The 59,933-nt window shown below is 32.7% G+C and overlaps 2 protein-coding genes and 1 long non-coding RNA gene across 4 annotated transcripts; all 3 read left to right on the top strand.

Moving 5' to 3' along the window:
* The first annotated feature begins 36,205 nt into the window (after positions 1-36,205).
* On the top strand, positions 36,206-37,217 carry LOC111419562 (uncharacterized). The gene is made up of 4 exons (XR_011642150.1): positions 36,206-36,481; positions 36,543-36,789; positions 36,847-36,923; positions 36,982-37,217. It is a non-coding gene; the product is annotated as an uncharacterized lncRNA (long non-coding RNA).
* A 4,269-nt stretch (positions 37,218-41,486) lies between these two features.
* On the top strand, positions 41,487-49,453 carry LOC139432281 (uncharacterized). Of its 2 annotated transcripts, XM_071200765.1 has the most exons (5): positions 41,487-41,680; positions 41,765-41,905; positions 41,974-42,229; positions 48,434-48,825; positions 48,875-49,453. In XM_071200765.1, the coding sequence occupies exons 2-5, from the start codon at positions 41,801-41,803 to the stop codon at positions 49,352-49,354; spliced, it is 1,233 nt and encodes a 410-aa protein (XP_071056866.1). In that variant the 5' UTR covers positions 41,487-41,680; positions 41,765-41,800; the 3' UTR covers positions 49,355-49,453. The 2 variants fall into 2 exon arrangements, with proteins under 2 accessions (XP_071056866.1, XP_071056867.1); XM_071200766.1 differs by having other exon boundaries at positions 41,487-41,905; positions 48,900-49,453.
* Positions 49,454-53,854: 4,401 nt separating this feature from the next.
* LOC139432299 (tigger transposable element-derived protein 1-like) lies at positions 53,855-54,289 on the top strand. Its single transcript, XM_071200792.1, has one exon. It carries the CDS (start codon positions 53,855-53,857, stop codon positions 54,287-54,289), a length of 435 nt encoding a protein of 144 aa, XP_071056893.1.
* The last annotated feature ends 5,644 nt before the right edge of the window (positions 54,290-59,933 follow it).

Below are 59,933 nucleotides of genomic sequence, written 5' to 3'. Positions count from 1 at the left end.
GATTTGGGTCATCCATAACCTCAATATTTTGGTACCTTTGTTATCTGTTTGGAGAAGATTATTCTGAATTGGATTGGAATTGGAACCGTGGGATACTGTTTGGGCCCGTAGAAGATTAAGGCTAAATTGTATTTTTTTTTTGTTTTATGTGAATATCAACTTTATTATTTTTTTTTGTATAAAATCTGAATTTTGATCAGAGAAGTTAGAGTTACTCAACTTCTAAAATCTGATATATATTAATTGTTAACTTTTTTGTTGTCTTGACAATTCAAAGTATTATTTTTTTAATTATTTACATTTTTGTAAGGGTAATTGCATTTGGGGTTATAATTCTTTTTATCGTTTATTTTTGATATCCCCTTACTGTTCAAATTGGCCAATATGAAAAGTTTTCGCGATAATGTTTTTTTGTTCATTTATTCTAAATAAAGTTAGGATCGTAATTGTGTAACTTACGATACAGGGGGGGTGCTATATTTTCTTTTTTTGTATGCGATTACAGCAACATTTTGATTAAGTTGTATAAACTTTATTCTTATAATTTGGGAACTTTGTTCCAATTGTCATTACATTTTTTTATATACCCACGTATATTTACATGTGTATATATGAATATTTTTCTACGATTACATATAATATAGATATTCTTTCTTCAGTTTCAAATGTGGTTGTTGGTTATTTGTTCTCATTCCTTTCTGTAACTCTAAGTTCGGACTTGATTAGGGTGTGGTCAAGTACGTTCGTAAAGGTTTTATATAAGTCCGTGGCGCCCATTAACATCTTTGAATATTACTTTAAATCCACCCCGTCTCCACTGTCTAAAGGCTGGCTGACGTAAGTAAACCTTTACGTAACCTTGACATCGTCTGGTGTTTTGTTTGCCCTTTTGCTTGTTTAAAAAGAAGTGCCACACTGTAAACAGCACTGAACTCTTCTTCAACACTCATTTTTAATTTCTTTCGGAAGCAAAAGACGCATAAAAATTATTCAGTAAACGTAATGAAAAAGAGGAATGTACAACACAACGAATTCGTCACCATTGATAATAATATTTACGCATTTCACCTCTTCAGTGTTGGTCGTTAAAGGAGCAAAACTTAGCAAAACCACGAAATCACGCGATCAAATACGATATTATTCGAAGCAGAAACAACATTGTATGTCCTCGAACAGAGTAGGATGCGGTGGTATGCAGGGAGAAGCGAACAACTAAAGCGAAAATGATAAAATGACTTCTTTATCTTTAACAGCTGTTTTCTCGAAAACTTATTTTCACACCTATAAATAATAAAATTATGACGTCAATTCACCCTCAAAATTTTTAATGTATTGGGACGCTAATAATTTGTATGGGTGGGCAATGTCTTGATTTATACCCTTTTCCGATTTTAAATGGCTGTCTGAAAACGAAATAGAAAATTTAGATTTTAATAATATATCTGATATTGCCGATTTTGGATTTATTTTAGACGTTGATATTGAATACCCCGAAAATTTACACGATCTACATAATGATCTCCCGTTCCTAGCTGAAAACCCATTACCACCTAACGGTAAATGTGAAAGTGATAAAAGATTAATTCCAAATTTATTTAACAAGAAAAATTATGTTGTACGTTATAGAAATTTAAAACAAGCCGTTGCTCACGGTCTTAAAGTTTGTAAAATTAATAGAGTTTTATCGTTTAGACAGTCTGCGTGGTTGAAATCTTACATCGATAAAAATACGGAACTACGCCAATCAGCTAAAAACGCGTTTGAAATTAGGAACGCGTAGCTTAATCGCTAAATTAAGTTTTAAGAATATTAAAATTTTCATGGAAACATTTTCGGCTATTCAAATGGAACGTCTTCATATCGTTTACGATAAACCTTTATATGTTGGTTTTACGGTTTTAGAGTTGTCGAAATTATTAATGTACAACTTTTTTTACGGATTTTTAAAACCAAAGTATGGTGAACGTATTGGATTATGTTACATGGATACGGATAGCTTCACCGTTCTAATTAATTCCAATGATGTTTATACAGATGTAACATTAAATTTGAATAAATTTGACACGTCTAACTACAGTCCTGATAATCAGTTTGACATTCCGTTACAAAATAAAGCGGTTTTAGGCCTCATGAAGGATGAGAATTGTGGTGAAATTATGCATGAATTTGTGGGTTTAAGATCGAAGGTTTATGCTAATAGAATCGCTGATGGACGGGTTACTAAAAAATCCAAAGGTGTAAAGAAGGCTGCCGTGAAACGTAAAATTACTTTTGAAAATTATATCGAATGTTTAAATTTTAAAGCCGTTTTGTTTAGAAAGCAATTATCGTTTAGGAGTTTTTATCACATAATTTTTACTATGTTACAAAATAAAGTGGTTCTTTCACCAAATGATACCAAGCGATGTATTTGTAATATGGGATTGATACATTAGCTTGGGGGAATCATAGTATTAATAATAATAACATTTAATCACTTTGAAAGTAAATAGCGTTTAATCACTCTCAAAGTAAAATTATTAAATTGCATTGTTACATCATCAACATTTAATGTGTAAGGTTGTTTTATCACAGCGTTTAATCACTCCGAAAGTAAAATGTTAATAAATTTTTTTTAAACATTTTAATACTATACTATTGTTTTTTGATTCTCTTTTCTAGTAATTAAGTCTGCGAAGCAAATATTAAAATATAATTTTTTTTTTCTTTTTTTGTTTTTTATTTCTTTTTTGTTCTGTTCAACTGCTAAGCATTAAACTGGAAAGGTTTCGCTGGTTCGGTGGTTTATTAACTTTAAAGTTTCTAGATTTCTCCTTGCATCTATCAGTTCAATTCCTATAACAAGTAAGTATTATATATATTCCGTTAAGTTACACCACCGAAACCTTTTTTATATTAATTGTATCTTAATTCTATAACGTCGCATGAGTTTTTAAAAATTTACGCGCACCATCTATCAGGCCACCGCTAGGTGGTCGCGCGTCGTCTATCCACCATGCGAGTTCCACCATCCACCGCTAGGTGGAGCCCCATGACGCTACTTCCACCATCCACCGCTAGGTGGCGTCCCATGAAGTAGGCAACCAACATAGCGTTAGTTCCACCACCCACCGCTAGGTTAGTTCCGCTATCCGCCGCTAGGTGGCGCCCCACGAGCCAGGCAACCAACATGACATGCTTTTAGTTTCACTACACACCACCAGATGGCGCCACATGCATTTTAAATTGCGCTGTGATGTCACTTCCTTCGTGCATGCGCAGACGTCACAGGGGAATTGGGGGATTAACTTCCGGTCCAGAACTCTCATTTCTATACTACTGATTTAGTTAGGATCTGAACTTTTTACTTGAGTTGAGGTATTGATCGAAGGTTTTGAATCATGTAAGCTCGTATAATGGTTTTTATTGCATATTTTGCATCGTTTAATAATTCGACAATTTTTTCTTAAATGCAGTCCGAGGCAATTGAAGCATAGATTTTTTGATTTAATAAAATCTGATCGTTGAATGGGTGTTTTTGAAAGGTATTGCTGATACATCGACAGGTAATGATTTGCGTTACACATTACGCAACTTGCTTTATAGGCTGTTGCATTATAAGATTTTACAATACCTTTCTGAAATGAACTTTGAAGAGGTTTCGATTAAATGAGAATTTTTCAATTGACTCAAGAGCTCTCAAATGGTTGAAAAGAAACTTTTCAAGTTCTACGTAAGATGGGGGTTCAAGATAACCTCCAATAACTTTTTCCCATTTTTTAATCGATTCTGAATCAAGCTTTCTTGTAAATAAATAAACTAGGAGATTGTCCCAACGTTCAACAGGACGATTTAATGCTTCCAAGGCACCTAATGATTCTTTAATCTCTCCTAACAATCGTTTATGGTCGACTGATGATTCACTTTTCAGAGATTTTGAAGAAAATAAAACTGCAAGCTGAGTGTCGATTAACAACCGGCGGTTTTCGTACCGACCTATCAAAATTTCCCAGGCTTTTCCCATATTATCGTTTGTAATTAATAAATTTTTGATTAAACGAGCAGGTTCATTTATGAGAGACATTTTTAGGTAGATACTGTAACTTTTCGACATTGGGGATATTGTTATCTTGGTAAACCATTGAATTAAATAGATCACGAAATTGAGTGCAGTTTGCGAAGTCACCGTCGAATTTAGGAAGATTAATAACCTGAAGATTACGAGTGCCAAATGGTGCTGTTTGAGCTTTTTCAGGAACGAGAATGTCAGCGGATATTGGAACTGATCCTTCGTCGAACTCTAATAATTCAATAATTTCGCTTTTTGTATTTAAATAAAATTCTTCTTCAAACAAAGAGAATAAATCTTCTGAAAAATATATTGTTTCGGTGTAATCCAATTTATATTTAGATAAAAATTTATCATTTTCATTAAACTGTTCCCAATTAACTTCTAAACGTTCAAGACGGGTTTTTATAGCAGCGCGTGCGTTTCGCGATCGGAGTTTCTTTAGATTGTCTATTGTTCGGTTGAGTCCTTATAATGAGTCCATATAAGTCATTTTGCCGTTCGAATAAAGCGGCTAGATTTTCTGACTAGGTATTTTAATTAATTAAAATATTACGTAAATATTGACACTGTAACCGACGAACAACGAAACGTGAAAACAACGAAATAAAAATACACTAATTTTAAAATTTTGCAAATCAGTCCGAAAATCGCAAGATCCGGCTCGAAGGACCAAAAAAATGTCTAAATGTTCCGAATACTGTATTACCTTTTTTATATTCAAGACACATACACTTTAACGAAAAAAAAGGATGACATTAATACTGTTTTTATACAAAAATGTATTGAGAATTCACTTTTACAGAGAACATTGACATATGTTGAAAAAACTACGAATTGACATCTATTGATAAAAAGAGACAAACGGAAAACGGCCATGGATATACAAATTAACTGTTAAACTTTTAACAGCATTGCGGGTACGATATATTCTAGAGGTTCCACAACAATTTCTCTAAAGTTTAATGATGTTAATATTTCCCATTCCTTTCAAGTTATTGAGAGTGTTCACATTGAGATACATGGTATCTTGGGTTCCGATTTTTTCTTGAAGTATTCAGCAATAATAAATTATGAATTTTTTAAGTTTTCATTTCAAACAAATAACAATAAAGTTTCCATTCCACCAATCCATACCACCAAGGTGCGAAATTATTAAATATTTTAACGTAGATTTTAATGATTGCGTTATACTTCCAAGTGAAGTATAAAGGTCTTTATGTGGCAGGAATTATAGTAAGACAACAAAATAAAATCCCAATTAGATTTTTAAATACATTGGAAAGAGAAATCAAAATGAAAAATTTTAAACCTATTGTAGAAAATTTATATAATTTTGAATCTTATAGTTTTATTTAACCAGATGTTTCTGTTAACCGTGTAGATCGACTTTTCAAATTAATTGATACTTAAGATTTAAATGAAGGGGGAAAAGTTGCAATACAAAAAATATGTGCGAAATTTGTAGATGTGTTTCATTTAGAAGGTGATTCTCTGGCCGTAACTAATATTTCAAAACAAAATAGTTATTTACGATACAAATGCGGAAAGGCTCGCTTTCCACATGAGCACGCTAGTTTGCAGAACGAACGACCAAAGGGAGTGAGTTCTGCATTTACGTGCGAATGCTGGAAAAATCCTTTGCGCATGAGTATTGTACAATATTTTTTGTAACGAATAAAACGTCCCTGTGTGACGATATGAGTTGCATGTGGGGTTTTTGACAGGAAAAAATCAACCGAAATTCAAAACGTCAATTGATTATTTTTGGACATAATTTACAAAATCACAACCAAAATTTAGTTAAAGTACTGCAAAGATTACGAGAGGTAAACTTAAAATTGAATCCAGCTAAGTGCGGTTTCCTACGAAAAGAGTTATTATACCTAGGACACGTTATCTTTCCAGACGGAATTTCACCAAATCCAGAAAAAATCAAGGCTATCCAAAATTATTCTGTTTCAAAACACTCAGATGAAATCAAGCGATTCATTGCACTTGCTAATTACTATTATAGGAGGTTTATCCCTAATTTTGCGGATATCGCTTCAGTTTTGAACAATTTAACAAGAAAGTCTTCTCTATTTCAATGGAATAACGATTGCAATATCGCCTTTAATACATTAAAACAAATGTTGAGTAACCCACCCGAGCTAGCATACCCAAATTTTTCAGAAAATGAACGATTAGGCTTAAAAACAGGTGCATCTGGCGTAGCTATTGGGGCAGTTTTGTCTAACGGCCGAGATAAACCTGTCGCATTTGCGAGCAGAGCTCTGAATAATGCTGAAAAAAATTACTGTACCATAGAGAAAAACTATTGGCAATTGTGTGGGCAGTAAAACATTTTAGGCCCTATTTATTAGAAAAAAAGTTTGATATCTACACTGATCACAGGCCATTGATATACTTGTTTGGTATGAACAATCCATCGAGTAGATTGATCAAATTTAGATAAGCTCTTGAGGAGTTTGATTTCACAATACATTATATTAAAGGTTCAGAAAACGTTGTTGCAGATGCTCTCTCTAGAATAAACATAGAGTCCGAAGATCTCAGACAAATGAGTAACGATCTCTTCGTACTCACACGAGCCCAAGTTAAACAACGTATAAGCATGCGTCAATAATAAATTTAGTTGTGACCCGTGATACCTTTGGCGCTGATAGCATACAACACAAGAACAACTTCTTTACCGATTGAATTAATGTTCACATTTTTGATTTTTAGTTGTCTAAGAAATAATCTAAAAACTGTTTATAGCAGGCTTGTAGTTTATTTATAACGAATAGTGACAAGTGAGTGACAAGAAGATTGAAAAGGAAAGTATTGTTAATGTTAAGATTGATTAATGAAGTGAGTAACTAAAAGAACAATTAAGGTTGATGTTTTTTAGCTTATATTAGTGATAGTTTTATTTTGTATAATTATAAATTAAATTAATTTATAAAATAATTTTGTAATTTAATTATAGTTTTTTATTACATACTTTTTTTACTTCATTTTATATGTTTTTTTATTTTGTTGTTTTACTTGTATGTAATTTATTTTATCAAATTTTGTTTTATTATTAACATTATAATACCTGTTACACTATATAATTGTTTTTTGATAACTGTGTATGTTGAAATTTTGCAAAAACAAATTCGCTATAAGCGAAAATTATTTCTGTTTAATTTTATCATGCAGTTTTCAAAAATCCAGGAAATCAAATTTGAAAGATTTTTAAAAATTCCCGCGCATGTTCATTAGCGCCATTGGTATCGCGGGTCACAATTAAAAACAGCGTTAAATCCATCGAGATATACTATGTTTACTGGAGTGCGTGCTTTGAGCTAGAAAACGAGCCGGCCTCCCCCACCCCATAACGGCAAAAAGCTTCAACGTAACATACGTAAAATTTATTATTTTTATTTTTTTTTCCTAACTATAATAACTTAAATATGTAGTTAGGTAAGTATTTTTCATCATTATTGAATAACATTATTTGAATTACTTAGTAAATATTGAATAAATTCATGCTGAATTATATCCATTAGTTAGTACTATTTGTATTTCTTGCCGTTATGGGGTGGGGGAACATGCTGGCGAATCGCAAGGTTTATATATTAAAGGTTGTCTAAGTTCCTATGCTGCAATACTTTGATTTTAGTTTGTGGACGAGGGGCAAGGGCAGGAGTGTTTCGTGACGTAAGCGATCACGGATTGCGCACGCAACCTCTTGGCCATGTGGTGCTCCATGCATTTGTTTAATTTGAATTGCTTGGCGGTATTATTTTCCACATGTGACGTAATGCGCAGTATGGTTGCGTACGAACCTAGACAACCTCTTATATATAAACCTTGGGCGAATCGGACCGTTTTCTCGACCAAGCGAATATCGTGAGCACGCACTCCAGTAAAGCCGGGTTTATACAGACGATTTAGCTGTAAATTTAAATTTAAAAATTTAGCTGTAAGAGTTAAATGTATTGAAACCCTATGTATCGTTTATACAAAGCTGTAAGATTTAGCTGTAAACATAAAGTTGGTCAACTTTTGTAAATTTACAGCGTCACACATGCGCAAGACGACCTCAATCAGCTGTATCCAATGATCGGCCGGTGTTAATAGCGCGTTATATCCTAACCTCAACTGTTGTTTATTTCTGTGCCAACAAAATGAGTGAATTCGATGGAAAATTAATTAAAATTGTTGAGAACTACCGATATATTTACGATAAAAATTTTTCTGAACATAAAGATAAGATATTGGTAGAAAATGGCAATACAAAAACCAGTAATATTTTGTTTCTTGAGGTTGCGATTCTGTAAATCTTAAATTCTGTATAAATCAATTATTTTCTTAAAGCTAAATAAAATCCTTAAATCTAAATCTTTAAATTTAAATTTACAGCTAAATTCTGTATAAACCCGGCATAAAGTATATGTATCTCGATGGTTAAATCTAAAGGTGGAGAACACGCCATCTATATAAGTACATATATTTATTTAATCTATGTTTAGTAGGGAATGGTTATAGGGAATGGATACTTTATTGAAAAGTTAGAAGTTTGGAGGACCTTGTCAATACTTTTGAAGGTACGTATAAAATCTTTTTGAATAAATTAAAAGCAGCTTTTACGCAACATTTATAATACTGAACGATGCAAGAGCACATAGTTTAGTAAGTTGTTGTTGCGTATAAATAAAACGCGCATAGTATATTTTTGTTATTTTTAAATATTCTTAAAACAATAACTTTAAACGGTTATTTGAGGTAACATTAAAACTTCGGAAAAATATTTCCATTCACTTTTATGAAGGACAATCTGCTCTTGAAGAGCTTAACACAAATCAAGAAATTGCCGCTGGTAATTAAATATATATTTGACATTACGTACATGTTTATATATAATATAATAATATATAATATTTGAATATTTGAATATTTGAATATTTGTATACTTGCTTTGAGAATATGTCGTTTTTCTTTACTCAACAAAATGATCTTCTCGTGGATATATAAGAATATGATAAGCTTGAGCCAAGAGTAATAATCTTCGTTCAAGAATATATTTCTGTCAGGGTACCATCACCAAACATTAGGTGCCTTGGAAAACTCCCGCAAGAATATAAGTGCATATTTAAGAACATATTGTGCAAAGTATTCAAATTCATGGAGTCCATGGATAGCCTATTGGTGTTTCGCGTACAACAATACAATACACACTGAAACCAAATTTTCTCCCTATGAACTAGTTTTCAGAAAAACATGTAGATTACCATCAAATATTATAAAAAACATACAACCTCTTTACAATTTCGATCAATATCCCCTTGAATTAAAATTTAGACTACAAACAGCGTGTCAAACTGCACGAGAAAATTTAATAGCGTCAAAACTCATCGTCAGCAAATGTTAAACGTTAAACGGTCGTTAAACGTATTCTTACATGTAAAATAGGAGATAAAGTAGTTTTAAGAAGTGACTGCGGAAATAAACTTGAACCGCTTTATACTGGACCATATCAGGTTATTGAAGAAAAATCACCGAATGTGCAAGTGAAAATTAGAAAACAAACCAGTTTTAGTGCATAAAGACCGTGTTAAAAAGTTTTTCGAATAAAAATAGTGAATAGTGTTAAATGTAAGATAGAAATTGAACTAAAATTGGAACTAAAACTAGAATTAACACTAGACACTATTTTGTGAAACACTTTAAAATTTTTCCGTTAGTCATTGTTAATTAATTGTTAATTACTCGGCTATTTCTTAACCGATTTTGTCCGTTCGAAGACTGGATTTATGTAATTTTGTATCCCGCTTCCGATAGCGTCGTTACAATTTTGCTATTTTCATTAATTAACGCCGCGCATTGTAATTTAGTTCTTGATAACTTGTATTGATAGAATCCCCCACGCGGAAAAATCCAGTATTCACCCCGAAACGGTATAAATAGCCGGCCAAAATTATGATTTGTATCAGTTATCCATCAGTTCTTCATCAGTTTTCATCTGTAAATCTCCAGATCAGTTATACTGCAAGTCAACCGAGAATATCCGATAAGTTTCGAAATAACCATATTTCATTTTTACGGTAAGTCCGATTTATTTAATTGAAAGACTTTAATTTTATTTGTTATTCAAGTTCATTGACTTTGTGTATTTTGTCCTAACCTTAGTACTCTTGGAAGGTTCTTCGAGTACTTCGTTCTTTTACACTTTAGGAAGGTTTCCAGGTGTATCCCATACTAGCGCCTCATTTTTTTTACATTGTTTAATGTTATTGGATTTGAATCAAAGTCCTGTCAATTATTTACATCCTACCGTCCTTTTTTCTGACCGTGGTTGAATTAATATACTCACTGCATTCCTATTTGTTTATTTTCTTATTTTATTATTGTTAATAAAGTTTGTCGTTATTTGTTTCCTAAATTCTGTTGTTTTTCTTTTCTTTATCGAAAACCTGGAATTCTCCGACTGTAACCTTCAAAAGCTATTGGTACCTAGCGTTTTTCGTTTTCGAGTTATTTTGGTTCTAAACTTTTTTTGGTAAATTTCACCATGCTCTTTAAAATCCCATATCTCAGCCAACGTTCATTCAAAAAAGGTCTAAATTGGTACGATTATTCTTCAGATGCTGTCAAATAGATTGTCATTTGTTGTATCGGAGTATCTTATACAGAGTGGTCAAAAATTGAGTTATTGTTTCTCCATTTTCAATGCCGAGAAAGTAGAAAATTTTAAATGGTACCATGCTTTTTTAGCACATTGTTGCTTAACAATGTGTGTTTCTTCTTGTTCTGTTTCAGACCATTCTTCCTGGTTTTCTACATTGTCTATTATAAGTAATCTTTTAGTCTCCATACTCATCTTTTTATGTTTTCTAGAAATGTGCTGTTGAAAATTACTTATAAATGGATCTGAGCTGAGTAGCAGTCTTTTAAATAGATCTTCATTCGTATCCAGTCTACTACATTTCCTTGTGTGGCTCTCTCTAAATTTTCATATTTTTTTGTTATTAGCTTCTTGCGCTTCTTCCGACAACTCTCCAATAGGTAGTAGAGGTTCTTTAATGACTGCAGATCCATGTATCACAATTTTATGAACGCTGGTTGGCATATAGTACCAACCATAAAATGGACGTACTTTTCGGCAGTTTTGAAACAGTATTTATCAAATTCATTGCAATTAATATTGTACCCACTGTTTAATGAAATCTCTGATGATAATTTAGTAAAAGTATACAGTGCTAGCGTAAAGTAACCCCCCCCCTGTTTAACTTCTGAACAGATTGAGATATCAATATGAACAAAAAAACGTCAGTTTCTATATTTTATCAGCACAAATATTTTCTTATGGAAAATTTTGGTATCACTTTTAGTTTTTCCGGAAAATGGAACAGCTTTGTTTTTTTAAATGGAACACCCAGTATATTATGGTATCTTTCGAAAGAATAAAACAATACGAATTCAACGATACCTCACAATCAAATATCGGTTTATTAGTTTTTTACATAAAAATTAAACAAAATGCGGAATTTCGCCGGAAAAACCAACGTATCTTCGTTGACTACCTTTCGAGATACAATGGGCCAGATAAATGGTGGACGGTCAGTTAAAGGTCGGTCTACCCTCGGAGTAAGCAGGGTTAAAATCAGCAATTCTTTTAGAATGTTTTTATGAAACAATCAATACAAGAAAAGGATAAAAAGAAAGTTCTTTTTAAAACTTCTAAGAAAAAATTGTCATAACAACAATTTTAAAGTTTGTAGGTACTTTGAAATTTTGTATTTAAGGCAGCATGCAAATATTTTCCTTCATTTCTATCTTTGTATTCTACCCGACCAAGTATAACCAAAGAAAGGCGAGATCAAAATGACTAGAAGGAGTTTAGAGCACAATATCGAAGCAATTTTAATATTCGCTCGTGCTGACAGAAATCTACATGAAACAGGGCGACAATTTAAGGAACGATTTCCTGAACATCCAATTAGTCGAAAATATTTAAGAGAGCTTGTGAATAAGTTTTTGGAAACTGGAAGCGTCGAAGACCGCAAAAGGACTGGTCGTCAGATATTAACAGAAGTATTTAATGTACCCATGATGTCGTCTGCTGCTATCGCATCAACGTGTGATGTGTTAAATATTTCCGCGTCGTTGTTGGAAGACGTGGAAATACTTAAAGAAGAATAAATATCATCCATTTTAAATAAAAATGCTTCATGAATTAACAGAAGATGACCCTGATATAGAAGAACAGAATTATGTGAGCTAATGACAAATATGGTTGAACGAAATCGATTATACTTGAAACATATTTGTTTCAGTGATGAATGTACTTTCTTTTTGGGTGGAAAATTGCATCGGCGTGATGTTAATCCACACGAATATCGTGACGTTATCACTCAATTTCATTAGAAAGTAAATGTTTTTTTTTCAAGACTTTTGCAAATTGTACAACAGAATTCTGACGATTTTGAAATGGAACTAGTGTTTCATCAAGACGGAGCACCTCCACATTATGCGCCAATGGTACGAAATTATCTTGATAAAAATTTTAATGGACAACAAGATCACCAGATCTGACACCTTTAGATTTCTTTTTATGGGGTTATTTAAAATCCAAGGTATATGAAATTCCGTTGGGTAGTATTGAGGATTTAAAACAAAAAATTATTGACGTCTGCCAAAATATTGATCACATGTTAAGCCGTGTGAGAGAGGAAACACTACAAAGATGGTACCACTGCCTAGAAGTTCAAGGTAATCATATCGAACAATTTACTTAATATTTGATTCTTAATAAATAAAAAATTCTTTTATTATTCAATAACAACACTAAGCAAATTTTTCAACCGTTACCTATACTAGCAAAATCTTTAATAAGAAAATTTCATTTCTTATATTGACTTTTTTTCTTTATAAATATTTTTTGATAAAATATGATTAATTCATAAATTTAATATACTTCCAAACAACTTTTATTTCATTTCTAAAAAAAATAAGTAATGGAAGTTGCAATTTTAAATCCGTCTTAGGTCGAGCGTATACCGACCGTTAACCTACCGTCCACCATTTACCTGGCCGATTGCATTTCGACAGCTAGTCGACGAAGTTACGTTGGTCTTTCCGGCAAAATTCCGCATTTTGTTTAATTTTTATGCAAAAAACTAATAAACCGATATTTGATTGTGAGGTACCGTTGGATTCGTATTGTTTTCATCTTTCGGAAGATACCATAATATACTGGGTGTTCCATTTAAAAAAACAAAGTTGATCTATTTTCCGGAAAAACTAAAAGTGATGGCAAAATTTTCCATAAGAAAATATTTGTGCTGATAAAATATAGAAACTGACGTTTTTTTGTTCATAGTGATATCTCAATTTGTTCGGAAGTTAAACAGGGGGGGGTTACTTTACGCTAGCACTGTATATGAACCAGTCACCTTCCAAGATCTAATTTCTAATCTATATCAAATGTGAAGCGGACACACAAAAAACCGAATGTATGCATGGAGAACAGACAAACCAAACTTAAAACCTTCTAGCTTTACCGTTCATCAACTAACACTAGAATCTTTCGGGTTTTGCCGTGCGTCTTTTAAGAAAAGGTTTGACTTTTCGGATGCCATGTTGCAACCTTCTTCAGAAACTGGTTCGAAGTGTTTTAGTTCTAATTTTGGTTCAATTAACTCCGGCCGTGAAAACCTTCGTACTTATAAAAAAAGTAGATATTTCAAGTGTTCCAGTTTTTTGCCGCACTGTATCTAACAACTACGTTTGATATGCCTGAAACTTTAAGTCTTGTATTCTATTATTGTTATGCGGGTTTACACCAAATATACGAGATTTATCTTTTAAAAAAAAGAATATAAGCATTTTATATGAAAACAGTCAAATAACACACTCAGGCACTGATCATCTTTGATCGCTAATACCTTGGTAAGGAGCAAGTTAAAGCAGGACGTGGTTATCATGTTATATAGAGCACATCTCAAAGAATAAGAATATTCTAGCGACAAAAGTTCTTCTTGCGTCTTCTGCAAGATATATATGTTAAAACATTTGGTTGTAACTTCAAGTAGGTGTTAATTAGCTTTAAAACAAGTGCTTATTACGTATTTCTGCAAAAATATTTTAAAAATTAGAAAAGTGCCAAATGAAGACCTTTCTATACTGTTCAAGATAGCAACAACGCATTGTCTTGAAAAAGTGGAACACAATATATTTTCTTCATCTAAAGTTGTAGCATTTTATGATTAGCTTTAAAAGAAGTGCTTATTACGTATTTCTGCAAAAATATTTTAAAAATTAGAAAAGTGCCAAATGACGACCTTTCTATACTGTTCCAGATAGCAACAACGCATTGTCTTGAAAAAGTGGAACACAATATATTTTCTTCATCTAAAGTTGTAGCATTTTATGATATTTAATACACAAGAATTGTAGTACTGTTTTATTGCGTATAGTTGGCACTAGAAAGTACATAAGACTTTATTCCTTTCACCTCTCAGTCTGTTAGGACCTAAAGTGCATGTAACATGTAAAAAAAGAACGAAAAAAAAAATTTCGAAAATGTGATTTTCGTTCACATTTTACCGCTTGTGGACCACTGTGCGTCACAGGGTACATAGTTCACTAGTTATGACCACTTAAAAATGTCATTTTTGTATACCTTCATACATTTTCGTGTACTTTCGCAATATTTTGGCGTTTAGCGGAATTCGAAAGAAATTTCGAATTGGGCATTTCCACTTTTCTATTGGCCGAAGATTAACGTTTTGAATGAGACGTTGTTTATCGAAATCGGTTGAATGGTTCTCTTGTTATAATCAAAATACTATACATGTAAAATCCTATCTAATTGGAAGCTAGAAAAATGAGGGCTAACTTCACATAGGTGTTTTATGGCGTGATGATATACGAATAAGCTTTCCGCCTTTAAACCACCCCTTCTTGCGATACAAAGTTGTTACGATAGCCTGTGGCGTTTTGTTAATTGGCGTTAATTTATTAATTAATCAATCAATAGACGTCTCTACAATAGACTTCAATCTTAAAAAACAAGTCAATTTTTATTTTCCTTATAAAAAATTATTTGTGTTGTAATACTAATTAATTTTTAATTAATTTTTTTAATATGTGAGAATAACCCTACCTACTTCCACAAGCTTCAGATATTCTTAAATAAAAACTATATTTGAGGTTAAGTCATATTAAAATTGAAAATTCACTTAAATCTTTTTTAGTTAGACTAAATAATTAAGTTGAATTCAAGGAAAATATTTTACGATAATTTGTTTTAATTACTCGTTTTAGGTCTATAGGTTAGTTTTGTTTTGGACGGTGTAATAATATATTATCCAACAAGCGTATAATGGCGGCTGTTACTCACGAAGATGAAGTGTAATCTGAGTGGGTAACATCCATTATACGCAAGTTGAATACTATACTTTATCTACAACTATTTAATTTTGAAAAAAATATCAAAAAAACGAAAAAAAATAAACTTGATAGACATTTCAGACATAACCTCAATATAAGAAAGCTGTCATTTCTGTTGATATTTTATTTTTTTATTAGTAGGCCGTGTCGGAACTGTGGAATAATAGCTTCATTATTCAACACTTTGTCAGTCATGGGTAATGCGTGTCATTACCCGTCAAAAATCAAATGTATAATGAATAGATAATTCAATAGTTGTAGATAAAAGCAATTAATTTATTTGATGTAATGTGAAGATTTTTTTGACAACAGATGACGCTATTCCTAATAATCCAATAATTTTTCTTCAACATTTAGTAGCAATTAATGAAGATTAATTTAATTACAATAAAAATAATCCTGTAATTTAATTAAGTACTCCAACAGAATATAAATAAATTTGATATTACTTTTTTTGCCTTATTTTTATCTCTCAATTACGATCTATCTATAATGAGTTCGATTGATATAAAAATCTAACTCATTATTTTAATCAATCATTTCTTTTTCCATATATTTATACGTTTTTGTACGGATTAACGATTAAAATGGTGAGCATCCAAGATGACACATGTATTTTGTGTGCGTACACGCCGCTTTTACGAACATGTTTCTTGATCGGTTTACATCCATACACCTTTAATTGTAATCATCATAATAAAATTATAACCATCAACAAATCTTGGTACGTTCTGGTTTTATCCTTAACATGTTTTATTGTACACTCTTTATCGTTAATGTTAACGATTACGATGACCAATTTTAAAAAGCAAGATACGTTGACGATGCTAAAATTAAGCCATGAAGTTACCTCTGGATTTTGTACGTTAATATGTTACGTTTTGCATGCAACTTCAACTTTCAAACATACAAAAGGATTACAAGAACTCCTCGTGGTTGGTTCGTTGAGTTTTGATGAATTCTACGAAACTGCAAGGGATTCTACAAAGAATTTTCGATTAATAGTGTTTAGTTCTGTTATTTTAATTGTAACATACATGATTGTTTTCTTGAATATCCACATTTATTGTATCTCCGATAACATCGCTTTGGTGATTTTAGCATCGACAAATATTCCTTTGTTTTATGGGATAGTCGCTTATTATTACACCCACGTTTGTTTAATTAACCTAATCATACAGAATTTATATAAAAATATTGAGGTAATTTTATGTGAAAGAATGATACGAAAAATTAAGCTGGATATTTATTTGAATGTGGTGATCGAATTTCGACGAAAATGTCGTTATCTTCAAAATAAATTAAATAATTACTACTCAATCATATTTGATATATACATCCTGGTTTGTATCGTAGTATTGACAATAGGTGGTGGTTTCTTTGAAATCGGAGTTGAATTAAACGCATGTTCATCAGCTTATCTAATTAACTACGTTATATGCACATTGTGTATTGTCCTCATTTTGGTGATCATGGAAAATGTAAATACAGTGGTAATCAAGGCTGAATTAATTAATTAATTTTTTAATAGTAAAACACCTTTTAGGAATTAAATTTTACTCGATTTTTGCACAAACTAAACCTTGCAAACTTATCTCGTTTTGAATTAAACAAGGTAATATATTAGTTTTCTGTATGATCTATTTAACGATTTTATTCTTATTTACAGATTCAAACGTTTATTCTTGACGTCGAAACTCGACCTATTCGAATAACTTGTATGGTGAACTACCCAATGTCTCCGAAAATTTTTGTCTATGTAATAATTATTAAATTTACTTTACGAATATTAATCTAAGTCCGATTTTAGGTACTTCAATATTCATTTTCTTATTTTATAGTATTCATTCAAATGAAAACGATTCTTAAACAAACTAATTAAATGATAATAATCATTGTAATAGGTTTGTTCCAATAAGTGGTCGGACTCGTCCGTTACTCGTCAAATGTAATCGCACATGTCAAGTAATGTCGTCACATTTCAGCGGATTTCAATGCATTATTTAACTGTGCGATTGCATTTGACGAGTACACGACGAGTCAAACCGCTGGTTGGAACAAAGCTAATATGTTTGATTGGTACATCAAATGATCTGGCAACGTCGCGTTGGTAGCTTCGCTTCTCTCTGAAGAGGCCATCACGCGTTCGAGACCTAATTCTTAGGATTATAAGAAATTTTATGTTTTTTTCAATGGGATGGTAAAAGTTGCAGAGATAAAAAAAATTTAAATCTTATTTGCATAAAAAATTGAAACTTCAGCATTTACGGTCGTACTTGGATTTATTTCTCAATTCCATTCTGTTGTGGAAGAAAAGTTTTTCTTGATGAAATCTGTCTTCTTCTGTTTCTTGATGTCTTCTTTTGAAACTTATGTAGCATATAAAAATTTTATATAAAAACTTTTAAGAAAGAAATTAATAACTTTTGTTAGAGAACTTAATATAGATTCAAAAATAACTAATTTTCAAAACATCCTAACTTCTTTATTTATGAAAATGAAGAAACGATGTATGGCTCAAATGGAAACTGAAAATGTCTTCATCATAACAATTATGTTTATAGAAAAGAAGAATTTATTTGCCGCACATTAAATCTTTATCACATTTGCTTTAAAATGTTTTTTATTTCATGATGATACCTTAATTCGTTCTTGAGATTCGATTTTTTAAATTTATAATATACAGTGTGTCCCCGGATTGTGTCCCCGTAAGGTATAATTGACGATAAATTTTTGAATTCAAATTCCATCTTTTGCAATTAAAGTCTGGATGTCATAAAACGAAATATAACCAAGTTTTACGTCAAATGTCCTCAAAGTACCAAAGTTAACGCAAGAAGTTTGTTAACCGTTGCAGGTAAAATGGTCTTTCTGAACAATGTACAACAAATGTTGATTAAGATAAAATGTTTGTTATGTTAAATTATGGCGATATGTCGAATTTTATTAATTCTGGATATAAAAGAAAAAATGAGTTTTTTCTTGAAAATTTTTTCTAATATTCCGTTTTACAATAAAAACAAATGATCTGAGTGAACTATTGTCAAATATTAATTAATCATGTTTACATTACAACATAAAATATTTATAGTGCAGTGCTATGGATTGGGGAACATTAGTTACAATGCAGTTTTAAGGCAATTTGAGGAAAAATTTGGATTTTTAGTAGATAAAAAAACAATTAAGAGAGTTGTTAAAAAATTTTCGGAAACGGGCAATGTGGAAAATAAAAGGAAGGAAAAAAAGCTTTTAGATGAACATGATGCGGGGTCGATTGTTGCATTAACGAATGCAATGGATTACGGTAAGGTGTCGTTAAGAAAAAGGGCCGTTCAAGTTGATATAAGTAAATCCCAATTATAAAGAATTTATCGAGAAAATAAAATATTGCCGTATTAAACCAAAATTTCACCACACTATCGAATTAGGTGATGAAACAAAACGTTTAGATTATTGTTTGTGGCTTGAGTACAAAATTTTGAAAGACAGAACTTTTTTAAAAACATAATATTTTCGGACGAAGCATGGTTCACCACTAATGGAGTGGTTACATCGCAAAATTGTCGATTCTGGTCAAAGACTAATCCAAATTATCGCATAGCTTGTAAACGTCAGTATTCCCAGAAAGTGAATGTGTGGTGTGCTGTTTCGTTGAACGGTGTTATTGGACCTTACTTCATAAACGGTAATTTGAGTCAACACCGATATTTGGAAGTACTAGAAAATTATTAATTTCGTGAAGATAACTTCACGGCGCGGATTTAGAAGAACGCAATAGATTATATTTTCAACAAGATGGTTGCGGCCCACATTCGACCATTTTAATTAGAAATTTGTTAAACACGTTATTTGGAAAAAAATGGATTGGTAGATATGGTCCGCAACCATAGCCGCTAAGAAGTCCGGATTTAACTATTATGGATTTTTATTTTTGGGGTTATGTAAAACAAAAAGTGTACACTAAAAATTTTAATAACAATTTAGACAGTTTAAAACAAAAAATTGAAACTGTTATTAGAGAAATTCCGTTGTCGGAAAAGGGCTAAATCATGTGTTAGTGTTGGTGGTGGTATTGAATAAGCTTTTATGTTAATTTAGCTTAGATCGAAAATGTTTTGTTAATCTTATGATTTAAAAATCTGCATTTTGCTTTTATATCCTAAATTAATAAAATTCGGCATATCGCTATAATTTAACATAACAAACATTTTATCTTAATCAACCTTTGTTGTACATTGCTCAGACAGACCACTTTACCTGCAACGGTTAACAAACTTCTTGCGTTAACTTTGGTACTTTGAGGACATTTGACGTAAAACTTGGTTATATTTCGTTTTATGATATCCAGACTTTAATTGCAAAAGATGGAATTTGAATTCAAAAATGTATCGTCAATTATACCTTACGGGGACACAATCCGGGGACACACTGTATTTCATATCCATAACAATCAAACATGCAGAGATAGATTTAAAAAATCATAAAAAATAAGAAATTATTCGACGTCGTATAATGACGGACGTAGAATTGAATGAGGACGATTTAATTAACATTGTTACTGCAGCAAACCGGAATAAAGATCCAGACGAAGAGGGGTCCGAATGAGTTGCTTTCACAGCTAAAATACTCCACTAAGGACTTCAATAAGGGCAGAAATTAAGTAACCATTGTCTGCAAAATGAAACGAACTCTTCAGTTTCAGAGAGATATTAGTAAATGTTTGTCTCAATAGGAGAAGACCTATAACGATTCAATTTCCGATCAAAACCGGAAAAGAGGTACTAAGGAGAAAATGAACCGTTACAAGTCAAGAAATTTTTGTCTTATTTTTACTAGAACAGGTTGTTTTTGTCAGGAATCACAGATTGTTTATGAATGAAAACTTTATTATTATTTCGTTACAAAACGACGTTATACAAAAACAATGCGCTTCTGTCGAATGTCAACAACTCTACCGTCAATTTTATTTTATTAGCGTCGGTAACTCGAATCTTCACTACGTATACTCTAACGGCTGTATAATTAACAATCCAGCAAACAAAGGACTCCCCCCTTTAACTTTACAATAAATTAAAAAGAAAGAAAATAATAACAAGACAAATTATTGACCGTCACTTTTAATAGGTAACAAACAGAGGTTGTGAACCGGTCTTAAAAAATATCCATTCTTGCACTTCAATCGAACCACTCTAACCTTCTTGTCTGCGCCAGGCAAAACTTCTATTACTCTTCTCATTCGCCAGTGCATGGGTGGTACATTTTTGGTTTTTATTATTACCAGTGAGGCAACCCTCGGTTCCTCTCCGGTGTCCTTGTACCATTTTCTCCTTCCTTGCAAGGTATTAAGGTATTCCTTATGCAATCTCTTCCAACATTGTTGGATGATTTGTTGATGTAGTTGAAATGCGGATAGCTTTTTGGTATTTAATGAAGTCAGGTCGGATTACGGTATTGCCGTTAAGATCATTAGGATCATCAGACCTGGGATAAAGAGGTCTGGAGTTTAATATTGCTTCTACGTGACACATTATTGTATATAAGTCTTCATAAGTTAAAGTGTTATTTGCAATTGCCTTCGATAAATGAGTTTTCATACTTTTTACTGCCGCTTCGTGTAATCCACCAACATGTGGTGCTCGCGGTGGCATAAACTTCCAATGGATAGCATTTTACGTCAAGTAAATGTCTATTTTATTTTCACTTAAAAATTCATTAATCTGTTTATACGCGTTTCTTAATTCCGTGTTTGCGGCAACAAAATTTTTACCGTTGTTAGAGTACAATTCCTTAGGCACGCCTCCTCTAGATACAAATCTTTTAAAACAGTTTAGGAAGTCGTCACAACTCAATCCTGACAACAATTCAATATGCACCGCCTTGCTGACAAAACAAACGAACACACAAGCATAGGTTTTTATGAATCGTTTATTTCTGAACTTTATTTCCTTGATATGAAACGAGTCAAACAGTTAGCAGAATTGTCTTTTCCTTTTACATGTTTCCAATGATTTACGTCACTTAATTTTCGTATTGTTGCAACTCTATTTCCCACATCATTTTTCCATAGACGAGGTTCTGCGTTTATTCAATTTAAAATTATGGTGGAATCCGTAAAATAACTTACTCTTTGGAAATTGATTTTGATAAACTGTCTAATATTGTCACGTTTCGCCCTTGGTTCAGGGGGGTAGTTGCTCCTAGCTACTCGCTTGAATTCTTATTGCGGAGGTACCAACGCTAGCTAACCCTTCTAATCTGAATATAATAGTAAAGGTACTTACCGTGTTTCGTACTGAGTTTTAGTATTCCGGACGACGGGAAGATATTCGGGTTGGAAATCAAACACAGTATCACAGATAACTTTTAAGTCTTTTTATTACCACCGAACTTAACCGCTTCTTACTCCCAACTATCGGACAATCACTCGTATTCTTCCGAGGCGCCCCCCGCCATCGGGCAGGTCGTCGTTCCCTCGCGACGCTGATAAAGCATTATCTAATTACATACCAGCGATTGTCTTACAATAATCCTCGTTAAAATATTGTTTTATATCGGTGTTAAAACATTTCGTGGCATTATCCCCCGCTGGGCCAAATATGCCCAGGCATATTTGAAGCTACAGTAGCAAAACTAAAAGAAAAACAAAAAACAAACCCGGCTCTGCCACCAAAGCTTTAACACCGTGCTTATCTTAATCTATCTTAACCTAAACATTCTTCTCCATCTCGCACTTAATTTAATTTGAGGTTATTATTATCCACTTCGTTCTTTTGGTTATTTATTTTATTTAATTTTTTCAATTAAGCGTCGGTAAATGGTCAATTTGGATATCACACGCGTCTTAAGGGTCGTAATTGGTTGTTGAGGGTGAGCTTTTTGAAAACCATTGGTCATCATGGACGTAAGGTAGCCCTGCTTAGTTCAGGCTAAACGGCGAAGGTTTTCCGAGACGAATTTCACTAGATAGAATCCCTGGTGCACACTTGGGTTCTTTTAGTATTCAGCTTCGGGTTGCCGGCTTGGAGTCGTGGTGAACTTGGATGGCTTCCAACTCTAGACTCAGAACGTATCGTAGTAAGGTCTAGACTCCTGTGCTCCGTGGTTGTGTTCTTCAACTTTTGGTGTTACTTCCCCTGGCGCGTGTAATATGGAACAGACAAAAATACATCGGCAATACACTCAAGATTACTTAGATAATACTACAAACTAACGGACACTCGAAACGATTTATTCGTTTAAACATTTCCGGCTAGTTGCTGTTTTTAAATTAACTTTGCAATTTCGCCCGTCGGGTAATACAAACGTCCCTTCCTCATACGTCTTTAAATTAACGTCTCCTTTATTATATCTCACTATCACTTTCGAACTATTCCCCTTTTTTATTCTTTCTCTAATTACCCATGCGATAGCTACAATCATCACAACCCCTATGATGTTGATATACAAAACCGTAGACTCTACTATTGATTGAGTCCGGTATACTCTTTGCTCATTAAGGGCGCCTATTTCTTTTAGAATGTCACGGTAAGTACCTTTAGTATTATATTCAGATTAGAAGGGTTAGCTACCGTTGGTACCTCCGCAATAAGAATTCAAGCGAGTAGCTAGGAGCAACTACCCCCCTGAACCAAGGGCGAAACGTGATATTTGGTGGAGGCGCCGGGCATCCTTTGATATACTGTCGTATATCCTTCAACATGCCTTCCCAGAAATACCTTTTTCGTATTTTATCATAGGTTTTTGTGTAGCCCAAATGCCCACTTATTGGTTCGTTATGATGAGTATTTAAGATTTCCTTTCTGAGATGACGCGGCACTACTAGTAATAGTTGTTCACCCTGACTAGTATGTTTTTTTTCTGTACAATATTCCTTCCTTTATGATGTAATTTTTGACAGTTTGTGCCTCAGACGGTCCAGCCGTGTCTGGGTTTTTTATTATGGTCAAAATTTGTTGTATTCTTTCGTCGTTATTTTGAATTTTGCGAAGGTCCACACAGTCAGCGATAAAAGATGTTATATCTACAGCTTGTTGTTCATCGACAGTAGTCGCTACTTGACACGGATATCTTGATAAAGCATCCGCATCTTTATTTGTCGCACCTTTCCTGTGGATAATAGTATAATTGTATTCGGCTAGTTTTAGAGCCCATCGAAGTAGTCGCTTGTTAGGGCTTTTAAGAGAATGGAGCCAGCAAAGGGAGTGGTGGTCCGTCAAAATAGTGAAGTTTGGCAAACCCCAAAGGTAAACGCGAAAATACTCAACTGCCCAAACTGTAGCAAGACATTCCAGTTCTGTTATTGTATAATTTTTCTCGCTTACGGTAAGGGTTCGAGAAATAAACGCTATCGGGTGAAGCAATTCGGTGTCCCTGTCTTTTTGCAGTAAAACTGCTCCTAAACCGGTGCCACTTGCATCGACGTGTATTTCCGTTTCCAACCAAGGGTCGAAATGATGTAACAATGGCGGGTTTACCAATTTTTCCTTTAACGCTGTGAATGCATTATCTTGAGCAACATCCCAAATGAATTTAGATTTGGAACTCGTGATTTTATATAAGGGACTAGCAATCTTTTCGCAATCTTTTATGAATCTTCGATAATAATTGCACAATCCTAAAAAACTCTGAACATCCTTAATAAATAATCCAATATCGGCTATTAAGATCCAGAACACTAAAGAACTTATTACCCGCTAAAAAATTTAAAATGTCATCTATTAAGGGTAAGGGGTACGCGCATTTTGTTGTAATCGCATTTAATTTTCTGTAGTCGACGCAAAATCTAAATGACCCGTCAGGTTTCTTCACTAAAACTACAGGAGACGCGAAGTCACTATCGGAAGCTCTAATAATTCCCTGTTTTAACATCTCGTCAACTTGCTCTCTGATTATCTCCCTTTCCCTAAAACTAACCCTGTATGGTCTCGACTTTACCGGGGGGTTGTTTCCTGTTTCAATGACATGCTCCGTCAAATGAGTCAAGCCCAATTTTTTAGAATTCCATGACATGATGTCCGAATTATGCTTTAAAAGGCTTCGTAATCTCCCATATGAGTTGTTATCTAATGAGGAACTAATCTTGTAATCGTCCTTGTTGGTACTGGCGTCATCATTATCGCTTGTAAAGATAAGAAAACTAAAATTGTAGCCCTCTCAATTTCTTTAAGTTCACAGTCCTTATTACTATTTAAGTATCCTATAACGCAACTTTTTACTAGCGTAGACGGTAAGGCACCGTAATTAAAAATTTTAACTATACCCTCTTGTAATCCCTCTAAATTGTCTGCTATTTCTAATTTTTTTTCTCTAAATATACTACCCCTATTTACAAAAATAAAGTACTTATCATTGCTTACATCGCGAGAAAATTGTATTTTACAGGTTGTTGTTGTTCACGGATTTAGAATTGTATCCTCAACCATTTTAATTTTAATTATATTGTCTCGAAGAACTGGCTCTATAAATCATTTCTCGGAAGAGCATTCCATAACGTTACACCAGTAGTATCATGTTCGGTGTCAGGTGTTGGTTTAATTGCTTTTAATTTACAAATTGAAATTTTAATATTTGTGTCCTCAAAAACTTCATGCAATGCACTTTCAAGTTTTTTAAACCGAAATTTTCCCATTCGAAAAGGTATTGCCAAATTCTGAAATTTATTTTCTAAGAAGTATAGTTTGACCTTGACTAAAGTTGATTTAAAAACATTCGTGTCAATTTGTTTCTTCTCTGTTTCTTGAACTACCATATAACATAAATGATGTCCTGTATCTTTTGCGCATATAATGTCCCCCAATTTGCAATTTTTATCTAATTGTTGAATGCTGCTGATCATCTTTTTAAATTTTCTATTTAATTTTCCTTGCAGTTTTAAATTCTTTGAAATTACGTTCAACAAGCAATAATCGTTCGCTAAGCTAAATATGTCCACATTGTCTAGACTTATTGGCAAGACGGAAACGCTGATGTCATATTATCAAATTCTGTTTGAACTATATAAGTTGGTTCGCTCTTTAAGGTCGCTGACGGCGATGTCAGTAACTCCTGATTTTTTGCAATTTTACAATTATGGACGGCGTCGACAGGAAGTTGTGTAATATCCGGACGCTTATTGTTAACTTTAATACTATTTGTTAAGAAATTAATTTCCACATTATGGTTTCGTAAAAAATCACACCCCAAAATAAGAACTACCAGTTTTCTTGATTAAATCGAAGTTTAACTTCAGCTATTCCGTTAGCTGTAACCAAGGAATTTGTGATTGTCTTTAAATGTGACAAGTTTGCTTTTTCTTGAACATTTTTAACACAGACTTTATTTACAAGGCTGTAAGTTGACCCTGTATCGATGATTATCTTTGTGTAAATGTTGTTTACCAGTCCTGGTATGGCCAAAATTTTATTGTCTTCTAGTTGGGGGATTACATTATAAACTAAGCTACTGGTGTTTTTCTGTAAGCAAGATAAGACGGAGGTCCTATTCTTATAATCTAATTTAACTGGTGGGACAGAATCTAGGACCTCTGATCGTTCTGTCCATTGTAGTTTAACCGTGGACGATTTTGTTGGGGTAGGTTCCCAGTTGAATTTCTACAATTTGCCGCTATATGCCCTGGTCTGCGACATCGAAAACAAATTGGGCGACCATCGACGGTTCGAGAGTTTAGATTTTGTCTAGAATTAGGTTGTGGTGGGCGCCAGTTTAAATCCTCTCACGGTTTAAAATTCATCTCCTTCCTAATTTCCGTCAGAACAATTTTAGATATTTCTTTTGTCATATCGTTAACTACCGATGCGAATTCAATGTTTTTCGGTTGTGTTTTTGGTTCGGGGTTATAACTTTGGTAAATAGTACCAACTCGTCCGGTAACGAAGTAGGTCGAGTAATATTAAACATGTGTCTATAATACGGCAACAATCCTACTAAAACTCTATTCATGATCTGAGATTCCGACATACCCGGGTCCACTTCATCGCATAAGTCGATTACCGAATAATAATATTGAAGTAACGGTTCATTTGGGCTCTGGCGACGACTTATTAACCTAAAATTTAGATCTTCTTCGTAATTTGGGTCAATAAATTTATTTTTGAACGCTTTTAAAGTATTCGTCCAATCAGCATTGGGATTATGTTTCGCAAAATTTCGGAACCGTACTGCAGCTGTATCTTGCAGGGAATTTACAAAATAACAGAGCATCAACATGTCATTCCACGCGTTCGCTTGAGCAACAATTCTGTATTCCTTTAAAAATCGAATGGGGTTATCTCGCTCAGGATTAAACGAAGGAGGCTGCACGAATTTGGGCATTAAAGGATTTCTGTGTTCGTTTATTTGTGATATTGTGTTATTCCCCAATAAATTGAACTGATTTCCTATTGTGCCGTCTGGTCTGGGTGGCGAAGGGGCTCCCCTAGGCGGAGAAAGCACCCTTACGCGTTTCTGCGTGGCATCAAATTGTACCGGCGCTGAAACTCGAGGTGCATTTGTGGCATTTTTGGACAAAAACGTGTTAGTTGGTCTTATGGGAGTCTGTGCTGTAAATGCCGGAGGGAGTTCAATTTGTTTATGTATTTGAGGTGATTGTCGAAAAGAAATGTGTTCATAAGCCTTTGATGAGTCGGCATCGTCGAATGGGATATCCACCAGTAATATACTCTGAGCTGCTATGGGTACCGGGGGTGGTGGTGACTTAATGCGTGGTACGGCGCCAGTGCTCGAACTACCCGCTGTAGTAACCATCACTGTTGTCTGAGGAAACGGTGTGCTCATTGTTAGGGGGGGTGATCTAGGAGTCATTCCGCTTCTACTAAACACATTTTGATCCAAATTAACTTCTAAACTGAGACTATTTCTATCTGTTTTACCATCTCTGCGAACCTGTAACCTAGTTCTAGCACCCTCAACCATTTCCTATGTGTAAATAACCTAGGGATCAAATGTAAGGCGCCTCCACCAAATGTCACGTTTCGCCCTTGGTTCAGGGGGGTAGTTGCTCCTAGCTACTCGCTTGAATTCTTATTGCGGAGGTACCAACGCTAGCTAACCCTTCTAATCTGAATATAATAGTAAAGGTACTTACCGTGTTTCGTACTGAGTTTTAGTATTCCGGACGACGGGAAGATATTCGGGTTGGAAATCAAACACGGTATCACAGATAACTTTTAAGTCTTTTTATTACCACCGAACTTAACCGCTTCTTACTCCCAACTATCGGACAATCACTCGTATTCTTCCGAGGCGCCCCCCGCCATCGGGCAGGTCGTCGTTCCCTCGCGACGCTGATAAAGCATTATCTAATTACATACCAGCGATTGTCTTACAATAATCCTCGATAAAATATTGTTTTATATCGGTGTTAAAACTTTTCGTGGCAATATTATTGACTAGTTTAACCAATAGCACTGCTCCCGCTAATTCCAATCGTGGTACAGTAGTATTTTTAAAGGAACTACATTTGTTTTTGTGCACAAAAGTTTTACATCAGTGGATCCTCTTTGAATATTCGTAGTTTTAATGTATAATACAGCTCCATAAGCGGACTCACTAGCATCGCAGAATCCACACAGTTCTATAGTAGTAATATCATGTTCAATCACAAATCGTGGTATTAGTAAATCCTTTATTTCTTTAAGTTTCCCGTATAACTTGAGCCAGGCTTGCCTGTCATCCATCGGAAGTTCGTCATCCCACCCAAGTTTTTGAAACGACAGTTTTTGCAAAAAAATCTTGAATGATATTGTTATTGGTGATATAATTCCGAGAGGGTCGAAAACCTTCTCCGAAGAAGAAAGAGTCGTTCGTTTAGTAAGAATAGTTGAGATTGGTCCTAGAATACCAGTAAACTTCAGAACGTCACTATTCGGTTTCCATATTATTCCTAATGTGCGTGTATCGTCGCTGCTCTTTATGATATGTTCAGTTGTCAAAACATTCCTTAAACAATTTTGTAGTACTGTTTGCGAATTACTACAAAATTTTCTCAACCCAAAACCGCTCCTTACCTTTTCACCTTTGTTAATGAACTAAAGGGTAAAGTTTTGCCTGATGGTTTTGTCATCATATCTTTAGATGTAGTAAGTCTATTCACGAATATTCCTCTTCCTCTGGTTACTGAAATCATAAAAGAAGAATGGTCCTCCGTCTCAACACACTATAATGTCAGCCAAGAATTGTTCTTAAGAACCTTAAAAACTATATACGAAACTACGGTATTCACCTTTCATGGCACTACCTACCAACAAACTTTTGGGACCCCCATGGGCTCCCCAATTTCACCCATTCTAGCCTTGGTTGTGATGGATTACACTTTAAATAAGGTCATCCCCTAGTTGGATTTTGAACCTCCCTTTATCAAAAAGTATGTGGATGACATCATACTATCTGTACCAGAAAAGTCTGTCGAAAAGGTCTTAACTTCTTTCAATTCCTTTAATCCACACATACAATTCAGTGCCTTTCCTAGACACGAGGATAATTAGGACTCAGGAATTATATTCAATTGGTACACGAAATCCACCTTCTTGGGTACATTCATACATTTCAGTTCTCTTCACAAGCTAAAGCATAAGATTAACACTGTGCTCGCTATGAAACATCGTATAACAAATATCTCAGATCCAATATTTATCAATGAAAATCTAGTAAAACTTTTAAAAAATGTTCTAAATAATCAATATCCAGAGAAACTTCTTAACAAACTCATTTTTAATATTCAACCTAACATCAGTCAAGACCAAATTGCACAAACCCCAGCAGAATCTCCAATCCAATACAAAAAAATTACCTATGTTCCTGAATTAACTGGAACGTTAATCAAAGTATTCAAAGACTTGAAAAGTTTAAAATTAATTGAACATTATCCATATAAACTTCACTCAATCTTTTCATCCTTGAAGGTTAAAATTTCAATTGAATATCAATCCAGTGTAATTTACCGTATACCGTGTGGTGTGTGCTCCAAATGTTATGTGAGCCAAACCAACAATGGCTCAAGAAACGTATATCACAACACAAAAGTGATATAAGGAATCAAAAGGGTGGGTGTGCTTTAGCTAAACATACATTGGACACTGATCATAATTTTAATTTCGATGAAGTTAAAATACTGGATTTTGAAAACAACTTATACAGGGTCATCCACGACGACCGTCCATTAGAACTTTACAGGTTCTGGAAAATACAAAAATTTGAAAATTCAGATTTAAGTATTATTAATTGCGTTCTCTTCGACTAAAATATTTTCAGATTTCTAGCACTTCCGGTTATATCGGAAGTCGCCACCTACTTTATTTTTTTAAATGGAATACCCTATATATTTTTACATATTTGGATTTGTCTGTTTTCAAGGTTTCTGAATAACTTTACTTTTTGCAATTTGATTTGACCGTTATCCAATTATTCGAATTTTTCTAGAAAAATCCGCTCCAGCAGACATTTGTTAAAAAAATCAGAGAACACTCGATTTTTGGGATATCAATTTAGGATTCAGAACACGCGTAAGCAACATGATGGAGTATGTTATGGTGCCGAGTACGGCTGTCTAGATCGTTTGGTCGCTTTACTACGGACGTTAACTTTTCGAAATTTGGAAATACCATAACTTCATTTTTTTAAATGGCACCCCCAGGTATTCATGGCACACTAGGTTAAATATCGATATTTGTGTGCATTTTTCAAAAAACCCTAATTATTTCCCAAACTATAAATGTTAGGTATAGGACATATGGGATATAAAAGATGTTACGCCTTCAAAACAAGTTGAGAAAAGAAGATACAAAACAAAAATAAATTGATTCCAATCTAAATAATATGAGGTCAAGAGGACCTCGGCTACTTCAGGGTTGGAGGGGTAGTTCATTTATTTGGCGCCACACCATTGAAATCCCTTGACCCACACTAATGGTGAAGTGGCTTGTTGGAAAAAGAGAGGGAAAAGGAAATTTAAAATCAAAATAACGATATAAACAATTCTATTCAAGAGATGCAAAGATAACACACAAAAAAATAATGTTAATATGAAAGATAAAAAAAAATCACAAATCAAATTCTTTTTATAAGAGATAAAATGGGAAACAAAAAAAAACAAATAACAAAAACATCGCGAAACTTAATGATTCGCCCCCCCTCTACGAGCTTGTCAGGGAAAACGTTTAAATCAAATTAAAAAAAAAATTAATAAAAACGACTAACTAATCCCAATTTTAAGTCTTTTAACAAATGAAAATAATTAAGCTTAAATCTAACGGTGTAAGTATTTATTTAAAAAGTTATCTTTTTATTTATTTATCTTTCTTTAAGAAAATTGAAAAAGTTAAGTTGAATTGAATTAAAAAAAAATAAGTTATAACAAAGGTTTGTTTACATTTTCTTATAAAACTTTTGAACAAAAAAAAATATGTTCGTTTCCTTACAAAAATCGTTGATTCCAAAAGAAAATTGATACGTTCTGACCTTGAAATTTTGTTGACGATGTGTTTTCCAAAAAAAAAAAGTAATATCCTCCAGGGACAATCTCCACAGCAGTAGCAGTAACCCTTCTTCGTGAAAGGACAATGATTATTGCAATGGCTTAGATCTTAGGTTTCACAAACTGTCTAATTTTTGCTCCTTTTAAATAGGATATGAATTACCCCAAAATTAAAAGCCTAAAGTGGATAGAAAATCGAAAACGATGTATTAGATTTAATTAAGCAAAAAAAAAATATATTTAAATTTGATCACAAATGTAAATGGATTAAAGATAAATTAAATGACTTTAATAAAAGTTAAAAAAAAACTAGACGAAACCTATCTCCGATCTTCGAGGCCTTAGTCAGTAAAAAAAACTGTTTAATTTTCGTTAAAATAATTAACTCCGGAATAACTCCGTAAATTTATATTCCTTCAGGAATTATAAATAAAATGAATATCTTCGTGATGACTTCGCTAACAGCGGATATGCCCAAAATAATCCAAAAGTTAAATCACAAAACTCAAAAATTTTGGCAACAAGTTCACTAGATATGTCTTTAACGACTGACTTGGTAAAAGAGAGAGAATCTCATATCCGGATTTCTTTAAGTACCGAATAAAAAAAATGTGAACTTAACGTCACATCTGGTACCAACAAAATCAAAATATGTTCAGAGTATTTGTTTATTAAAAATTACTATGTGAAATTTATAAAACTTTAATTTAAAATTCTAATAAAATTAAATAAATGAAATTGAAAAGTGAAAAGAACTGAATTAGAGAAACGATAGACTAACTAAACTGAATAATTAAAAAAAAATAATCTTATCAGAGACAGCCATTTTTGGAAAGGGTAACTAAAGAAAAATAGGACTCTGCACCGCCGTGAAAATCGCCACTGTAAAAAAAAAGAACATATTCTCTACAAATAAAAAAAACTTTGCATCTCTAAATAGAATTAAATAAAAGAAAGAAAATTGGAAAGGATAAAAAAAAAGGAAACAAAAAAGGTAACATTCCCCCCTTACCTATTTAAAAGAAATTTACAAAGTAAATTTCTGCTATGTGTACTTAAATTCTAATTTACAACATAAGTAATAATGATTAAATGTAATACCAAAGAAAAGAATTCGTTTCGAAAACATACTATGAAATCTAAGAGAAAAAAAAAGAAAAAAAAATTAAGGTGGGTTTAAAACTATTAAACTATATAAATTTTTACATCGCAAACTAAATATAAAATATTCCACCATTCCACAAAATCACTTAGTAACTCACTGCACCAAAGATTGATCAAAGATGTTATTTGAGTTGGTTATACCGATTCGTTTGAAGGACTTCTACCTTCCGCCGATTATACGGTGGCTCTATTCGTCGCCCAAGCCACAGGGCAAAAGATGATTAGCTAATTTTCGTAATCTTTTTCAAATGAGTGCTGTGCCAGTAAAGGTAAAGTGACCAAACGTTCTGGACAGCCATACTCGGCACCAAAACATACTCCATCATGTTGCTTAAGCATGTTCTGAATCCTAAATTGATATCCCAAAAATCAAGTGTTCTCTGATTTTTTGAACAAATGTCTACTGGAGCAGATTTTTCTAGAAAAATTCGAATAACTCGAGAACAGCCGAATCAAATTGCAAATAGTAAAGTCATTCATAAACTTTGAAAACAGACAAATCCAAATATTTAAAAAAATAAAGTAGGTGACGACTTCCGGTATAACCGGAAGTGTAACTGTAAGTGTAATAACTGAAAATATTTTGGTCGAATTGACGCAATTGATAATACTTAAATCTGAATTTTGAAATTTTTATTTTGGCCAGAACCCTGTAAAGTTCTAATGGACGGTTGTCGTGGATGACCCTGTATAAGAAAACTCTGAAAGACTGTATCGATGAATTTCCATCAGATTGCCAATTAAAAATTTCCAAATGGTTGAAATATTCGTATTATTACAAGAAGAGGATGATTCTATGTACTGGTCTGACTAAAGAGAAATTGCCACAGTTTGAACAAATATTAGAAATATTAATAAATAGATGGAAATATATTTTTTGTAACAAAAATGTTAAAAACAACTATTTATGTGGATATATTAAATGCATTCAAAGTGCAATTTCCTATTAAAGAAGATTTAAAGATTATAGATTTAAATCTCCTGATATATGTATAAGGAGCCGTTTAATTTAGCGCAAACGCAATTAGAGGCTGATTTTTATTTAGTGTTAAAATATGAATTTATTTTTTAGTTTAAGTTTTCGTTAAGATAGCATAAACGCAATATTTATTTTATATATTTATTCGATTGTTCAGTTTATAAAATAATAAACCTATTTTGTGAACACTGTCTATTTTCTTATAACTCTATTTAGAAAATATCTAAATCTAAATTTGAGTATATTGCTAAATCTACATAGATTGTAGCATTCTATTAAGAATATACCAAATACTAATTTCGAGTGCATTGTAAAATCTGTATAGATTATAATTTCAACTCTACCGAGCTTTAATATGTAAACTGTGTTTACTCATCGTAGAGTTAATAATTCACTTTACCATAGATTCATTTAATCTCTAAAATTTGCTCTAACAACCAATTGAAATATTTACTCGAAAAATGAATGAAAGGAAAATGAAATGAATAGATTTAAAATACAGGGTGTATCTGAATGACGTGCCCAAACTTCAGGGGGTTATTCTTTAAGCAATTTTAAGGGTACTTTGTTCCCTCCAAAACTACACCCCACAAAAATGGCGGAAAATTTTGGTTTAATTTTTTTTTTCTCAAAAATCATAAACGCTAGGAATATGAAATTTGGGGAATATGTTTAACTCATAATAGGGCACGTTTTGACCCTATTTGTACTTTCAACCTACCCTTCTAAACTACTAAACGTAACCACCTCCGTTCAATTTATGCCTAGATTTTTTCTATGAAGATGATAAATACATTACAAACATTTCAGTTAGATAGATAAAACCATTCTAAAACTTTTTGTCTCTCTGATGTTCAATTTATGCCTAGATTTTTTCTATGAAGATGATAAATACATTACAAACATTTCAGTTAGATAGATAAAACCATTCTAAAACTTTTTGTCTCTCTGATGTTCTAAAATTTAATAATTTCTGAGAAAAAAAATAATTAAGCAAACACTAACTGTTAAGTTGTAGGGTTGTTAATCGAAAGTTGGAATGAATTTTTAATGAAAAAATCTTAGTAGACTTTGCAATCTTTATCGGAAATATTTTTGACGTTTAAATGTCAGTGGTTTTCTTACTACATATTATTATTATTTTATTTAAAATTTATAAACGTCGAGTGAACGAGTGTAAATGCGATAAAACTTTATTCAAAAATTAAATTGAAAAACAATAATAATAGTAAGAAAAACACTGACATTTAAACAAAGATTGCAAAGCCCACTAAGATTTTTTCATTCAAAATTCATTCCAACTTTTGATCGACAACCCTGTTGTTTAACGGGCAGTGTTTGCTTTATTATTTTTTTTTCTCAAAAATTAGTCGTTTTTGGAAAAATTTTAGAGAGACAAAAAAGTTTTAAGATACTTTCATCTACCTATGTAAAATATTTCTAATGTATTTACCATCTGCATAAAAAGAATTTTAGCAAAAATGTAAAAGGGGTGATTACGTTTAGTAGTTTAGAAGGGTAGGTTCAAAACGAATAGGGTCAAAACATACCCTATTATGAGTTAAACATATTCCCCAAATTTCATTTTCCTAGCGTTTCTGGTTTTTGAGAAAAATAAATTAAACCAAAATTTTCCGCCATTTTTGGAGGGGTGTAGCTCCTTAGGGGAGCCGAAGTCGCCCATGGTTCATATATTAAAGTACCTTTAAAATTGCCTAAAGAATCACCCCCTGAAGTTTGGGCACGTCATTCAGATTCACCTGTAGAGTTAATTATTTTTTACCGTGTAGGCAAAAAACGAAAAACTCATTTTTTTGTTTTTCGGCCATATTTTAAAAACTAAAACGGCTAGATCCAAAAACTTAGTTGAAAAATGATGAGCTCTAAGATAGGCAACTTTGCCCCCAATTAACCATTTCTGCATCTCTTATGGTTTCTGAGATCCCAATGGTGTGGATCGAATTTGAATTACCCTGTATGGGTTAATTACATTATATACATTGTGTGAAAATTTTAATATGTTATAACTTATATTTTTTTAAATGTTTACATGTGTATTTCGTGTCTCCATTTTGTAAAGACTTTTATTGACCGTAAGTTAAAATTCTAATTATAGATTTTTTATCTTTTTAATTTTGTATCGATTAATTTATTTAAAGAATTTTGTAATTGCGATTTCTTGGTCTTGTAGATTCGGCTGATAATGACCTTATAAATTAGGTTGAAACCGGTACCGAGGAATTGAATAAGAATATAGCAAGAAAGAAGTTTAATCATACATATTTAAGTATTAGTGATAGTAATAAAAAGGTAGAATAATAATTAATGTGGAAACAACTATTTACATAATTGTAAGAAATCCATATGAAACTGTTATAGTATTAGGATTTAGAATATAAACAATTATAAAAACCAAATGGGCCTCAAAGTCTCAATTTATTTTAAAGTTTTTTCTTTTTAAAATATATTTAAATTTACATAGTACATGTTTCGACTTTCGTCATCATCAGCCAAATCTATAAACATCAGCAACAAATATATTAAAACGTTAAAGTAAATTAAAGCACTACTTACAGTCAAAGGTGTAAAAAGGTAAAAGTATAGCGAAGCGAAATTTTCTTTTATTTTAAAAATAAACCCCAATCAAAATAAAATTATAGAACGAACGACCAAAACAAGAAAGGAAAAATGTCTGTCAAACAACACGAGAAGAAACACAATGAAGCGGTCAAACAAGAAATATTGACGAATAAAAATCGGTATTCATGTAACCAAAATTAAAAAGAATATAAACATCATGTAACGCCAAAAAAAAATATTAATATAAAAAAAAAATAGTGTTTTATTACTAAAAGATTCTTTTCACGACCCCGGTTTTGTTGCGAACTCCCCGGCTTAACTCTTTCAGAGAAGGGAGGATTCGATTTATTTTTGGCGACACCCGATCCGACAATCCGCAACTGGCTCTGAAAGGGAAGAGTAGTGAAAAAAAAAATGTGAAAAGATCCAATAGTGCAAGTGGCACAAAAGAAAATAGTAAACAAGAAAGATATTAAATAATAATAAATCCAGTTAGGTAAGTTTCAAAATATATAATTTAATAAAAGAAATATACCATAGAAACCAAAAAAAAAATATCAAAATTAAATCCAAAATGGAAAAGTATAAAATAATAATAATTAAAAAAAAAATATATATAATTTTTCAATCTAAGAAGAAACTAATTTGGGTAAAAAAAAAAAATCCTAACCTCAAAATTGACCACGACAAAACCTAACCTGATCTGTCACCCAGAGCTCTTGGTTTCGAAGCAAGCTAATGTGTAAATCAAAATCAAACAAAGTTTATCCCAAATAAAGCTTCTTTTACAAAATGTGTAAAATCAAAAAAAAAGGTAAACTAGCATTTAAAAAAAAATAACCCTTTCTCTAACCTTTTCTTTTTTTTTTGCTTAGGTTAACAAACTAAAGTATCAAAACAAAGTACCACTAAGAACAAGTATATATTTTGATTTAGTATATCAATACTAAATCAAAATTACAAATTACTTTAAATTAATGAACAAAATTAGACTTTTGAAATTAAAAGGAAACATAAACGAGACCAAAACAATATACGATAAATATTAATCGACTTGATTATAATATATGTACTAGTTTCCAGGAGCCTGAAGGGCTTAAAATACAGCAGAGGGAGGTGAAAGTAAGTGACTCCACTCCTTTTCGTTATGCAAATTTTGTCTGACCTTGTCTTCGGTAGTTGAATCCCTCAAACGAAGATTTTATCCTTCGGAGTAGAAAATAGAAGTCCGGTCCTCAGCAACGCTCCTCGAGATGGTAAGGATAAATGGTTTGATATCAGGAATCAAATTATATAATTCCAATTCTCTTTCAGGTATTGTTAACAGGTGTTGCCTTAAATTGGAAAATTTTTGTCCTCCCAACAAAATGTTCCAGAGTTTTCCTCTCCCCACAAAAAGAACCTGAATATATTACCCGAATTAAGTTTAAGTTAATTTTTTTTTCCTTTTTCTTTTTTAAAAAAAATGAACGACCCTTACCTCAGTTGGTCGAGGTTCACGCCAAAACGTTTACTGAAAATATGTTAATAAATCCGGCAAACAACCGAAATTCGGAACAATCAATTTATTCCAAAATTTAATCGAAGTTTCGTGATTAATCCGCTAATTGCGAGTATAGACAAAGACCCCAAAATCCAAATTTCAAAAAAAATTCCAAAATGTCTTCCCGTCTATTTAAAATTCACTGACTCGAATATTTTCTCGGCGCACTCGATTGCAGAAAAAGAGAGAGATTTCCGGAATTCGTCCGTATTTATACCCGAAACTTAAAAAAAAACTCGAAAAATACCGTGATAATAAAATTTTTAAATAAAAATATCGTGTTTCTTAAAAGCCCTCTATAAAGTAATAGTGAAACTAGGGATAAGGATAAGTAAGAACGGAAACTCTCGGTAACGTTGCTGAAACAAAACAAAACAATCCCGAACATCTGGATTTATTATTTGAAAATGAAAAATCCAAAGTAAGAAAAGGAAATAAGGAAAAAGAAACTGTAACAATCATCAAAAAACTATTAATATTTAAGAAAAGAAAACACCGGTTTATAGAAATCATCATTAATTTGATCATTAAGTAGGTTGGAATTCATATTTCTTTTCTCTTTATCAATTTCTAGTCTTTCCAATAAGTGAAGTTTAAGACCCTTATCACTAGAGACCGGATAAAAAAGTGTAAAAAACTGGAAAAAAGTGCTAAAAAAGCATGAAAATCTTAAACAAAAAGTTCTTAAAAGGCACACAATCTGTTAAAAAAGCATAGAATAAACAAAATTAAGCAAAAAACGATAATAGAGAAAAAATAAATAAAAATTTGTTATAATGATGATAATAATATATTTAATATTTATATTTTACAATTTATTGCGTTTACATAATGAATATCTATCTGCTATTATACAATGCTTAAAAGATTTCTTAATTAATGCTTAAAAGAATGAATAACTAAATGTTTCTACAAGTTTTCCATGCTAAAATTATGTCTCCTGTCTGTTAGAATGTTTTTGTATGTAGAAAAACTACGTTCAACATCTACACTTGTTATTGGTGCATATTTAAATTTTGGTATAATCGCTGGATCTATTTCAAAATCGCAATGTTCCGCACCATTTCAAATAGTAGATATTTTGTATAATGTCTGGAATCCTTCATTCTTTGAGAGAGTTTGAATCACTTTTTCTTTTACTATTTGACCAATAGATCCTGGGACACTATTTGCTGCCGCTTCAAAATTTTTTATAATATTTACGGATTCTACTAAGGGTAGCTGCTGTTTTTCTAAAAATTGAATACACTGACTTACAAATTTAAAATGACTTTTAATAAAAGTCAATTGTTGTGCAAGTTCGGGTATTTTTAGAACTCTCTGACATTCTTCAATAGATTTGCTTTCTGTACTTTGAAATTCAAGTATTATGCCTTGAAATTCTTTAAAATGATCGGCATAGTACATGACAGCATCTAGCCAAGTTCCCCATCTTGTTAAAACTGGTGCTGGGGGTAGAGGAATGTCAGACAATGTCTCTTTAAACAATTGCACTCTCAATGGAGCTTTCATAAATATTGGTTTACCATTTTTTATTAGTGTATTTACCATCGGATACTGCAATCTTATAGTTTCAGCTATGCGGTTGAGTCCATGAGCTAAACAGGTGCAATGTATTAAATTGTAATAGAAAATTTTTATATTTGACGCAGCTTTTATCATGTAAGCTGCAGCGTCGGAAAGCATTAATAAAATTTTTTCATTTGGAACTGCCTCGGGCAAAAAAATCTTGTTTAACTCGTCGTGAACAAATCTAGAAATCGTATTACTATTCGTTTTTGTTAATTCTTTTGAACTTATTAAAAAACTCTCTGTTACAACATCTTCATTCAAAACTCCTATAATAAGGTTGGCTACATATCTCCCACACGTATCAGTAGTTTCATCTACTGCGAACCATATATAGTTATTTGCAATATATTTTTTAATTTGTTGCAAAGTTTCATCATAAACTGGGGCGACATAGTTCTTACGGAGAGTGCTTTCATCTGGGATATTTTTTTGCAATATTTCTCTAGAAATTCTCTAAAAGACCTACTTTGTAATTTATTCAAGGGAATATCTGATTTAATCATAGCACTACACAAATCAAAATTAAAGTGTTTTTGTGAATAGAAGTTGAAGCTATTGTAGTCGAAATAGTGTGTTGCTTATTTTTATTTTCCTCGATTTTTTTAATGTGCTCCTTATGCCGGTCAGTTTTCAAATGTTGAGTAATATAATATTTTTTGTTACAGACGATCTGCAATGAAGTAAGCGAGTAGTTTATTAAAACTAAAGTCCATACGACGTAAGGTTATGTTCTTGATTAAAACATATTTTGTTAAGGATTTTATTCACATTTTAAAGAAATTAAGAACGTCCCGTAAGAGCCATCAAAATAAAATGACGTTTTAAACAGTTAAGAAAAGACGAAGTAATGTTGAATTCGCAAATTTGTACTTACAGTTTTAGAACATGCTTGACAAAAAATCTTTTTATTGTCAATTTTCAATTCTTTGTGGCCTCTAATCCACTCTTCTACGGTTGATTTATATTTTGGCATTTTGCAAATAAGTACCACGCACAGCTTCACAGAACAGAACACCGCAAAGCTAACTACACACGTGTTAGAATACGACACAATATAACGTAAACAGAGATATCGGAAACTTCGGGGAATCACACGACTCTTTACACAGTTGCCAATTTTACTCTATGTACACGTTTTTACGAGTATATTGTTTTATATTATATTGTATTACTCTTAAAAATGATATAAACATGCATAAAAAGTTAAAAATAAGCACGAAATAAAAAAAAGCATAAAATCTCAAAAAAAGCAAAAAAAGCATTAAAGAATATGTCGCAACATACTTAATTTTGCGTAATTCGTCTAGAAACTTAATATCTCATATTTGCTTATAAAATTGAGCAATTAGCATAATGCTTAAAATCCGGTCTCTACTTATCACATTTATGAATTAATTTAACGTTGTCATAGTCAATAATATGACCTGTTTCGATGTGGTGTTTAAAAACGTTAGATGATAGTCTATTTTTGTGTTCTTGCATTCTTGTGTGTAATTTCCTACCAGTCTGACCGATGTAAATAGCTTGACAATTCTTACACTTTATAGAATAAACACCGCTATTGTTACAATCTTTCTCAATCTGTTTGTAATTCGAAAAAATGTCAATAAGCTGATTATTGCCTTTGAAACTTATGTTTACGTTATAGTGTTGAAAAAGATGTTTAATTTTACAGTTAATTCTGTTGTAAGTGAGTGACTTGAAAATATTATTGGATTTTATTGTTGGTGCATATAGAGGATCGTGTTTAATAATATTTCTGTACAGAATGTTATCAATGATTCCTTTGGGAAATCCATATTTAGATGAAAGTTTGAAGATAGAACATAACGTTTTAATATATGTATTTGTTGCTGATGTTTATAGATTTGGCTGATGATGACGAAAGTCGAAACATGTACCATGTAAATTTAAATATATTTAAAAAAAAATTTTTTTTAAATAAATTGAGACTTTGAGGCCCATTTGGTTTTTATAATTGTTTATATTCTAATATTTACATAATTATTAAAAAGTAAATACTGTAAAACAAATTACTGATATTTATGCAACCAGCATTTCACTTAGTTGCAAGTATTGCCGTCAGTATCAAAACCATATATATACTATCTCCTATATCGCTGACTCCCTATCTAAGCAATGAGTGGCGAGCGTTTCCATCAAAAGCAGACGGAATGATATATGTTTTGTCTTTGTCGTGCCCCCATATCGCGAAGGCGCTTGCGCGAATCGTAAATTTTTAAGAGTTTGAAGTGTTTCGCGCGTATTTTATGCAGCTTTGAAATGCAATTATTGTAGATAGTTGACTTTAATTATAAATTATCGTAGATGCATCAAATAAATTAGAAAATATGTACTTTTGTGTGAAATTGACGTTGAATATTGCTTTAAATATCAACTTTATGTAGGTTGTTCATTAAACATTATATTCTTTACTTTTGTTTAGGCAACCCAAATAACAAACCAAATTTTATGTAACCATGACAATTTTGTCGATTTCAAATGTTATAAATAAAACAAGAAGCCATTATTGTATTAGATTTTAGGTTATGTTTATGTCAAACATTTATTTGGTGTTTTATAAACATCAAGGTCATCAGCTGCTATTAATTTTTAATTCACCGTCCAATAAGATAAAAGCGTACTCATCACGTGTTCACGCATGTCTCTTGTGTAGACGGGGGCACGACAGAGACAGATATATATATATATCTGCACTCTAGTGTTTACACTCTTTTGCTGCCTTAGTCAGCGATATAGAAGATAGTATATATATGATCAAAACTGATCAAAACAAAAACAAGAGATCCAAACGCTGTGATAAATTTATATTTAAAGTTTTAATATTTAAAATTAAAATAATATTACATTATATTTAATTAACAATTATACATAAAGGTTAAGCCAGTTTTCTTAATATTTATGTTGAAGTAACAAAATGGTGTCAAGTTTTTATTGTTAACCTCTATTTTTATTTTTGAGGTTAAGAAAAACATCTTTGCTTATTTCTAGAAGAAAATGGGAAAAATCTGTCGATTATGTTTAAAATTAACTAACAGCAATGAAATAACGAACATAACGAAGGAGCATTTACTACAACTTCATTTTGTTGTCCCAGAAATTGTAAGATTTTTTTTCAAGTAATTGTAATCAAACTAAATATTATAAAAACCAACTCTTCACTTAAATAGGATTTGAAAACGAAGCTGGTAAAATCACCTTTAATATGTATGGAATGTACAAGATCGTTACAAGTAGCCCACAACTTCAAATCAATGTGTTTAGAAACGGAGAAGCGGTTAGAATCATATCTTGATGGAAACGGAATGGTAAATTTTAAGGAATTGTTGGATATGGATTGTGATAATAAAAAAGATCAAGAGCAAGATTTTTTGTTTAGTCATTTGGTTCATGATAAAGTAGAAGAAAATAATGAAAATCAAGAAGGTAAGATAAAAATGTATCCTATACATAATATATTATATTTTATTCATTAATTTTTGATGTAAACTGAGATGAATGGGATGTTGTTTGGTGGATCTCTACTGAAAAAAATGGAATCGAATATCTCATTGCTTTGGGCATATCAAAATTTGGATATTTGAGAATTACAATTTTTTAGGGGTTATTTTTTGCCTTTGAGAATTATTTCTAAATCACTTACATTAAGTTGTCACCATTTTCTATTACAGTAGGGTATACATTTTTAATTAATATAATCGATAGGGTCCCAGTGTAGTGGACTGCAATAATTTGTTGGAATATTACCAAATTAATTGCTATATTTGTATTTATAATGAATTTAAAAAAGAAATGGTCATTTTTAATTGGTTATAGCGTTATAGGGCACTAAAACAATGAAAAATTAGCAAATAAATTAAGAAACATATTCTATAAATAAACCATCAGAAAAGGAAAGATGTTTCATTTTAATCTTTTTATTACATTATTCCCTTTGATTACATATAGTTGTTTGTTACTACAATTTAATATTTGAATTAAGGGAATTGTTTAGGTCGTCGGTATATGGCAATTTGCTTTCAAAGTTTTGAAAAGATTAGTCGACTATTATCAACTTGTTATTAAAGAAATTTGTTTCAAAATGTTATTTGGTACCATATTAATTGGATTTATAATGACGAGTTATTTGAACCTGTACAAATTCTTAAAATTTCATTAAAAAGAATTTAAAAAAAACATGATTTAGAAATTACAATCAAATTATGAGCTCATAGGTTTCTTCTAAATGTTCCAAAAACCGAATCAAAATCACATTAATCAACATGAAATTAGCATTCAATAACAGGCCGACAAATTTTTAAACCAAAGACCAGACTATAGCTTCCAAATAATTTTCGATATCCTGAATCTGAATCTGACGTCAGAATTACTTCATCACCTAACATTTTCAAGATATCTTACCTAAAATATGCGAAAAACACGACTTTTCAGCACATTCAAGGCTGAATTTACATTAAAAGATAATTTTTTTCCACAGAAGTTATTATGCCATTTAAAATGAAATAGTTTTAAATAGCATAATGCCCCCTTAAAATTTTATGTTAATCATTTAAATATTTTTCTTGATCTCCGAGAAATTGTCCCCTAAAACTAAGAAATTCATCATGTTTGAAATAACATCTTTTTATTTTCCAGTTTTATTTACAAGTTTTAAAATGGTGAAAATGTTAAAATGTGTTCAGGTAAAGTGACACTTGCGGTCAAGCGATTTCGCTAAAATTCAATATATGGTATTTTTTTATCATTTATTAGATGTATACGAAAGTATATGTTGGGCTATACATATCAAAAGTGTAAGTTTATAGGAAACGTTTGAAAATGTCTTCAGGTAAAGTGCCATTTCCGGTTGGTGGATTTGGTCCATAAGTTGTTTACGAACTTTCGATTTTGGTTTAATTTCATTACGGTGCGTTTTTAACTTATCGTACATAAATACGCACGGACATGTTCTGGGAATGATCAATATGGACTCAGGGGACCTCAAAACGTGTATATGCATCAAAATGTCGAGGTCGAATTTTTGCACGATTACAATACTTTGTCTCATATACTTCGTATACAGGTGTCTCAGCGAGACCGGTCATTAGACGTTTCTGGGGTTCTGGCCAAAATAAAAATTTGAGAATTCAGACTTAAGTATTATCAATTACGTTCTCTTCGCCTAAAATATTTTCAGATTTCTAGCACTTCCGATTATACCGGAAGTCGCTACCTACTTTATTTTTTTAAATGGAACATCCTGTATATTTTTACATATTTAGATTTGTCTGTTTTGAAGGTTTATAAATAACTTTACTTTTTGCAATTTGATTCGGCCATTCTCGAGTTATTCGAATTTTTCTAGAAAAATCTGCTCCAGCGGACATTTGTTTAAAAAATCATAGAACACTGGTTTTATGGCATGGCACTTAGAGTTGCATAAAACATTTGCAGCTTTGCAAAGGCATTTTTTTGTTCCGCATTTTGTTTTACAATGGCATTTCACAAGTCTCGCTTTCTTAATTCCATCATTTTTTGTTTTAAATACCCATTTTGTTTCTATTGCTGTTTTGTTGTTCGGTTTCTTTACTACTTCATATGTGTTAAACTTCTTCAAAGAATTTAACTCGTTTTTTATAGCTTCTTTCCAGTCTTTGTGTTGCGTTGCTTCTGTATACGATATCGGGTCTTCCGATAAAGTTGTCATACAGTATGCTGTGTATAATTCATAATCTTCATATTTTTCTGGTATCTTTATTCTTCTCTTTACTCTTGTTTCTTGTATTTCCCTTTGATTGTCAGTTTCATTCTGAATTTCATCTCTTTCTATTTCCTGTACTTCACTTTTCTCATGCATCCCTTCATCATCGTTGATTATATTTCTGACATCTGGTTGTTTATCTTCTTTTTCTGTATATTTATAATCGTTTTCATCAAAGGTAACATCTCTTGAAATAGTAACTTCTCCTGTTTTTGGGTTCCAAAGCCGATACCCTGCTCCAGAGTACCCTATCATTCTCATTTCAATTCCTCTTGCTTCCAACTTATCTTGTCTTGGTAATCTAAGCATCCACGCTTTTGCTTCAAACACCTTTAGTTTGTCGATATCCAATTTTTCAAGATAGATCATTGCTGGCGTATTCCCTGACAACGCTTTTGTAGGTGACCTGTTTATTTGGTAAACAGCACATCGTACAGCTTCACCCCACAAATATTTTGGTAAATTCGTATCAACAAACATACATCTTGCTTTGTCTAGAATAGTTCGATTCATTCTCTCAGCTACAGAATTTTGTTGTGGAGTATATGTACAGGTAAATTCCTGTTTGATTCCATGCTCCTCACAGAACGTTTTTAATTTCTTTGTTACATATTCCTTTCCGTTATCACTTCGTAGTTTCGATATTTTTATGTTTTGACTTTCCATCTCTTTTATGAATCTTATTATTATATTTTCGACCTCCGACTTATTTTTCATTAGGTAAACTTTGCAAAAGTGTGAATAATCGTCTATTAATGTTATATAATACCTTTCATCATTGTGCGATGGGATATTTGTTGGTCCCCACACATCCGTATAAATCAATTCTCCTATTCTTCTTGAACGTGGCTTTCCTGTCTCTTTAAATGGTAACCGCGTAGCTTTCCCTTCCTTGCAGGTCCCACATACGTTTTCGCTGTATGGTAATTTCAATAAATTGAGTCCTCTTCTATTTATATGACCAAACCGTCGATGCCACAAATCAGCATCCATCCCAGAAACTAAAGCTTTATCTTTTTTCCAGCTGTCATTTCCAATTAAAAATTCACCAATAAAAAGTCCATTTTTCAATTTAAATTTAATTACCTTTTTACCAACATTCAATTTTGCTTCTTCTCCTTCAAATACTACTTTTATTCCAGCTTTACTTATTTTTCTTACTGATAAGAGGTTATGAAACAATCCCTTAACAATCAATGCTTCCATATTAATTATTATATTCCCATTTTCTGGCCCCGTCTTTACTTTTAAATAACCTTTTTCTTTTGTCATCATTTCACTTCCATTGGCTATTTTTATATTTATCGGTGGAATTTCAACAATGTTAAACATATACCTTTTTAAATTTTCGCTCACTAAGTGTTGAGTAGCTCCTGAATCCAAAATAAAATCTTCTTGTTCTGCTTCGTTTTTGACCGTTGAACCCACCATTGCTACAAACATAACTTCACCTTCTATTTCGCTTTGTGCAATACTGCTTGAATTTGCTAAGCCTCTTATTTGCTAAGATTTAATCATTTCATATGCAGTTTTAGAATCTTTTACGTACTCAATGTGTCGATCAGAAATGCATTGCACAATTATAGACTTAGCCTTTGCATTTTCTAGGTTATGTTGTTCTCGAGCTTTGCTGTCCATCGCATTTAGTTCTGACTCCGTTTTTGTATTTAATGTTACGTCTCGACATCCTTTTTCATCCAATAAACAATTTACACGAAACAACCAATTCGAAAAATTACCGTCCGCTAATAACGGAAAATGGCTTCCAGTTCCTGTCGTCGACATCTTGTGTCAATTTCTTTTCTTTTTATTACTTTTTACGTTCTTCTTTTTTACAAACACCACTTTCTTCGCTACCTGGGAGACCTGGGCCCATAACCTATTGAACTTTGCTAGTAGTAAAACGCAGTAGGTTTTAATTTAACTCCACAATATATTTATAAAAAACTCTCCGTCGTCATTGTCAGACATCTTAGATCTTGTACTACATCCGGTTATTTTACGTAACCAACTTCACACCACTTATTCTTACTTTTACATACAGATGTCACGATAGTCAAATCCTAATAATCGGTATCGGCCGATTATCGGTATCGGCAAAAAAAATCTGTATCGGCCGATCACTAATGTAAACATTTGAAAATGCCTTGGCCTCCCCCTCCATTGTTATGACAGATATGAGAAATATTGCAAAACAAAAGCGATGCGGTATTATCTAAGCTACTAAATGATGTTGTCAAAGTTATAGCTCATCGTCTAACTTTCTGAGATAGCGGAAATTTTATGTTTCTGTATGGCAGTTACGCCCCCTAGCGGTCGAATTACGAACTTCAAAATAATTTCTAGCTATTTCTCTTGCCCACTTTGCCTATAAGGATTTTTTTTTTCCAAACCTCTAGGCCTTACCGTTGTCGATATACAGCCGCTCCGTACCCTTAACGGGACACCCCCTGTACAAGGTGTATCTGAATGACTGCAACAAACTTCAAGGGGTGATTCTTTAGTGAATTTTAAGGGTACTTAATATATAAACCATGGGCGACTTCGGCTCCCCTAAGGAGCTACGCCCCTCTAAAAATGTCGAAACTTTTTGGTTTAATTTTTTTTTTCGATATAAACACCAGGAAAATGAAATTTGGGGAATAAGTTTAGCTCATAATAGGACACGTTTGTAGCTTATTTGTACTTTCAATATTCCCTTCTAAGTTACTAAACGTAACTACCCCCGTTCAATTGTTGCTTAGATTTTTTTTATGAAGGTGATAAATACATTGGAAAGATTTTATTTAGATAGATGAAAATATTCTAAAATAAAATATAATAAAATATTCTAAAACTTTTTTTGTCTCTCTGATGTTCTTCGAAAATTTAATAATTTCTCAGAAAAAAATTAATTAAGCAAACACTAACTGTTTGCGTAATTTAAATTTACATACAAAATAACACAAATAAACGAAAAATTTGTGTACATCTCCAATAATTCGAGGTACTTGACGATCTCGGATATCTGGATTGATGTTATTAGTTAAATTTTGTTAATAAACAATTTGTACATTTTTTAAAAAAATTTTCTGATATAAGCGGTGTTAAAATTTTACGTCGTCGTAAAGAGAAAAAAATCTCTATTAAATGAGCCTAACGAAAGGGACATTACAATTTAAAAAACTTCAAGTGTTAATCGTTGCTCATTTGTTTTCTGAAATAAATAAATAAAAACAATTAAATGCTGTCTTATTATGGGAAATAAAATATTAAACAACTTTTGTATAAAACGTTTTTATTATAAAGTTTATACTTACCAACATATATCTATACAATATTCCATACATAATGGGAACCCTGTATGTATACCCCTAATAGTTCGGGATTCTATTCTCAAAACATGAACCAAAAACTGTCAAAATTCCATGGCTTTCTAATAAAAAGAACCTGCATTCTGTACATGATTTGATAAATTTTCCAATATGAGAGAAACTACAATAATAGGTATAGGAATATTTATAAATAATTTGTAGAGAATTAAGTTCCTTCTCTGATAGGCTAAAAGAATATGGGGCGTTGCATTTACAATTTTCTACTCTCTCGCCATTGAATATGGAGAAACAATAATTCAATTTTTGACCAGCCTGTATAAGATACTCTGATACAAAAAATGACAATCTATTTGACAGCATCTGAAGATTAATAGTGTCAATTTAGAGCATTTTTGAATGAACGTTGGCTGAAATATTAGGTTTTAAAGAGCATTGTGAAATTTGCCAAAAAAATTACTTCTATTAGTGTGCAATATCAATATTGCATATATTCATCAATATTTTATATTAATTAACGATTATAAAAATTATTACAAAGATACTAACTAGAAATTTAATGTGTTTCCATCATTTCAGAGTTAAACAGTATTATAGATGATATTCCTTACTCTCCGCCGAAACTATTATTACCGACAAAATCACAAAATCTTTACCAACGACAATATCAACATTTTATAACATGGTGTGAAAGTCAAAAAATAGAAACATATTCCGAAAACGTTTTCCTAATGTATTTTAACGAAAAGGCAAGGTCACAAAAAGCCTCAACATTATGGAGTATTTATTCAATGTTAAAATCGACGTTCATCGCAAAACATAATATTAACATGTCTGTATATACAAGGCTGATTACGTTTATTAAGCAACAAAACTTAGGTTACATCCCAAAACAATCTAATGTATTTAATCGAAAACAAGTGTGTAAATTCTTAGAAGAAGCACCTGATCATAAGTATCTACTATGGAAGGTAATAATTTAATAAAATAATGTATTTTCTGTTAATAATATTATTGCAGGTTTGTCTAATATTTGGGATTGCAGGAGCTTGTCGTTCCTGCGAGTTAAAAAATATGATGACGTACCATATTGAAGATAAAGATGATCTTTTAATAATTACGATACCAGAAACAAAAATCGGGAAATCATTGAAAGCGCGAATTTTTACTATAACGGAGAAAATGTTTAACAATAGTATAAGACCAATTAATATTTATAGGCAGTATTTATCATTGAGGCCGCCTCACATTCAACACAATAGCTTTTTTATATATTATTCCGAATATAAATGTTCTACTCAACCTATTGGTATTCACACCATAGGAAAAATTCCGGCTAAAATAGCGTCTTATTTGAATATAGGAGATGCTAATAGCTATACTGGGCATGCTTTTCGCAGAACTTCCACATCGTTGTTAGCAGATAGAGAGTTGGCGGTACATGCAGACGATGAAGAAGATACCTCTCTTTTAAAAATAAAACAAGAAGTACTAAACTGAATTAAAATATATTAAGTAAAGGTTTTCATATAAATATTTATGATAAATGCAAAATAAATTTTTATTTTACTTGTAAATAAATATTTGAAAATGAAAAAATTCGTAGTATTTTTGCATTGCCGCAATACATTGTTTACAATCCAACATTAAGTCCGATTATAAGAAAAAATGAACATAAATTTATGATAATTGATAAGAAATGAAGAAATAAAAGTAGGACGACCTAGCCATCGCCATCATTAGCTCTAACAAGAAGTCAGATGCCTCTTTAGTACGACGGCAATAATCCAATGCAAGAAGTGTTAATTATGGGGATACGCTAACTCGAACTGGTTCGTGATCCCAAGAGATGTAAACTGCACGGCGAGCCACAAAACAACAGATTGCGAATTACCCCTGAAAACGGTACACCGGTATCTACACGGCCAAGTCTACAGATTACGCTAAGTACTAGGAAACCATCAGGAGAGGAAGTATGAAGCCCTTGGTCACTTTCAGGACTGCAAGATCGCCTCTCCCGCCCCGGCAATCAACTCGTGGAGATTCTCCGCCCTACCCTCCAGAATACCAGTCGCAGCCGCTGTTCATCACCCAGAATAACGGCGCAAAAGAATTCACCTTCGACAAGTTCTGAATTCCAGGAGATCGCTGACCAGCAGATCAATAAGCTAATAAACGTAAGTGCGTTCCTTAAGGAGTATTGCTGTGTGGCGCCCAAAATGTCAACCTCTTTCTATGATTTTTTTTGGGACAAAATAATGTATAATCTTTTCAATATGTGCATGCAATAATGTTTTTATTGGCATCCTAAGTTATCCAACAACAATTTTCCAGCAAGTATAGGCTAGACAAGATTTTTTCCTGTACAAACGCGATTTAGAGCGGTTTTTAGTAGGAAGGGGGCGATTCAAAAGTGGTGTGGCAGCAAGTTTTATTACTCAAGCATTTAGATGCATAAAATTCTTTATTTAACATTATTCTATATTTGATTACAAAATGATAAATCATTGTCCTAATTCTAACACAGCATTATTCAAAATAAAAAAAAAGCGCTAAAGTTCTTTGTTTAAAAATTTCTTTAAATTTATTTAAGACGTCACAATTGATTGTCAATTTTAAACCTAATTCTAGCGCAGACCATTATTCCACAATAATGGCCCCAAGCTAATGTACATCGATTATTATTTCTACATATGTGTCTTTTGGTATCATGCAGTGAAAGGGCCAATTTATTTTGGATAATTGTGTACACATCATGATTGTAGGATCGGAAGAGGACCTGTTTTACCAACAACTTAGAATTTAATGACAGGCAGTTTTCAAAATCGCGGAATGTTATCCGTTTCTTAACCACCGACTTCTTTATCCCTTTTGATTTTTTCATTATTAATCCGTATCGAATACATTTTCGACCTTAACCCGATAAACTTTTCCATCACTCGTTTCCACCACCGTTCTCGTCTTTCATAAGACCGGGGATGGCTTTATTTCGTAATGGGATGCCATACTCATTATCCAAGCTATAATTAGATGTATCGAATCGGTCTAAATGATTTTTAATGTCCGAACATGCCCTCCGTATTTATGGAGACGATCAGTGTCCATATAAGACTATTTGACATTTTCTTCATATTTGGGCTTTAAAAAATCATAAAAAATTCATACATGCATAACTTGGATATATCTAGTATTGCTAGGCCGACATAAATAGGTTTATTGTAGATAACATTTAACCTACTCATCTAAATTACCGAAAAAGTTTCCGTAAAGATTTTTATGTTTTTAAAGTTTAATTTCGCTATAAGGGATCGCGCTCCTAATTTACTTCTCCCACCGATTTGAAAACTCAAACCCTCAAATCAATTCGCTTATCGACGTTTTCCATAGTTTTACCAAAAACAGCGTTATTCATTAATTTGAAAAAGTCTTTTTCGAATTGATGTAGGATTTCAGCCAAGGTGACTGTTTAAATCCCAACATTCGATTAATTTTTTCAACAAATAATCCATGCTTGATGGCATGTTTTAAAACCCTATAATGAACAACATAGTTTTTCTTATTCATGAAATTGGCTATTAATCGAATATTGGTCGGAGACTGTTTTCAATTAAGACGGCAAATATTCTCTGCCAGAAACGGTAGATCATTATGTAGATCGTGGAGATTATCCGGATTAATAATATCCACATCCAATATATAACCATCATCCGAATTGTCATCAATATTACCAATATTAAAATTTTCTATTTCAACTTCACTCATCCACTTGAAGTTACTTATTGGTAGATATTGAGACATCGCCCATCCATGCAAATTATTAACATCCCAATATGCTAAATTTGCGGAAATTTTCAGGTTGTATGATGGTAGATATTTATTATTGGCGACCGTAGAGATATACCACCACATATCCCTTTCTGGATAAAATGGGATCGATATCAGTTAACAACTCTAAATTAACGTTTGTTTGTTGAGCATGGCATCCCACGAAAGACCAGGAGCAGTAAAATAATGGGCGGGGTCGAGGTTATAATATGGCAAACTTTCCTGAATTTTTCGAAAACGTCCGATAGCAGTAGCACATCTGTTATTAAGTAAACGTTTGAACAATGTAATAATGTTTTACAAGAAAAATTATTTCAAACGTTTACTGCATGCGTATACTGCTCATCAGTTACATTTTCATCGGACATTTTACTGTAGAAAGCTACCTTACGTTGGTAGAGCAGTTTGATTCATCCTATCAAATAAGTCTATGTATTCGTAAGGAAATACTCCTTTTCGCGTGACTAATTTAAATTGATCGTGTTCGGGGAAAGATTGTTTAACGTGACTAAAGTCACATTCGCTCAGATTACTAGCCAAACTATCTAGAGAAGGGGCCATGAAGCGGAAGGAGTCGAGGAAGCGTATTGTAAGATATTTTCGTCTGTCACCTTCGTTATCAACCAAAACTGACTTGGAAAAACTTATATATTTTTCTTTATTATTGGGTATAGCATCTAAACCCTCACTATCTAAGATGTTACTTTAACACTCGTATCCAAAAAGTGATATTGCTTCATACGAAATGCATGTAATTTTGCTTTCTCCTTTGAAAGCTTCAAGTCTCTCACCCAATTATTTAGTTCTTCCTGTGTTAGAAGATGCTTTTCATGCTGTCCTTGACATTTAGTTAAATCACTTTGGAAATCTGACGTATCAGTACTTGAGGACTGAGATATAATGGAAGTTTGGGACTGCGGACTCGGCAGTTGGTGATGGGAAGTGTATCTGAATGCGAAACTGGAAACGTGACAGATGGTTCATTTGCATAAACCCATCACATATTTTTTCCAATTCCGGTTTGTTTACTTAGGCAAAAGTAGCAGTCGGTTGTATGACAAAGTGGTTCTCTCCAAACCATTGGAACGCCAAATTTCATGTACCGCCTACATTAAAAAAAGTTATAAACTATAAAGTATTTTTAACATGAAATACATACCCTGGCGCGCCGGAAGCCCATCCACTAAGATTTATATGGCAATTAAGGCATAAAAAACTTGGTGTCCATTATTCTTGAAGATTCTCAACTGCTATTCCAAAATATTGGAGATAATTTTCTTGTACATTTACGCATGTTTTTCTTGATGACATATTCACCACACACATAACAGAAATTAAGGGGGTCGTTTTCAGACTCAAAAATTCGTTGTCTTTTACTCATTTTATAATCAAGTATACAATTAAACTATATTACAGGATACAATTTGTGAACAACTGTTTAACGCTGAATATGGAACTCGAATGAATAACTTCAGCAATCTTACTCTCCACGAAACCTTCCCTTACGGTACAGTGGGGGTTTTTATGATGCTCACTTTTTTCTTAGCATTCCGGGAAAAGACCTTTTCATTTGTCCACGAGAAATGTATTTATTTTAATATTGTTCAAGTAGGTAAAAAAAGATGGGACAAACCTGTATGCGAAGATCCTTTGTAAAATCTACACGTAAAATCTCAGAAACGTACGAAACATGAAACCTAAAAATGTCTAACGGTGTAGTTGCGCGGAATTTCATGTACAAGAAAAAGCTGTGCTTTCACATATAGAAGATCAGAATTTTTGGTAATTTCTCCACAGATTCTCATCGTGCGTACCGATGAGTAAAGAGCAAGCTTTACGTAGAAGGTAAAAAAGAATTTTTCTGCGACTCTCCACGGATATTGAATGAATTTTTAGTTCACATTTTGTCTAAAAAAATCCCTTTTTCACATATTATGGGCCATTGTTTTAAAATTACCGAACCGATTGGAATAAGTATTAATACCATTTGCAATACTCTTTAATTTGATGAATTTATTTAAACAAAAGCAGAAAACTCTGGAACTGGAAAATTTACTACTGATTTATATTAAAGACAAAGAGATGAGAGGGGAGTCCCTATCTGGTGCATTTATTTGTGAAAAAGCACTGAGAATTTTTAATTACTTAAAAAGTGGAATGGAAAATATAGAAAATATGCGATTTAATGACTTTAAAGCTAATAAGGGTTGGTTTGATCGATTTAGAAAAAGGTGTGGTATACACAGTATCGTTAGACATGGAGAAGCTGCAAGTGCGAACAGAGAGGAGGCAGAACGCTTTAAAATCGAATTCGCAAAATTTGTGGAAGATAACGGTTTCCTCCCACAACAAATTTTTAATTGCGATGAAACTGGATTGTTCTGGAAAAAGTTACCGAACAGAACATATGTCACACAGGAAACGTCGCGCCTTCTAGGCCATAAACCTATGAAAGATAGGGTAACACTTCTTCTTGGTGCAAATTCTTCTGGAGATATGAAATTAAAACCTATGTTTGTTTATCATTCTGCCAATCATAGAGTATTTAAAATAGAAAAAGTCGATAAAGAGAGCTTGGGAGTTTACTGGCAATTTAATAAGAAAGCTTGAGTTACCCGTTATCTTTTCAGCTAATGGGCAAACAACATCTTTGGTCCTATGGTAAAGGATTATCTCATAAAAAATAAACTTCCACTTAAAGCTCTATTATTACTGGATAACGCCCCTGGTCATGATCCTAACCTAATTCTTACTTTCGATACAAAATTTGATTGGATTACTGTAAAATTTCTTTCCCCAAACACAACCTTAATTCTACAACCGATGGATCAGCCATCGGATTGCCAATTTTAAAGAAATGTATACCAAACATACGTTTTCAAAACTTTTCTATGCGATGAACGCTCACGATTCTATGACCCTTAAAGAATTTTAGAAAACAAAATTTAATATCTTGGAATGCGTTAAATTAGTTGTAAAATCATGGGATGATCTAACCATAAGGATACTAAGATCGGCATGGAAAAACTTGATGCCCGAAATTATTTATGAAGATAATGCAGCGGTAGATGAAGCTGATGAAATAGGAAAGGAAATTGTGACGATAGGTGCACCTCTTGGCATAAATGTAGAAGTTGATGACATAAATGAGTTAGTAAAATTTCATGATGACCTTTCTACAGAAGATTTAAAAGCTTTAGAGAAAATGAATGAAACTGTTGGCGAATTAAATATCGATGAAGAGGAATCAATTCTAGAATCTGAAGATATTTCTTCTAATACTTTGTTTTCAATAATCCAAGCTTGGGATTTTCTTAGAGAAGCAGCTGTTAATAATCACCCGGATAAAGAAATGGTGGAAAGAGTAGAACACAAAAAAAAGAAAAGAAAAAGGCAAATAACTTTAGACGCATTTGTTATACGCAAAAAACCTAAAATACAAAGTTATCCTCAACCTTCTAGTTCCATTTTAAAGGATACTGTGATAAATTTGTAAATACGTTTTATTTTTTTCTTGATAAATAAAGGTGTCCCAACAAGAGCGCCGGATTTAAATTTGCCGCCATTTTATTAATACGAGTTGTACGGCGCTTTTTGTTTGACAGTTGTCACGTATAGACCGCGCGATTTATGAATATGGTGAACTATTCAAACGAACAACGTCGAACTATTGTAAAAACACATTACAAAAATGGTGAAAGTTTTGCGAAAACTGTTCGCCAATTACGTCAAGTTTTCGGTCGTAATAATGCGCCAAATGAATCAACAGTGAGGCGTTTAATTACAAAATTTGAGACCAAATTTATGCTGGTGGATCAGAAGATCAATGTTCGTCGTCGTCCTTGTCGGTCACTTGAAAACATAGCCACAGTAAGGGAATCTGTGGTCGATAATCCAGGAACTTCCATTCGGCATCGTGGTCAAGAATTAAACATTTCCAGAAGCACTATGCAACGCATTTTGGTAAAAGATCTGCATTTGCACGCGTACAAGGTTCAATTGGTGCAAGAAATCAAGCCGAGGGACCATGCGCAGCGCCGTGGATTTGCTGATTGGGTGTTGGAACATCATCAAATTAATGCGGACTTTTCGAAGAAAATCATATTTTCAGATGAGGCACATTTTCAACTCGACGGATACGTAAATAAAAAAAACTGTCGAGGTGGGGGTGCTGAAAATCCTCGTGTGGTACTCAATCAACCAATACATCCGCCGCGAGTAACTGTTTGGTGTGCATTTTAGACTGACGGAGTGATTGGACCTTATTTCTTTGAAAATGCGGCTGGAAATGCGCAAACTGTTAATGGTGTGCGGTCGGGAAATGTTAACGGAATTTTTGTGGCCCGAATTGGATGTCATTGATGTGGAGGACATGTTTTTCCAACAAGACGGTGCGACCTGCCACACAGCACGTGAAACAATGGCGTTACTGCAGACCAAGTTTCCGGGCCGTGTCATTTCTCGATTTGGCGATCAATATTGGCCACCAAGATCGTGCGATCTAACACCGATGGACTTTTGTCTTTGGGGCTATGTAAAGGAAAAGGTGTATGCGAATAAACCTGAAACAGTTGAAAATCTTAAAGAGGAAATACGGCGCGTTATTGGTGAAATACAGCCACATTTATGCGAAAACGTTATTGAAAATTTCAACAAAAGAATAAACCTGTGCCAGAGGTTTCGTGGTGGCCATTTGCCTGATGTTGTATTTCATATTTAATCGGAACTATTTTTCTTTATGTTGAAATCAAAATATTTGCTTAATTCAAAAAATAAATGTGTTTTTCTTTAAAATTAAATCCGGCGCCCTTGTTGGAACACCTTTATATACCGGTGTCCCTCAAAAGTGGCTCACCCCCATATTTCTCTTTATTATTGGTGATATAAGAAAACCATTTGGAATGCATAGTTAGGTCGCTAAAACGGATTATTACGACATGAAATCATTCTTTTTGTACTTCCGGTTATACCGGATGTGAGTACTAATTTCGCTAGTTTTTAAATCTATAATTTTTTTTTCTTCAGTTGGGTTGACAGTATAATTTCACAGAACTTTTACTTGAAAAGATTTTCACGATAGCTTATAATTTTTGAAAAAAAAATTATTTTCGTTATTTTATAACGTTTTAGTACCTTCGGAAAATGTATTACAACTTTTGACGCATAGTAGCTAGGTTAATATTATAAACTACGTTATGTCCCTCTTGATTTGCTATTTCTCGAGCAGTGATCACTGCTATGCTTTCGTCAGTGGTTCTTTTTTAACAATGGTGTAAATTAACAGTTGTATTAAATTAGTTTTAAAAGAAAAACGCGATCAAACAATTAAGTTTAATTCAATTATTTTTCATTTTTTATTTTTTTCTTTATTTTTTGTTCTTTTACACTAAATGTTCTGTAGCTGATAGTTACTTACAATGTCCATTGTACATTATAATTTGGATTGTTTACTTTATTGTGGTTAAAACCTCTCAGATCACCTGACTTCACACCTTTAGATTCTTTTTATGGGGCAAAATCAAAAATGAGCTGTATAATACACCAGTAAGGTCTCGTGAGGTATTAGAAAATAAATCGAGTTAGAAATTGTATTAATTAAATATCTCCGCAGGAATAACGTCGGGTCGTTAGATCGACAATACGCAAGATACAATTATGTCAAAATCGAGGCGGGAGCATTTTGAAAATTAGTTTCTTTGAACTTACAATTGAATTAAATTTAATTGTTGGATAGCGTTTTTCTTTTAAAACTAATTTAATACAACTGTTAATTTATACTATTATGAAAAAAGAACCACTAACTAAAACATAGCAGTGATCACTGCTCGAGGAATAGCAAATCAAGAGGGACATAACATAGTTCGTACTATTAACCTAGCTACTATGTGTCAAAAGTTGTAATACATTTTCCGAAGGTACTAAAACGTTAAAAAATAACGAAAATAATTTTTTTTTCAAAAATTATAAGCGATCGTGAAAATCTTTTCAAGTAAAAGTTATGTGAAATTATACTGTCTACCCAACTGAAGAAAAAAAAATTATAGATTTAAAAAAATAGCGAAATTAGTACTCACATCCGGTGTAACCGGAAGTACAAAAAGAATGATTTCATGTCTTAATAATCCGTTTTAGCGACCTAACCATGCATTCCAAATGGTTTTCTTATATCATTAATAATAAAAAAAAAATATGGGGGTGAGCCACTTTTGAGGGACACTCTGTATATTTTCTTATTTTAGTAGTTTATTATGACACCGTACTAAGAATACGGTAATTTTTACTACATGCATATCTATTCCTGTTTTCAATAATTGCGAATTCTACTTACGAGATTTTCGACTTAAGAGATTTTCGAGTTACGAGAAAAATTACGGAACAAATGTTCTCGTAAGTCGGGGGTCTACTGTATATGTAGGTATTTTGACCTTGTACAAAAAAGTTAAAAAAATATAAAATATCATTTTTCAAAAACGCTATTGAAGTAGGCTTTCGGGTACCTGAATAAACAATACCATCACAAAAACTCATTTTAGTAGAAAACTTTACTTTGGAATTACCCCTTTCTATCGAACAAAGGGGTAATTCCAAATATAAAGCCAAAAATTTGTAAAAATTGTAGTTACTGGAAAGGTAAAGATACTGCGGAATTTCAAGATTGGGTCGAAGATCATAAAGAAATATGTGATATAAACCATGTCGGATCTTCAGGAAAAATGGGAGTGAACTCCGTCGTAGAGATGTTTCAACGATCCGAAGAAAAACATAATTTGAAGTACTGTTTTTACGTAGGAGACAGAGACAGCAAAACCTTCAAAGGTATTATGGACGCTCAGCCCTATTACAGTGTAATAGTAACCAAAAAAGAATGCGTCGATCACGTTTAGAAACGAATGGGCACACGGTTACGAAATCTAAAAAGAAACACCCGCGGATTAGGAGACAAAGGAAAATTAACAGGAAAATTGATTGATGAACTTTCCTTATATTATGGATTGGCTATTCGCAGAAATTGCGATTCCATGAAGGACATGAAAAAAGAGATCTGGGCTACTTTGTATCATAAAATTTGAACAGATGAAACTCCAAAGCATGACAATTGTGCAGTTGGTGCTGAGTCGTGGTGTTCCTGGCAAAAAGCGTACGCTTTGTCAGAAATCGATGAGTACACTCACAAGCCAGCAATCGGTAATGATGTTTTCAGCGCAGTGAAACCTGTGTACGAAGAACTGTCAAGGGAAGATCTTTTGACAAGGTGTTTAGGGGGATATACGCAAAACAGCAATGAAAGTTACAACGCCGTGTTATGGTCTATCGCACCAAAAACTATTCATAGTGGCAAGAAAGTGGTTGACATTGCGTCTGATATAGCTGTTTGCAATTTTAATGACGGTTTTACAAGCATTATGAAAATAATGCAAGTACTGAAATTAACAATTGGAAGATCGTGCTTCGACTTTTGTCATGAATCGCATTGCTCGCGCTGAGCGCTCCATGGCGGCTGAGAAGCTCGTAGAAGCCTATTGTCAGACAGAAAAGCTGCAGAAGATGAAAATAAGCTTCAGGAAGGACAGCTGTATTGTGCAGGAATCGCTGATTTTCAAGATTTTTTTTTTCAAAAGTTTGTATTATTTTATTCTAGGTAAGTACGTAGCCGTTTTTCGATATGTCTCAGATTCTCTGTTTTACAACCATTTTTATGTACGTTTTTTATCGATAAATACGACATTTCTTGTAAAATCGTCACCATTTCGTCAAAAATGAATATTTTTTAAAAATCCTACGTAGTTCCCTAGTTTTTGAGTTTACTAAAGTAATCGTATTCAAGTTTTAATTATTCGACTTACGCGTTAGGAGAAATCCTGCGCACAGTTTGACCCTGCACGATTTGCAAGCCTAACATTACCGACGTCTAGCGGGTGCAATTTTAATAATTGTTAATAAATAAAATATGTATTTAAAACTAAAAAAGTGGCTTATTCACACCCTGTCCGTTTTTAGAAAACTTCTTTCGTCTGATTGCAAACAAATTTTAAAAATACCTATTATTTTCAGGTATTCAAGGTGGCATACCCCCTTAAAAATATAGAGTAAATTAATATGATTCGTATACATTAATGCTGAGATTATTTGTTTGCTCAATTTTGTGAGATCGGTTAACTTTACGGGAAAGTCAATTCCATTTAAGTTTAAGAAGTCGTTATAATGGGGATAATTCGTGGTGCAATTTCTATTTTGGCGAGCTGGGTGAAGTGCG

The sequence above is a fragment of the Onthophagus taurus genome, unplaced genomic scaffold (assembly GCF_036711975.1).
Source record: "Onthophagus taurus isolate NC unplaced genomic scaffold, IU_Otau_3.0 ScKx7SY_14, whole genome shotgun sequence".
Taxonomy (NCBI): domain Eukaryota; kingdom Metazoa; phylum Arthropoda; class Insecta; order Coleoptera; family Scarabaeidae; genus Onthophagus; species Onthophagus taurus.
Note: the sequence above shows the minus strand (reverse complement) of the source record. Positions and strands in the feature narration are given on the sequence as shown.

Excerpts from the sequence above, each read along its gene's own strand:
- LOC139432281 (XM_071200765.1), top strand. The coding sequence starts at position 41,801 with ATGGGAAAAATCTGTCGATTATGTTTAAAATTAACTAACAGCAATGAA. Across the intron at positions 41,906-41,973 it reads ATTTTGTTGTCCCAGAAATT|GATTTGAAAACGAAGCTGGT; the intron begins GTAAGATTTTTT and ends TCACTTAAATAG. Across the intron at positions 42,230-48,433 it reads AAATAATGAAAATCAAGAAG|AGTTAAACAGTATTATAGAT; the intron begins GTAAGATAAAAA and ends CCATCATTTCAG.
- LOC139432299 (XM_071200792.1), top strand. The coding sequence starts at position 53,855 with ATGCGATTTAATGACTTTAAAGCTAATAAGGGTTGGTTTGATCGATTT.